The sequence below is a fragment of the Lycorma delicatula genome, chromosome 5 (genome assembly GCF_047948215.1).
Source record: "Lycorma delicatula isolate Av1 chromosome 5, ASM4794821v1, whole genome shotgun sequence".
Classification (NCBI taxonomy): Eukaryota; Metazoa; Arthropoda; class Insecta; order Hemiptera; family Fulgoridae; genus Lycorma; species Lycorma delicatula.
Window position 1 is genome coordinate 67,457,423 of NC_134459.1, and position 58,558 is coordinate 67,515,980.

The 58,558-nt window shown below is 29.3% G+C and overlaps 1 protein-coding gene across 6 annotated transcripts; it reads right to left on the minus strand.

The window, feature by feature from the left end:
- Window positions 1–815: 815 nt before the first annotated feature.
- LOC142325057 (palmitoyltransferase ZDHHC16B) lies at window positions 816–53,888 on the minus strand. 6 transcript variants are annotated; one of them, XR_012756480.1, is made up of 10 exons: window positions 53,178–53,557; window positions 51,010–51,157; window positions 45,550–45,741; window positions 41,295–41,412; window positions 27,839–28,050; window positions 23,697–23,796; window positions 19,755–19,876; window positions 18,818–18,888; window positions 17,773–17,952; window positions 816–1,127 (listed from the first exon to the last, which is right to left on the minus strand). XR_012756480.1 is itself a non-coding variant. In XM_075366358.1 (9 exons), the coding sequence occupies exons 1-9, from the start codon at window positions 53,867–53,869 to the stop codon at window positions 17,844–17,846; spliced, it is 1,077 nt and encodes a 358-aa protein (XP_075222473.1). In that variant the 5' UTR covers window positions 53,870–53,888; the 3' UTR covers window positions 6,723–17,843. The 6 variants fall into 6 exon arrangements, 2 of the variants coding, with proteins under 2 accessions (XP_075222473.1, XP_075222474.1); XR_012756478.1 differs by lacking the exon at window positions 816–1,127 and adding an exon at window positions 6,723–8,194; XR_012756479.1 differs by lacking the exon at window positions 816–1,127 and adding an exon at window positions 6,723–8,194 and having other exon boundaries at window positions 16,303–17,952.
- Between the last annotated feature and the right edge of the window lie 4,670 nt (window positions 53,889–58,558).

Here is a 58,558-nt window from a genome sequence, read left to right on the forward strand (position 1 = left end):
TTTATTTATTTTAATTCCGGTTTAAACGATCTTACACTAAACTACAGCTTTAAACTCTATAAATTACCTTCTATGAAAATAAATTTACTTCTGTGAAGTACTCTAAAGAAAGAGCTGTAAAATTAGCTTAGAAAAAGAGTCTTCTGAAAAACAATTTCATGTAATGTAAACGGGATCTAACAACATATTTAAAAAAAAATTATTTTAACTATAATTTAGTTAAAAGCTAATTTAGTTTAGTTTATTCGTTTTTCAGTTTCTCAGAGGAGAATCGTAAATAACCAGTGGTTTAATTACAAAATTATCGTTAATTTTTCAGTGGATAAGCAACTCATTTTAGTTTTCAATTAACAATAATTGTTACTTTTAATAGCTGCATTTGAATTTAAATAACACATTAATAATTCAGACTTTATTTCTAATCAGGAATATGTAACGGATACCATATATTGTTACGATGATTTTTAGCAATTAGACCTCCTGTGTACTAATCTTTACAGAGGATTGTTTTTTAATCTACGTATTACACATATTTTAAATGTAAGAAGTTAGATTTTAACACACTAATTTCACGATACTACCAGAATACCCAAAACAAAAGATAAACCTAAAGGATATCAAAGATGTATGAAGAACAAACAGCAGACATTTTGTGATCGTTATATAATGGTTAATTGCTTTTCGTTACAGTTAGAAGTTCTATGAAAATTAATCATTATTTCTGGTAGTTATAAATAAATAAAAAAGTGGATTATTAATACTATATAAATATTGAAGTAAACATTTCTTACCTTATAAAAAATTTATCGATGTGGAAACCGTTTCGTATTATTAAACATTTAACACGCACACACTAATTAGCAAGAGAGTATCTGACAATCACAAGATTCATAATGACAGTAATCGGGATTTTCCGCTAGTATTCGGTACATTCCGTATTCATTACCTTAGATTTGTACGGGATGACATCATTCGATGTAGTCGTGCTTTTTATTCTGAGCATGCGTCGATAAAGAAGTAGACCAGATCAGTGGAAATTTTATTGCAATGTTTGCTTGCATTTGAAAAATAGAATATCATTTAACCAGGCAAGATGCTTTATCGAAATTGTTACTTAAAACCATCCGCTGTAAACAACAAATTTATCCATCACATATTTTGTTAAATTTATTTACTTAAAATTTAATAAAAATAAAACATTTTTTAAATTATTTTATCTTTTCATAATTTAGGTCAAAAATTTGATTTAATTTTTAAAGATTAATTAATTAATCTTTTAATTTAATTAAAGTAAAAATAGATTTTCTTTTCAAATTTTTGTAAATTTAAAAATTAAGCAGACATGAAACGGATGTTTAATAGCTACCAATATTTTGTTTTACAATATTTTTTGTTTTATCTATAACAAACGTGAATTTCAAAAATTCGTATTAAATGTGTCCGAAAATGTGAACTTCATAGTATTTAATAATTTAAGGTCAATCCATTTGAAGTAACACAAGGGTGGTTGCTTGACCAATTCAAAAAAAATTTGAAACTTACCCACTTGTTTCCTACATGTCTCAGGACCTTAAAACTATTTTTTTATTTTTTTTTTTTTATTTAAGCAGTTTACCTGTGGTGGCCATTTTTGTGGCACATCTATTTTTGTGATTGTAAGGGTTTACGGAAAAATTCATAACTAAAAAACTATTGGTCCTGGAAGGATGAAACAAAAAGCAATTTATTAATATTTTCTCAAGGTAAAATATTGGTCCAGTAATTTATTTGCCTAACTCTCTTCTTTCTATGAGAAAATTACCAATAAATTTGAACATGAAAAACTGTGAAATTTCACTTTGAAAGGGTATTAATAGAACTTTCAGCATGTCTAATATTTTACCTTTAGCTCCTTCAAATGTGTTACCCGAGTTAATCGTTGATCTAAATACATTCCTAGAAATTTAACCCGCGTGTACATGCCTCAGCTGGTTCATCATGTAAATACAGTCTAGGGTCAACATGTTTCCTCAACCGGGAAAAGTAAATTCACTTCGTTTTCCCCGGGGAAAATGTGAATCCAGTAGATTTAAACCACGATTCTAAGCGGGTTATTGTGATTTGAAGCAGCCTCTCACCTGTAGCTAACGTTCTACATATTACGTAAATAGAAAACTCTTCTACAAATAAAGAATACATAACGAGTTATGTGTTCGCACGCAGTTTCTTATACTATTTATGTTACTGTAAATAAGGTAATCTGTTTTCTAATGTGAAACTTTCAGATACAGACTTGAACTTGGAAGTATTGACCACTGAGGAAACCCCTGATAAATGCAAGATTACCTGGTATACCCATTCATGAAGTGTATTAAGGATTCCTCTCCTACATGCCGCGTCGTAGGCCTTTTGCAGATCGAAAAATACAGCAGCCAGCCGTTGGCAAAATAAAAAGCCGTTTTGAATAGCAGCTTCCAGGGCAATTACGTGATCAATAGATGATCTAACCTGGCGGAAACCGCATTGTTCTGAGAGCAATTAGGACACCTCTCAAGGTACCACACTAGACGACGGTTTACATTAGTTCCATTACCTTGCTTAGGGTATTGGTCAAGGATAAAGGACGATAACTTTTGGGCGTGATTTATCTTTACTAGGTTTACTAAGTTTCAGTACGGGGATCACCAGTGCTTCTGACCAAGAATCTGAAAACACCTGGTCAGAGAATATTCTATTACAGATAAACAAAAGATGTCATAGTGCACCATCTAAGAGATGTGATAACATCCTGAGCCTGATATTATAATTTTCGGAGTAAGTGTCACGAGAATTATTCAAGGCATACCTTAGCTCATATAAGAAAAGGATACGTTTAATTCATTTAACGAGTTTCCAATCACCAACCGAATATATTCTACCTGCAACTTATATCTCACAAACTCAGGACAGTATGATGATGTAAGTGAAACTGCCCTGAACGACCTTCCGAATGTGTTCGCCATGTCAATGACGTGGTAACAAGGTCTCCGCCACTTTGCAGTCCAATCGGCTGCGGTGAATGTACCGATCCACACACGGTTCGAACCTTTCTCTATTCAATAGATGATGGTTTTGTCCGTTTTTGTTGGTTTTTTCAAGTGGACCAACAGTCACAGACAGATTTTTAATTGGGACAGACAGTAACCATGACTACTGGCGATATAACGGACCAATCCAGTAGAGCGCACGCGTACTGGAACTGGAGCTAAACTCAACTAAGTTCGCACAGGTGCCCAGAGGACATCGTTCGAGACTCACTACATAGAGCCATGCACCCATCGGCACAGTAGTTTCCACCTTGAATTACGGTTGCGTTTCGTAAGGTGTCGCAACACCACCGAGTGTAAGTGTAAGAAGAAACTGTGTACGATGTTGTAATGCAGTTGTGAAAGGGTATATGTTGTAATTTGTATAATGTTGTTGGTATATTGTAAACTGTTTAGCAGCTTTGGGTGTAGTAGGAAGAAAAGTTGCATAGGCTATGGCCGTGGGGATGCCAACCCCCAAAGTCTTAAAGAGTAAGACCCCCTCATCGGGGATTCTATTTATAGCTGATGTACAATTGAAGAGAAAGTGTATATGTATTGAAAATCTTCAGATATAATTAATTTGGTCCTATGAAATAATTGTTGGCGACTTAAAATTAATGTCATTTTGAACTTTGAACTTTAATGGAAATAATTGGAAAAAAATTTAAGAGGCTTGGAAAATTGTAATTTTATACTTTTTACTGTTTTTTTCCTTTCAAGTTTGTATATTTTAATTTTTCAGGTTTTTTTTTAGAGTAAATAGCATCATAAAAGCAAAGAGTTTTTGAAATGAACACATTTACCATAACTTCCATGGGAACTTTATTGAAATTAAGGTACACTACAGCCATAAATGTGAGCTTTATATTCATTATTCAACCAATAAAAAGAAATTACAATTGTTTATTGAAGATAATAAAATTAATCACATTATTAATTATCACCAAAATATGACTCAATTGATAAGCTGAATTTGACACATTTGAACTTGTTAATAAATTATATTACTGAGGTTAACTGCCATAAATGTATAACATTGTATTTTGCTCAAGTTCAATAAAGTGATCAAGGTCATGTTAAACGTCTTTAGTATATAAATCAATTAAAATTTTTAGTCTGTTAAATCTTAGTAATGCTGATTTGGTTTACCATCAAAATATTTTCTGATGTTTTGATCTGTCCTATTTAAAATAAAACTCAAGTATTTTTAATTTTTCATTGAATTTATTTTTATAAATTTTCCATTTATATCATTAAATAATATATCAATTTGAACGTTTATATCAATTAAATTATCAAAAATTTTACTTTTCTGGTGAATATAGCTAGAATAGGGGAACATGAATATTTTAAAGGAAAGTATTGTGATCGTCTCAAAAAAAGGGTATCAGGTGTTTGCAAATCTCTGTGTTTTAGGGTCCAACTGGTTCATCTAGACCAAAAAACATACATATATGCGTTCATGTACGTGTTGAACTGCATTTGGCCTTGTGTCTCAGTACTGACCTGGGACCTTAATCGATTTTCTTATAACTTAGCATTGATCATATTCATTTTTTTTACAAAATTTGTTCCGGGGGAATGAGTTTTCAAAATTCGTTCCAGAAAAAAAGGTTTTTCTTATAGCAAAAGAAAATTTGCTTGAAATATAGAAATTTTGATGCTTAAATCCAACTTTGATTACCATTGTAATCAAGAAAAAGCCCCATTTGATATAGGGGCTCCAAAATTTTTAAAAATTCAATAATGTTTTGTAACTTATATTACAATGTTTATTATGAAAATAAAGATAACTTTTAACAACTTAATTGCAAAGACTTTCTACTGAAGCCAAAAGGTTTTGTAAGAATGAAAAAGCTTGCAAAGCTTTTTCATTCTTACAAAAGTCGGTCAAGAATGTAAAAGCATTTTCATTCTTGACTGAATGGCATAGCCGGGAAAGTCAAGCCTTATTCTGCCAGCTTTTGTTATTTCTTTATACATAATACAATTTAACAAAGTTTATACCAAAACTGCTACTTTTTGAAAACTTCACCTTGAATTTTTTGAGCTTAATAAGAATTTTCTCAAAAACTTCTAAAAATCCAGTTGTGATACTGTTTCATATCAAATATCAATTTTATCTTAATATTTTTTGGGTCAAGAATTTTAGAATATCACACTACTTTTACAGCAGAAATCAGGGCAAAACCTTTTCACCAGCCCTACACGACAGAGAGTTTCTAGACACAAATTTATATGAAATTTTTGTTTCAACTCAGAAATACACTCCTAGAGTAGTGATGAAACTTTGAAGTATCACCCCATGAAACTTTGTTATCAGTATTTGCTATATCAATATACTGCAAGGAAGAATTCATAATTGAATAATAAATAAAGATTTATGACAAAAACTAATTATAACATTTTACTCGTATATTAACTGCATAATTATTGGTATACTAAATATAACTTTTCTTGGTATAAATATAAAACTTTTATATAAGAAAAGTATTTATTTGCTCATTTTGAAAAGATTACGCAAGATATGTTTTGAATAATTTGTGCAAGATTTACATATGACCTGTTGTAAGTTCAGAAGAATGTAAGATTATTTTAAACAATTGTAACAGATTCTTACACTATCTCTTTAATAAGAGTGGTGGTGCATTGGTTAATTGTATGTGCTCACACTTTTATTTTGAATGAAGTGCTACCATCTAGTGGAAAAAATTGAACAACTGTATAATAAATTGTATTCTGAACTATAAACAAAACATTGTTTACATTAACATTTATTATACTCTTTTTTCAAATTTTGTTAAAAAACTATTTTAGGCATAATTTTTTGAAATTTTATAGAATTAAATAAGTACAGAATAAATGTTATTGTAAACAATGTACTGTTTATGGTACAAAACACAATTTATTACACAATTGTTAGTTCAGTTTTTTTATTACTACTTTTCTTCATTTTGATTTTTTTTGTATTGTAATGTTTTTAACATTTAATAAAAACATTATTAATGAAATATATAAAATGAAAGGAACTGCTTCAGCATTTGCCTGTATGCATCAGGAGAAACTATGATAAGAACAACACCACAAATACTTACGACTCCCTATATTATAAAATGTTAAGAAAAATGCTGAAAACTGTAATAATTTGAGACCTAATTGATCTACTGGGATAGGCAAGGCTTAATACACTCAGATAATCAAGTCATACCTAATTAGGTCTTACCCAAAATTTTTTTCTCAACTTTGAGTTGAGATGTGAGTGAACATTGGTTCACACTAAATTCTGACACGGTAAGAAAAATGCTTAAATACTGACCACAAAGTGGCCAGGGGGTGCAGCCCCCTAGTTTAAAATGACAATAATTAGAGATGACAAGCCAGTAATGAAGTAGCATCAAAAGTAACATCCCTTCTTGTGCACTGCCAAACGAGTCATTCTGGTACAATTTACAAATCAAGAGATAACATTATTGAATTTCACCGTAGATGAAGTGGATAAAATTCAGAAATGTCAATGCATCATATAATTTAATGAAAAAGATACTTTTACGCAGTTACAAAATGCAGATTTTATATCCCATAAACATTAGGCAAATTCTTAGACTGAAAGATAATTAAAGTTCTTCGTCCAAAATGTTAAAGGAAAATGTGCAAAAAAATGTTGTTAAAGATAATAATAAATTTTATTTATAAAACTGACATAAAAATATTAAATACATATATTAAAAAATATTCATTAGAAATAACGATGTTAAAAAATTATCTAATGCATATAATTTTATCTCATTTTCATATGTACAAAATTCTACTCATTATAAAAAAAATCATATTTAAACAATTTAATTGAAATTAAAAATAGAAGCATGCTGGTAAGTTCATGTGATACTTTAAATTTCTGTGAATTCATAATTTCTAATACAATAATAAAAAAAGATCAATTGAAATTATAAAGCACCACACAAGGTGAGATGAGACAAATAATTCTTATATAGATAACAAGTATATATATTTATTTTAGGAGATCATAGACAATGCAGTGAAAAGGATACAATAATTTTATATTGAAAGAAATACTTTGCATGCCTGTGATGGTGATTACCAATGTATGTAAACTACTGCAAAAAATGCTGAACAGCAAGTCATCATCTAATCTTCGTAAACCAATTCTAATTTTGAATATATTAAATTTAACATATTTACTTAATATTTTAAAACTAAAAAATAACTACCGACCTCTAAAAATAATCAAACTTATTTGGTAAAATAAGGAACCCAGTAAATCTGTACAAGAGCAAATCAGAGACAATCAAAGAAACAAGGAAAGGTAAAAAATAACTTAATCATAAATGATTTTTTTATCGTACAATATTAATATAAAAGAATTTTTAATGAAATGGCTGTAAAATAAACTATAACAATGGTGAAATTCAATAAAAGAATTCATTTTTTGTTAAGTTACTTCCCATAAAATCTCTTTCAGAACAAAAAGTTTTGCACCTGAAATGAAGTTTCAGATGTATTTCAAGCTTAGCAGAAAATCTACAATTTTACTACAGCTAGAATAATGTTTTGTTTACAATTGCTACCAGTCTGCCTTAAAAAAGATTACAAATAATACAAGTTGTAAGTACTACATTGTATGAATTTCCATGATTGATTTACCTACAATTTTTTATTACAAAATCAGAATATATAATAGTATGTACTAAAAACGTTTCCACTGTCTTGTTCATGACACCTTTAGTTAAAGGAATACTTTTAGATTTTCTACTTCCATTCAATAGATATGATTAAAGGTAAGGCGCTAACCATTACATGAATTCCTTGCAAAAATCAAATAAGTAAATGTTACTTGTAAACTTAAACAAATAGCACCTTTTTTTCTATTAACTTCTCTGAAGCTCTTGCTTTTGTTATAAGATTTTTCCTTATATAAAAATTAGTTAACTACTCTATCAGCAGGAATTCTGAAATACTTGCAGCAATCATGGAATGTATTCATGATTCTAAAGAATGCTTTGTTATCACAGTTTGATTTTTATCGTACTAACAAACAGCTTTTAATCAAAATTTTTATGAATAAGAGTGCTCATGACAATCTAATTACAGGCTGACATATCTCTTCCGTCATATTTTGTCCAATGCATCTGAAAAAGCAATTACTTTTACTTATATTTGAATCCTTCATGTCACTGAAATACTTTGATCACTTGAATTTAATGAATATTATTCTTAGGAATGTTTAACCTGAAACTGGATAACATCAAATGCCAAGTGCAATAACACACAACCTGTTGTGAGGCAATAAAGAACAAACAGAATACTGGAAAAAATAACACAATTTTTTTTTAATAATTTAAATTTAGCTGTCATTAATCAATTTACATTACATTGTCAATATTAACCAATTCATTAATTTACAGCACAGACTAAATGTTACAGATCAAAACTACAATTAAGACTATCTCTTACTCATTGACAACATACACCCTTAAGTTAAGTTCTACTACTTCTACAGCTTGTGTAGAATATAATCTTCAATTTCAAATCATTACAGAACAATAAAATTTTTTCTTTTGTATGCACACCCTAATTTTGTACAAAAGGAAATAAATCTTTATAAGGAATCACAGAAAACGAAGTGCTTATTACACAAAATAAGCAAGTAAATATTTTAGAATCTACTTCAAATTTAAAACATGTTCTCACAAATAGTGTGCAGTGCAACATTAGAGTCGCTGGAATAACGGCAGCTTTGGATCGTACAAGTTTTCTTAATCCTAACATTTTTCAATTATCATTTAAAACACAATAATTAAATAAAAATTAAAACAGTCAATAATATCTTAATTTTCTATTCACTTTCCGAATATTAATTTGTTTAAAATGAATATGATGTTGCTTGCAATATGTGCTTTTTCACTTATTACTAGCATCATTTATTTAATGTTTTATCCTCCTCTTCCTTTATTAAAATAAAGAAAAATGAAGCATAATACTTAAGACTTTTTTCTTATTTAATCTTCAGGACCACCATTAGGTATTGCTTCAGAGGATGAGATGAATGACAATTTTTGTAGCGTGTGAAAATGCCATGTCTGATTGGGATTCAAACCCGGGACCTCCAGATGAAAGGCCAAGACGCTACCACTTGCGCCACAGAGGCCAGCTACTTCAGTGAATGATACAACATTAAATGCACATTATACAAGTAATAAAACAGCACAATTTTAAAAACTTTAAAAAGTGTTTAAAGAGATTTTAAATGCTTTTTAAATTAGACACAACTTTCCACAAAAAACATCAATTAACATCAAAATGACTACAAGTATTGAAATTGTCTTAATCTTAAAAACTATATTAATATTATTTATATTCAATAATAATTGACCAGCCTTGTATCTTTATAAAAAGATAACTAGATTTCCACCCTTTTTTTAATATACAATTTCACATATTATATTATTATATGTAAAATATTACAGCAAAGGGTATTAATGTTGTAGTAATCTACCTCTGTAGTTAGTTCTTAGATGGCACCACTGAAATGCTATATTGAAGAAAGAATATTAGTAAATAAAATTATAAGTATAATCTAACCAAACTTAACCTACACCCACTTCGCTCGCTAACCCAGGCTAGCGAGCAAAGTGAGCATAGGTTAAGTTTGGTTAGATTATTATATTTATAATTTTATTTCAATAAAAAGTTTCAGTGGTGCCATCCACGAATTAACTACCTACATCAGTGGATTGCCTACTAGATTAACACCCAGCAAAGTTACAAGAGCAGATTAAGTACTGTTTAAAAATAGGTTATGTACATGTTTTTCAATTATTTTTAAAAAAATCACAAAAAGTTCTTTCTACATTTTATATAACTCAAGGCTGTCATTAAAAATCTGAAAAGTAACTGATTATTAAATTAGTAAAATTCCCAGAATTTTACCTGGGTTAAATTTCAATTAACAGTAATTACTTTTAGCAGATTAAACAGTCATGTTACTTGAATACTTTGATCACTTGGAATAATTTAATGAGCTCCAGATCTGGACAAACTAGAAGTAGACAAGACAAATGGCCAGAAAGGGTTACTGGGCTTATAAGTTGATGTGAGGCAGTATAATCCACTAAAAAATGAAAATGTTCAAAATTTATTCTTACTAGCTCTTCTGTTCTCATAGAAACTTGCAGGCTGGGAGTGACTTACACTGACTAAAACTTAATCTTAAAGTTTAAACTTAATTCTTAAAGTTTATAAAGAATCAAAATTTTTTTAAAAATATTCTTCTCCTTTTCAAAATTATTCTTTTTCAAATTTTCTGACTTAAAAATAATTTTATGAAAAAAAAAAGCTGGCAAAGAATTTCAAAGCTTCTGGGCACTAACCCTTGTATTCAATAATATTTTTAAATGGAAGTAATACAATAGAATTAAGTTAATTAAAATTTATTAACTTTTCAAGAAATTTTAATTATTATTACTCTTATCTGAATTTACTACGCAAAAATCTAACAATATTTAGTGCCATGAAATTAATCATTTTATTAAATTAAATAAACGAAAATAAAAATTGTGAATATTAATATCAAATGATTATAATCATTACTACAATTAATAATAGTAAAAATAGGTTTTTATCAACTTAGCCGACCAGGTACAGAAAGATATTAAACTAATAATTGGAAAAATGATCAAAATATTCAGTGTAAAGAAATTTGGGTCTGATATGACTCCCTTGATCAAATGGCACTTTACCTTAAAGGTTATGCAGTATTAAAAGTACCAGGTGTTCAAAAAAAGGAATATCAAGATTTTAATTTGTTATATATCTTGGGCGAGGGTGTTGTTAAAGCTAGAATCAAAAGCAAAAATTAAAGTTTAAGTTGCGCACATGGCCGTAGATTGATCCTTATCTTTTCAGTTGACAGCATCACTAGCAACAATGGCAAATCCTGAACAGAAAGTCTTCAGTATTTTGCAGTTTGCTAAATGTGAATTTGTAATTACACTTCAATGTGCTTTCCGTTTAAAGTTTAATTGTGATTCTCTAATTGACAATAACATCTGTCGATGGCATAATTGGTTTGAAATGACCAGATATCTGTGTAAAGGGAAGCATAACAGATGACCAAAGAAGTCTGAAGAAAATGTTGAAATGCCAGGGGACTTCCTCCGTAGTCATAAAACATTTGGCCAGCCACAAATTAGCAGTGCCAGTGATGTTGTGGAATGTTTTAAGGAAACACTTCAATATGCATCTACACCACTTACAGCTGTTACAGGCTTTGAAGTCCACAGACTACAGATGTCGACTTTGTAATAAAAATTCTGCGCAGTATGAAGATGACAACTTTCTTGATTGTGTTGTATTTAGTGAACAGTTAACATTTCATTTATTGGCAAAATTTACAAACACACAATGTCCGGCGATCTTGAGATCAGAAAATCCTCATGAACTCTAACAATGCAAAAGGGACTCCCCAAAATTAAATTTTTCTGTGCAACACCTAAAAGTAAGTTTATTGGCCATTCTTTTTATGGTGAAGCAAGCCTAACCGAGTTACTTATTTGGATATAATGTGTACATGGCATTTTCATAAACTGGCAGATGAACTAGAGAATTTTAATAACAAGATTGTACACATCACTAGAATAACTCCAAGGATTGTGGAAAACATCAATTTTCTACAATCGCTGGAAAGGTCAGTATGAATCGATGAAAGAGCTTGTTTGCAGTGGCCTCCAAGGCCTGAAGTGACATCATTTGATTTTTCCTTAGGGATTTATAAACAATCTTGTGTATTTGCTACCTACTAATCTTCCTGATTTAAGGTACAGCATTGAAGCAGTTGTCACTACCATTACTTCAGACATGCTAGTTAAAGTATAGATGAACTCTCTTACTGGCTGGATGTGTGCCATGTGATTAAAGGTGTTCACATTGAATACTTGTAAGGAAAAGTTGCTAGATTTACTCTTTCATTTTATTTGTGATTCATTACTGTAAGTCAAAGTTAAGAGATATTAATAGCTTTGAAATCCCAATATTATTTTATACCCACTCTTTAAAATTGAAAAAAAAAAAATTAATTCTTGGTAAAAAATTGTGGGTTCCAGTAAACCCCCTTGGTCAAATGATGTTTTTTATCTTCAAAATTATACAGTATTTAAAATATAATTGCTAGAAAAATAATTTTTTTTCTAAAAAAAGTACTGTATTTTAAAAAAGGTCAACATTTTTAAAAGTTTTTTTTTTACATTTCTTATACTTTTATCATATCAACACTAAATTTTCTACAATTACTACACAAAAAAGTTGAAAATTAAAAATGGTAAAACATTTACAAAACTACAAAACCCAAAATTTTGGCCGATCACTATACTTTCCCTTTATCTTATACTTCCCCTTTCCATTTATTTTCAACTCCTTATACTTTCCTTTTCCCTTTTTCTGCAGCTGCTGCTGCTGCTACTTCTGCAGCAACAGAACAGGGTAAGTAAAAATACAAACACAATTTATCTTTTATAAAATTTTGTTTAAAACTTTTATCTGATTTTTTTTTTTTTATAAATTTGAGAATTTTCTAATTATCAGTAGGCTCTTCTATTTACAGCAAAAAGAATAAATAAAAAATGTATTAGAAAATAAGAAGAATCAGAAAACCATGTCACTTCTGAAAAGTAGGACTCTAGGCTTCTAGGCTATTAATATTATCATGAATAAGAGTATTAATTCATCTAACGGGGACATTATATAGAGTATTATTTCAAAATATGTTTAAATCCCAATCAGTCCAAAATCACTTGCAGCAATAAGAAAAGTTTTATATATTACCCATGAAAATTCAAAATTTTAATTTCTTAAAATTATGACTTTTTATTATTTCTCATTAACTACGTTTCACACTATTTTTACTTTCCTGCCCAGTGCTATAGTTATAGAACGGAAAGTATGATAATCTGTCCAATTTAGGCACACATGATTTTCACAAGTCCTTTATGTTTTGACACCTAAGGAACCCAAAAAACCATATGGAAATTTTCAGAATATTTGTATGTATGTAATGTGTTTGGTGTTAGGTGTCACACCACCCTAAATCACCTTATATCTCCTGAACTATTTAACTGATTTAAACCCCAAACTTGGGCAAATTACTTCTGTGTATAGGACATTGATTCCGTTAAATTTTCAACTTAAAAGGTCCACGGGTTGAGGCTGTATAGCAAGGTGTCCCTCAGTATCTCGAGATTTTGCCTAATTAAGGTCTTATTTTTTTTATGCAAATTGTTAACAATTAAAAAATAATATTTAAAAAAAAAAAATTTTTTGCAAAATCACACCCCTATCCCAAAAAATGCTCTAAAGAAACTAGTTTTTTTTGGCATAAAACGCTTTCATGTTACCATTGCCCAGTAAATAAACTACTGGCTAAGTGCGTATAGTGTGCCATTAGTACCCTGTCTGCAAGGAGCACTAATATAGAACTAAAGTACACATGGTGTAGTCATCTGCTATGTTGTAATGTCACAGGTGACTGGTAGAACTAAATAAATTAATAATATTTAAAGTGTAAAAATGCTTTTTAGGGTGGCTGCTTGTACCACCACACCTGCACAAATGAAATACAGTATGTGCACGTGTTTTAGTTAGTATCATTGAATTAAATATACAAAAAATATTATATTTAAATAAAATGATAAATATTTTTAATTATGTTGCGTGTGAACTTGTGTGAAAGCCGTGTGGTGGGAATGTCCTACAATTGTCTTGTCAGCGATTTTTAATTACCTATGATTCAATTTTGATTTATTTTAAATTCCTATGGTCTGTTCAAAAAGTCTTCACTTTTTTCTTACGTATATCTACAGCCAAGTGTACTGTATAAACTTTGATGTATTCCATTCCTGATGTGAAGCAAAATTCTGCTGAAGCCTGATCAAATGAACAGAGAAAGCAGTTGTCTTGGCCAAAAAGTGTAAGACAAGACATACATGTGAGCTGGTATGAATTTTCTGAACTATCAAATCATACTGCATGAATTCATGAACATGTGCAATGTAAGCATTATTATTAAGAGTTGCTCTGAACACAGGTTGTTATCAACTAACTTATAAACATCTTTACGAGGATGGGGTGAAAGTTCCAGGCCTCACACAGAGATGGCGCTAATAGCTTTAATTTCTTGACGACATTGCATGATTTCATTCTTCATTTGATTACTGTAAGATTTTTAAGTAGCTGCATTTCTTAGTACAGTATTTACAGTCCATCAAAGTGGATATTAGGGTGGTTTTTAGAAAATTCTAGAAATGAATGCAGTGATTAAATACTTCTTTCTGAAAGGCTTTAGTGCAAAGGAAATTAAGAGCTTAATATGACACTGGGAGACTCTTCTCCATCAAATACAACAGTTAAATGCTGGGTTGCAGAGTTAAAAATGAGTCAAACATGCACTAGCGATGTATGTCGAAATGGATGCCTTTCTGAAGTGAGTCCAAGAATGGCAGAAAAAGTGCATAAAATTGTTTTGGCAGATTGATGAGCGACAGTAAACAAGTAAGCAGAGACTGTAGGCATGTCAACAGAATGCATATGTAATATTTTGCAACAATATTTGGGCATGAACAAGCTGTGTGATAGATGGGTATCGCATCCCCAAAATCAGTGCTTAAAAACATTTCAGGTGATTGTCTCGAACTCTTTCGTCGCAATCCAGATGAATTTTTAAGTTGATTTGCAATAGTTGATGAGACTTGGGTTTATCACTACACTCCTGAGACAAAACAGAACTCATACAATAGGTTGTAAAAGGTCATCTGGCTCAAAAAAAAGCAAAAACCGACTTTTTGTGTGAAAGAGTTATGGCAACTGTTTTTTGGGATGCACGTGGAATAATTTTCATTGATTATCTCAAAAAGGGATGAGACAATAAATGCTGAATATTATGTGACCCTATTACAACATTTCAGCGATGAAATTAAGGATTAATTACCACATTTTGCAAAAAAAAGAAGAAATGTTTTTCTATCAAGTCAATGCTCCAGCTCACACTTCAGTCATTGCAATGGCAAAAATCAACGAATTATGGTTCGAACTACTCCAACACCCTCCATAATCATCTGATCTGGCTCCCAGTGACTATCACTTGTTTCCTAACCTAAAAAAATGGATTGGAGGGAAGAAATTTTTGACGGCTGAAGAAATAATAAAAAAAAAAAAGTTAATTATTGAGTATATTGAAAAAAAATAGGGTCAATTGTATTGTTTTGATACTGATAATGATACGAATATGATTGGTGAATTTGTGATTGATGAATACACTACAATTTTTTTATTGATGTTTGTTTTATTCCTGTGATTGGTCTAATAATTACTGATACGATTAGCGGTATTATTATTAAATTTTAGTCTAATTAGTTGTGTGGCTATAATTGTTGGGATGATTTTTTTGATTGTTATTATTATTATTACGCATGTGTTTAATTTTATTATCTATATTATTCCTGGTAATCACAGATAGAATGGTGTCATTCCTATTTTTGTTAGAATTCCTACAGTTATTAATGTTCTTTCATTAACAGGATAGTTAATGATTAATAATTAATGTTTAACTTGTGAGATGACGGGCATCGACTGCTTCAGTCATATTGCCCTACAAAAATGGAAATTTTTAGTGTATGAAAAATGCCATGCTTGACCGGGATTCGAACCCAGGATATCCGGATGAAAGGCTGAGACGCTACCACTCCACCACAGAGATCAGCCATTTGAGAAGTTATTGTCGACTAGATGATTATTTTAAAGAGTTGGATAATTCAATGTACGAACTGGCATAAGTGCTCTTATGGAAACGCTAAGCTAAGGGTATAGACCTTAATGGTGACTATATTGAAAAATAAATCAAAATGCACAACAAAAATTATGTTTTCTTATCCAGGCCTGGAACTTTTCACCCTACTCTTGTATAAAACAAGCCACTCTTAACAATATACAGAGCTGATCAATCAATATGTAATGAAATATACACACTGATCAACATAAATTTATTTTATAAATTTCTGAAAATGATTACCAAGTTTAAAGAAAAATTTAATATATATTCATTATCATGAAAATCAATTTATAGTATCACAAAATTCTATGGGCACATGAACAATAGCTGTAACTCTGCAGCTCAAAGAATAATCACAATAAAATAATGAAATCAATGACACATTAATCACAAAGAATGCCACAACACAATATCACTTACCTAGCAACACCATAACTTTTCACTGGAATGTTGCTTGAAAAGTTCAGAAACTTTTAATATGTATCTCATTATTCCTCAGATTTAGCAGTTTATTACATGCTCTTCAAATTTATTTTTGTTAATAGTTCGTTCTTTTATTCTTAATGATATATATTACATGGTTTTATTTTTAATATAGCTATGGAACCCTATGATTAGAAATTATTTTGAAATTCTCTTTTTGATATTCAAACAATTCTGTTTTTTTTAGTTTGATGAATACTCAAACCTGCCTACTCCATGAGTTGTCAGTCAGTCTCTTTACTCTTTCTTGTATGCACTTAATGAATGGTTGACATAACCAATTATTAGGAAAGAAGTTACCATAACATTGATAGAAACATCAGATAAGTTTTTGCAGAAAACCTGAATTAAAATACATTCTCTTTTTGTAGTAGTCTTATATAATAGACAGGTCAAACCCAATGCAGGATATTTGGTAATCTTTTCATAAACTCATTTATTTAAATACCCTCACATTCTAAAATCAGGTGAACTGTTCTCTTGAGTTTTCTTGTACTCTTAGATATTTTGTTTAATGTTCAATTCCTAAAGCGATGCAATTAAGTAAAACTTAAGTTAAAAGATAAGTAAAACTTAAAATTCAATATCCAATTACTTCATAAATTATTGTACTTTGAATAAAACAAATGAATAACCTTTCACATAATAGTTTTCTTCTAAACACAATTTTTAATCCACCAATCACACCTTTTTGTCACTAAAATTAATTACATAATCTGGTAGTTATGTGACATGGATTTCATCACAGGTGTTAACCAGAAACTAATCGATAAAACTTATGCTAATCTCCAATATATCCAGAATAATTATTTCACACTTATTCTGAAAGGCTACATTTCATCCTCCTTATTTCTACCACGTAAATATCTACGTATTTCAACCATCCTTGTTGAAATACATGAGAAGCATGCCAACATTGTAATAACTTTCTTTTCTTTTTTTAACCTCCGGGACCACCGTTAGGCATTACTTCAGAGGATGAGATGAATGACAATTTTTGTAGTGTGTGAAAATGCCATACCTGACCAGGACTTGAACCCGGACCACTGGATGAAAGGCCGAGATGCTACCACGTGTGCCTCAGAGACCGGCAACATTGTAATACTGAAGAAACAAAAGTGTAGGTCACTTCCATCATTGCTCAATTTACCACTTTACTGAAACATTACCAATTGGGGATCAGATAACATCATGTCTTTTGTGTGTCCTGTCACTCCTTAACCCTTAGGTAAACATCTGCTATTGCAGTCACAGTTGTTGTTCAAGAATTCAGACTGAAGATAATAAATTTTATTTCACTCATCGACATCTAAACAACCTTTGCAATTCATAACGAACTAGTAAATTAAATAAAAATCTGTTAATCATGATTATTTCCATTATCTGCGATGCTACTCAGGTACTAACCTTTAACACCAGTTACTTCAATCTCAAACTGATCCTTTTCCTTTTAATAAAAATTCATTGAAATACTGTATTTAAGCAATTTTATATTTATTATCACTTTCTTCAGAATGTATTGTGGTCCATGTAAGCCCATCTCCAGCAGGAGGATGAGTGGATGGAAATACTACACGCCACCAAAACCTAAAAAAATAAAATTATGATAATTCTTTTATGTTTAAATAAACAAATACTTAGAATGAACAAACTACTAAACATAGATAAAAATATCAAAAACGTTTAATACAATAATAATAAAAGCTTAATATAATCCTAAATATAAACTAAAAATCTTTTCACTGCTAAGAATGTAAACTTAGAATTTTCATACAGGATTCAGCACATTGCAGGAATCACTTTGCATGACAACCAGGAGTGTCCTACAATCTTAATATCATCAAAAATGGAGTTTTCTTAGAAAGAGGAAATTTTAAAAAGTATACATATAATAATAAAGAAGTATTTTCAGGTTATCTGGAACCTGATTTGTGTATTCCATTACTCCCATATATGACGAAAAAAAGATTCTCTAAAATTAAATTAATTTTTCTTATTAAATTGATTAACATTTATAGTAAAAATTTGTTTAGGCAATCTGAATGAGATACCTTCCACCTCTAAAATGGAATAGCCATCCTCAAGTATATCAAACATTGTAACTCAACCTAAAAATAAAATATATATTTTTTTTTTAATTTTATATCTTTACTTTTCAAATAATCATTTACTTCCTACAGAAGTAACAGGTGGATGTCCAATTAAACTTTCTAAATGATATATGAATTAGGTAGTGTATGAAAAACAGCATACCTGAGTGGGATTCATACCCAGAATCTTTCAGATGAAGTGCAGAAACACTACAACCCAACACATAAGTCAAGTGGAGTGGTGACCTTCAGTGAGTTATATTAACAATAATTATAAATAAAGGTCAAATTATAAAGTTAGTATCTCATCCAAAACAGCTTTAGACAAAAAAGTATATACACGCAAATATATGGTATCTAACCTGTTCCTGCCTCCACCCATAAACAATCTCCAGTTTTTCTTTGGACCAAAATTGTATGGATTAATATATATCTGTAAACATTTAAATATAATATCTTAATGCACAAAAAAATTACCACAGCTTTAAAATATTTTAAAGAGAAAAATCTTTTAAACATTACATTTTTTCATGAATTCATCATTTATAAAAACTATTTTATAAACAATCAGCACAATTTACCAATACTTATCTTATATCATTACATTACTTCCTACTTTTTTCCTAAAGTTAAAAAAAGTCAATCAATGCTCCTTCAAAAGAATAAAACCATAACTGACAATAACAATGAATACCAACTAGATATTTTATCTTAAATAGAGGTGCACAAATTATACCCTTCTTCCACACCAGTGGCAAAGGATTACCACTCTCAATCATCAAAGAAAAGTTCTTGGAAGCAAATTAAGAAAGAAAGGAAGGGCTTTATGAATTACTTTATTAATTGAAAGGGCTTTATTAATTGAAGGAATGCTTTATGAATTACAGGCAGTGATAATTTAATAGTGTTGGACAATAAAATATAAAACTGATTATTGCATATTGCATGAAAATAGGCTATGAACTACGAAAAATTGAGATCAACAAAGTTTTAACAATTTAGTTAAAGAGAATAACTCTCGTAATAGGAAACCATGCCTACATTGTCTCCTTAAATTTATTCCTGAAAAAAAGACATAAATTTAAATTCAAAAAGCCGCATAACAATAAAAATAAGTGAACAGTACAGATAAAAACACAACTAACAGAATTAAAACTTTAAATTGGAAATATTTAAATAAGACAAGTATAAAACTCACTTTATGCTCCCATAATGAAACATAAAAACACAACATAAAAAGAAAGTACACTAAATAATTATAAGCATATAAAGATATCAAAACAATGATGTAAAGTATACTTTATTAAATGCCGCTAGACGTTTTCTCTCTGCTTTATTGATATTTGCTTCAATACTTGTCTCCCCTTTATTTATTAGGCGAGTATGCCACAAGGATAAAATAAACAAGCCAACAAATGCACCTGTAAAAAAATAAAAAAGGAATTTATTTCAGATGTTTTATAATTTAAAAAAAGGGGGATGAAATATATGTATTCACATGTTCATATAATATATCTGCTTAGTAAACAATTTCCAGTAAATAATAATTATATTAAAGTTCATAAAAGTTTTTATTAAATTGTAAAATGAAAACACCTTTTAAAGTTCCAATGGCTTTAATGAATAAAATTCTGAAACATTATTACTTTTGATATAATAACAATAAAAAAGTTCATTTATTAAATGGATATATTAAATAAACTTGTGAATCATATGTGTCTTTTTTTATATTATAAATATTCATTTTTCCCCACTAGCTTATGGGTTACCTAATCATACATATTGTTCATTTTAATTGATTACCAACATTAGAAACCCCTTAATGTTAAATGACAAACTGATACAGTAAATCAAAATGCCACCCAGGTGTTTTTTACTTTCTTTGATTAAAGATCAGAAACTTTTCTTATTCAGTAGATGATGCAAGAAAAATGTATGAATTGTCCAGTATGGTCTGAATTAAAATATATTTTACTCATGCTGAAGGAAACTTAACAAAATCTCAGACCGTTTAAAAGACAACAAATTCTCAACATCACCATCAAAATACAAATTCATTTCAAAGTTTTCATAAGCATTTCCATTTGCAGATATGAAATACCAACATTTATCAAATCTAAAGGGCTTATTTTCTTTGTTAGGGCCACATTCATTTACATATTCAGACCGAAGTACAGCTTTCTATGTCTTCAGAAATCAAGATCTTCCTGACATTTTAAGAAAGTTGCCAAAAACCATTCTAAAATACTAAATTATATCTACAATTAGAATGATACAATACAGAAAATGATAAACTTAACATTACAAAAAAAAAAGAAGAGAGTTAGTCACGTTACTGAGATAGCAAACTCCATAACATACTTTCTCAACAAGGAAACAGGTTTTTCCTTTGCATATCACCTAACTAAACTACACATGAACGAATGTTTTTCTTCATCCCAGATTATGCTCCAATGGGACCTCTATCCAGTTGGCTGAAGTGACTGACAGCTCTATAAAAAATATATATTATAAAAATTATAACCCTCCACCGAAAAAGTTTTAAAAAATTGAAAGAAAGAGAACTTCACACCTTTATATAAAAAAAGTTCTTTATTTTTACACTAAAACTTTTTCTACATAATGTATTATACTTGCAAGTCAATAGGTAGAGAATCCTTACCAATGAGCATCACAAAACTTAGTACATTTAATAGAGAAAATCAATGTTGTAAAACTTTTTAAAAACATTGTGTTCAGATCGTACACATTTCTATTCACTTCTTTAAATACTAGATTCTAAGTGTTATCACTTAGAATCTATATTCTAATCTGTATTTTTTTTAAATACATAATTCAAACATTTTACTTGCTGCAGATATTAACAAAAATGTAATTTTATTCGTTTTCTCAGACAGCACTTTGAGACAATTCAGCATATACAAATGTGCAGAACTTGACTTAAAGGACTCAGAAAAATTATAAATTCATAATTTATACCATACTTTATTCAAGGGCAACCTGCACAAAAAAAAAAGAAATAAAACCTGAAATTTAATAAGACTTATTACGATAACTGTGATAGAATTTACATTTCTTAAAAACAAGTAAATAAATAAGTTGTAACCAACAATTACACATCTGATTTTTGCAGTTATATATTAAACATAATACGGCACAAATAACAAATCTACTTAAATGTTTATTTTTCTGAACTGACAGATACAACCATCAGCATATGATAAAAAAACCTCCATTTCAATTTGTTTTATTCATGCAAAGAGTAAATTAATAATTAACATATACCAAGAGCAAAAAATAGAAATGAAGATGTCATATTAGACAGTAAATCTTATGAAATTTTAAAAACTTCTTGCATTTACATCACAAAAACATTTTTTTAGTATTATAACCTTGGACATGCTTTACATGTATTTTAATGAGAAGTATCAGACTGATGACATTATAGATGAAAAATCACCAGATTTTTGCTGAAAACTGAATGTGATAATACCTAATCTGGAATACATTAACTGATCAGCCACTATTAAATAAAGAACATTTAAGTTGGTAATTAACATTTATGTCAACATTGGTCATTTATCATAATTCTAATCAGAAAAAATTGTAATTATTAAACCATTCACTTAATTTATAACTATTAACAGTCAGCTATTTTCTATTATTCAAGTTTTAAACTTATGACCTTTTTTATATAACAAGACTACAATTAAATAATTATATTTTTACAAAATCCCTTATTCCCTTATTAAAAAATATTTTGTCATCACATCAAGATTAATCCTGAACTTCACTTCATTGTTTTATAAAATGATTTTTATTCTTTCCTATTTATTATTTTTTCAATTGATTTTTTAAACTACTTTTTCGCTGCTTTAGAAATTCTTTCTATAACCTCTTTGAACAAATCAAAGATGAACCACCACAAAGTGCCCTAGTTGACTTAAGACTGGGTAAATGTGGGAATTCTCCAATGCACTTTCAGTTACTGTTTTCTGAGTCAAATGAGTGGTATTTAGTCAACTGTTGCAATGCAATGTAAAAGAACCACACATTTAGTCTACTATGCTTTCTGTAAAATTTATGAATCAATCCTACGTTTAACATTGTGCAATAATAAATTATGAGTGCAGACTGTTCTATGGATTTCTACAAAAAAAATAATAATTTTATATCCACAACTTATGTCCAAAAGTGATAAGCATTTTATCATTTAAATAAATTATTTCTCCATAGGTGACTGGTTGCTTTTGTTACATTCATTGTCTCATTGACTAACCACTTAGATAACATTCTTAGATTTTATCACTAAATAGTGTGTTTAATTTATTCTTCTTTTTGCTAATGGCAGAACTTCTTTGTGTATGTCAACATGCACAAATTGTGCATGAGTGCATTTGTTTATGAGTTTTTATTTATTAACTTTTTTGTTTGCCCATTCTGCAGTACCAAAAAATATATAATTTTCTCAAGAATAAAGAATGCTCTTTCCAAATATGTGAATATATATTCATAATAGATTGCTTTTATGTTGCAGAAGTCAAAATTTTGTACTGGTTTTTACTCTGGTATTTTAGCTACAATTTTACAATGACTTAACAAAAAGTAAATAAAACTCACTAAAAATAAATTTTTGTTATTTCTAGGTTGAATCTCCTGTTATCAGGTTAATAGCTCATTCTGTAAATGCATTCATAATGAGAAAGGAGAATTAATTATTTCATTATTTTGTTGAATTATTACTTTTACTGATACAATATAATAAAATTTTCACAGATGTTAGTAAAACATAATCAACGTTTACCATAAAGTTGCAATACATAATTAATTTTACTTTTATTATAATGAACAAACCAAAATTTCCAAAAATGCATTGTATAAAATTCATTTGCACTTAATATGATACAAATATAAGAAATATTTGCTTAAAAAATGTACATAAAATACAAGCCAGAAATAAAATTTCAGTTGTTTACTTATTCTAAAACTTATAGTAGCCAAGTTAGGGTAGTTGGTTTCTCTTTTTAAATGTCACATTTATTATAACAATATGTTTAGAAATGTAGACAAAATTTTTCATAAATCATACAGGGATGGTGAAAAAAATGTTAGAAAGACTCATTATCCTGAATAAAGGAATTCTCCCAAGCCAACCTGCTGCCGCAGAGAATTAATAATTACATGGTTCACAGGTTTAGAACAGTTTAGACTAATTATTTATATATAATTAATTTAACCTACCACTACAAATACATGCAGTAAATAAAATTGCTCTATGCCTCCAATGAAACTGTGGCACAACTTCTTTAATATTTTTTTCTAATTCTTCTTCCCAGTTAGGCTGTAAAAATATATACATATATATTTAATTAAACATAAAAAAATACCAGTAAGGCTTATGCACTAAAAAGAAAACAGAAGTTTTTAATTAAAACTTAGAATTTATTCTAACCTTCAAAAATATATTAACTTTAAAAGTTAACTTATAGAAGACATATATAAGATCTGATCACACTAACATTTCTCATAAAATTTTTATTTTAAATTTATATACAAAACAAGGATGCAACAATAGAATAGACATATAATCAAAACCAAAATTATAAAAGATGCAAAGAATTATCAAAAACTAAAAACTGATATAATTATTCACATTTTAAATCAATCTTTAAATATCTTAAATTAAAATTAGATAATTTTAAATGAAAAAAATTTGAAATGAAAAATTTTAAATGAATTTTAGATAAATTTAAATCTTTAACAAATTTTTTAGAATATTAACAAAAAATAGAAATTACTATGATGATTTTAAAGAATGTTATATTTAATAAATCAAACAAAAAATAATTATAAAAATAAGCAGTATAATCTAACGAAGGAGAAATAGTAAAGAAAGAAATTTTTACCACAAATAAATGTACTTTTACATCATTTTAATGCATTTCAAAAGAGATTAGAGTAGAAAACTGAATTCGAATTTCAACAAAAGATGTTAAAATTAAATAAAAATATGCAAAAAATTACTTATAACTCAATGATGCAGTGAAAGCTTAAAAAATTCAATTTTGCAGAAATGGAAATTAAATATGTTTACACAAACTATAAGCTAGGCAATTACAAATGTCAAACAGCCTTATTGAAAACCTATAATAAACAAGAATACAACAATATACCTGAACAAAAAAAACTGAAAGCTACACCTGTCAATTTTATGGATCTGGCACAGAAGATGGTAAAGCCATTGCAAGGATCTGAATGATTTGGTAATAATATGTTAAAATAGTTATTTAATTGGATTTAAACAAAGATCTTGGATCTATGACGATGTTTAATCATTTTAAACAATATATAATCGACTAACTAGGGAGAAATTTTACTAATATCTCAAAATCTAAAATTAACATCTGTTTTCCAAACTAGCACTGGTTTTCATCTTGAACCAGAATTCACAATCTTTAAAAAACATTTGTTTTACAGGTTGCCTTTACATCCTGTAGAATACACCTTTAATAATAATTAAACAAGCATAGGGCAATTTTATTTTATAATTAAACTAATCATATACATACAAATTCACAATGTAAAATATCTAGAACTACACAAGACATATTATTTATTGCCATAAAGCATTCTAAGAATACATTATGTAATCACAATAGTAACCAATTATAACCAAAACTGTAAATAAAATGCACACATATAAATAATATGTGCATTACTACAATTTTCATACTATTATAAATCTGAAAATAATTACTAAAAGCAAAATCCTAGTACACAGAATCCTCAACAGAAGAACTAGGAATTTTACTCTGCACGCAACCAACATTACATCAGACAGTGTTATAGTGTCCTTCAAGTGAAACTGATATCTCAAAGCCTACCACCCCCATCAAGCACCTGATTATAACATATGTTCATACTCACAATTCTTTGCAGCAAGAAAATTGCTACCTAACACACAGTATGTCTTTATTTTTTATATTACAGTAACATTTTACACACGATTTCCACACAACATATAAATGCTTTTATATGATGATGCATTTTTGTTTTGTAAATACATAAAACAAAAAAGCATTATTCTGTTATTTAATGTAAATATATGATTCTTGTATGACATTTAGTTCATATTTACATTATAGATAAATGAATAAACTAAAATTATTAACCATCTCTAAATAGTGATCTATTTTAAAGTATTTTATAATACACTTTTAGGGATAAAGAAAAGGTCACTTTTTTTAGATATCACAAATACTTATATTTTAATGAGGCCCAATTAAACAATTAATAAATAATCCTTTTAAAATAATTCATGATTACATACACTGTTATGTCACTAACCTAAATAATTTCCATTCTACAACAAAAATAAATAATATTTTAACTCAGCCTTTTTTGACAACATAATTTATGAATATTTTACAAAATTGCATACATCTAAGTAACATTTCAAAAACTGTTTAAAAAAACTACTTTGTAGCCAATATTTTTAATATTTAAATCATATAAAACATGGATGCACTTTTAATAAAAAGTATGAATAAAAAAGTCTTAAAATTTTGATCCTCCTGCAAAACTAAAAAAATATTCTAAAAATGTGTAAGAAAGTCAAACTTACATTTACAAATAATCAATTTTTTTTTAATTTTACAAACGACAATGTTGCATAGTGGAGACCTGACAACACATTTCATTAACTACAAAGGATAGCTGAAATATAATGCAATTGCTAATACTTGTAAATAAAAAGAGAAAATGCCATATTTGTTTTTTTTTTTAACAAATGAAATGAACAGATATGACAGAAAAATGCATTTTATTTTCTAAAGAAACTACATTTATTTTTCCACGTAGTCACCATTTACAGCTACACATTTCTCTCAAAGGTTTTCTCATTCCATCAATGAAGAATGCTGGCAATCTTTCTTTGATCCAAGATCTCACTGTGTCCAATTCATTATCTGTGGTGAAATGAATACCCTAAATATCCTTCTTTAACTGCAGAAAAAATATAAAAATTATAGGGCGCCAAATCTGATGAGTTTCAAGGTTGTAGAATAGGCTCAAATTTGAACTTCACATGAACCTCAGCGGTTATATGGCTGAGCATTATTGGCTGCAAAATTATCAGCTCCAAGGATTGTAAAACACAACAAACTACACATCTTCTTAGGTGATTTAATGTCTCTATTATCACACAAAATTTACATTGACCAAGCTTCCAGGAAGACAGTCAGGTTTACAAATTTGGAATCCCAGGACACTGACAAGAGAATTTTTTTGTAGAGGGTGTTTTGAATTTTTTTGACTGTGGAAAACCTTTATAGCTGATATTCCATGCTTTGCTGTTTCCTTCTAGGTCATAATAATGCAACCAAATTTTGTCTCCTCTCACTATATTGAAAAGGAAATAACCTCCCTTGTCACAACGTTTCAGAAGCTGTTCACAACATTCCTTTCACTGCTGTTTGTTTGGCATCCACCGCAAACAGTTTTTATGGTAACAGTTTTAGCTTATTTGGGCAATAATCTGTTTTACCTTTTTATTCAAAATGCCTATCTGGGAAGCGATGTTTGTTATGTGATGCAATGGTCAGTTTAAATCAATACATCCACCTGCTTTTGGAGCTTCTCATCGGTCATAGAAACTGGTTGAATTTTCCTTATTCTCTATATTCACTTTACCAGTTTCTGATGCACAAAATTGTATTGCCCACTTAATCATAGTATTTCAGTCAACAAATTCATCACCATAAGCAGTTCACCATACTTGATTTCTTAATAATGGCAACCGACAGAAAAAGAGAGGGCACAGTCATCAAGTTTTGGAATGTTACTAGTATGGGCATGAAGCTACGTGACAGCATCTGTCAGTTTATGTAACATTTTGTTCTCCCATTAGATTTCAGTAAGTATTATAATTTACCAGCCACTACTCAGGCATACACTCTTTTCCAAGAGTTACAGATGTCCAGTAAAGGATATCAGACGAGCATGAAATGCCCCAACATGTACATACTTTATTACGCATGTATTACCATGTATTACGCATGTATTACCTATTGTGCTATCACAATAGGTAATACATGCGTAAAAAGTTTCTTATAAAAATTATTATATAAAACTCATAAAGTACAAATACTAGCTAAATACAATTATTAAAAACTCAAAAAAATTTTTGTAAAATGTTTTTGAGTTTACAAAAATTTTACACAGATCTTATTGTTTACTTTATTTAAGAACAATTTCTTACTGAGATTACCTAGATCCTTCTGAGTATTTACTCCTAAATATATCAGACTATTCCCCAAAAAAAAAAATTTTCATTTATATAAAAGTTAAAAAAAATAAACATTTAAATTAATTAAATAACTTACATCAGTAGACATTATGGTTTGATTGAATTTTACAGGAAATCCAATCAGTGAATCATTGTCATCTTCACTTTCATCTGTTTCAGCCAACCATACTTCATGATATATTATTTCAAAACCAAATATCATTATAAATAATGTACTTAAAACAATAAATACCATGTACATAAAAAAATATCTGTGATTATAATGACCAACACAATTATTTAACCAAGCTACAAGTACAAGTTAAGAAAAAAATACATTTTACAAATAATTAATAAGGTGTAGTCAAACTAATAAAATGTAGCAACTGCTCCTTCATAAGGACTTGTTATGTCCTTATCGATGAGCCCATCATTTTGTTTATTGTAAACTCACGTAGATCTCACTTTAGTTTCTAATAAATTTCCTACTGACATCTCCAGATTCACAACACATTCTAACATTTTACACGACAAAATTTAATGAAATCTAAAGAAAAACATCCACTAAGTTTTATTTTTGTACTTTTTGACAAACTTGACATTACACACAAAATTTCAAAAAACAATTTTTTTGATATTTCCTCATAATCACTTACCAAACACTTTTTCTCATAGCCTTTTTTATATTTAATTTAAATGTAGTTGGAGTAATGATTTTTCAGTTACTATTCAATTTTCACTCAGGAAAAGTATAAATATTTCATATATTTGAACCTTAATTTTCATGGCCTAAATAAGAAAAGTTAAATAAAAATTTTAAATAGTCATTACTGCAAAGAGTGTGTAGTCTGAAAAAAATTATATTTTTTAATGCAATATAAGCACTGCTGAGGAAAGGGAAATAGCTGGTAAAAAGATATATATATGTGAATGTATGGTGATATTTAAGTATGGAAACAGCTTTATACTGCATATCTGAGAAGTATTTGGTGGTAGAAAGAAATGGAGTTCAACATTGCTAAAAATATTCTGCATTATGGTGGGTTTCTAATTTTTGCCCACAATCTTGGATCCACCAAATTAAATCAAACTTAATTTTTTTTAAATAGTAAGTTGGACAAATGACACATGATTTCAATTTTAAATTTTACAAGAAAAACAATGGTGAAACCTGTTTTACTGTTAATGCCTTCATTGTCAAGTTATAAGCATTCAAAATTGCAATGACGTTAAAATCATGTTAACAATAATAAAACAAAGTAAAACGCACTGCATGAATAATTTTATTGCATTTACATTCATACAATAATGAACTTCAAACAGTACTATAATATTGATAATAAACAACAACTAATAATTAACATCAAATTAAACAGTTACATCAACTGATATTATTTTCTAAATAAAAATTATCTTCCAGTATTAGTATCAGTAATTTAATTAGTATCATAAATGAAACAAAGAGCTGTAAATATTTAGTTAAAAAATGTATTAAAAATCTACTTGAGCAAATCAACTGTTAATTTACAACAATGCAGTTTGCTTTACGTTGAAATAATACAACTTATTAACTCCTCATTTCACCTTTTTTATTTCAATATACTTGTAATGGTAAAATTTGATAGTGCTAGTAAAATTAAGTTGTAAGCCTAGCGGTTCAAATTTGTTTTTTGGCGAGTTTTATTATTAGTTTTCTTGTTCAATTATTTAATTTTATTAAATATTAAATCTTCAATTAACAATGACTTCTTTAAATGAAACTGAAAGAATAACTCTGTTAATGATGTATGGGTATGCGACAGAGTTCAGCTTTTACAAGAGGTATGTAATTCATTTAATAATAAATTTCCAAACAGAGAATCAATAAGTAAATTGACTGTGATCAAGACAGTACAGTGATTTGAAGAAACTGGTACTGCAAAGAATCATACTGGTATACCAAGGGGTGTCACAACTGATGCAAGGTTATTAGATATATTGCAGACGGCTGTTGAGGACCCTCATTCATCTATTTAGAAAGCTGTTGTCCAACATGACATCAGTTATTTTTCAGGTATGCTTTCAAAATTTATTTCATTAGTAATTTACAATCAAAAATATTTATTTAAAATATTAAAATAAATATTGTATTTGTAATATTTATAGTAAATAATATCAGTTGATATATATATCCGTTTAATTTTTTGTGTTGTTAATTATTGTTTATTATTATCAATATTATAGCACTGTTTAAACTTTGTTACTGTATGCATTATGAATGTAAAATGCAATAAAATTGTTCATGCAGCACGTTTTACCTTGTTTTATTGTTAAAATCATTGTAACTTTGAATGCTTATAACTTGATAATAAATGCATTAACAGGAAAACAGGTTTCATAATTGTTTATATATATATATAAACATGTCATGAGTCATTCGTAATCAACACCTAGCAAAAACTACTGAAGATAGATTGATGAAAATTTTTATACACCTTTAACAGTGTAAGTGTACACTAAGAAAGAGTTTTTTGGAATTCCAAGTTTTAAAAGGGGTGAAATAACGTAACAATGAAATTTACTATTTTCTTTTATTTCTCTGTAACAAATGAAGATACAATTTGATTTCTGGTGTATGTAATCCTCAAGTAAATATCTAAAAACCAATTTCTAGATTTTCTGAAATTCAAACTTGAAAGGGGTGAAGAAAGGTAAAAACGTTTTGAACACTGATAGCAAATTTTCCCAATTACTGACTATACTAATTGAGATATTCACTAGATTTGGATTTTAAAATACTCTTCAGATAAACATCTAAACCATATTTGTTTTTTTGAATTTTGATTTTTTAAGAGATGCAATGGTGTACAGTGTGGCGGCTCAATCAACACAGCCACTGCTATTATAACTGTAAGTGAAATGCAACTAGCTGTACCTGCCTCCAGTTATTTGACTAAAATAAAACTTTTCCGCAAAGGGAAATGCTAGTGTACAGATCAAAAACAGTGTAAGACTTGTAACACTTACATTAAAAACAATTTTAATAGCTTTTAATTTAATTATACTGTTTACCAATTTTATTACTCTGATTATAAGAAGACCTCCTCTATGAATCATGAGACCTTGCCGTTGGTGAGGGAGCTTGAGTGCTCAGGGATACAGAGTAGATGGAACGAAGGTGCAACCATATCGGGGAGGTATCTGTTGGGAGCCAGACTAAGGAATGATTCCTGAAAGAGGGCAGCAGCTCTTTCAGTAGTTGTTAGGGGCGTGAGTCAGAATGACTTAAACGGCCATAATCAACATCACTCAGTCCTCTGAGTACTGCGCAGCTGAAAGCAATGGAAAACTACAGCTGCTTTTTTCCCAAGAAAATGTGGCTCTGCATTTTCATATAACAATGATGGAGGCGCCTTCCTTGGTAAAATATTCCGGAGGTAAACTAGTACCTCGTTCGGATCTCCGGGTGGGGACTACTAAGGAAGGGGTCACCAGAAAATTAAAAAATAACATTCTACGAGTTGGAGTGTGGAATGTTAGAAGCTTAAATAAGGTTGGTAGGTTGGAAATTTAAAAAGGGAAATAAGGTTCGGTGAGAAGAGGAAGGTGACTTTTGGTCAGGTAATGTTAGAGTAATTTACTCAGCATCAAAAAATGGGCAGGCAGGAGTAGGTTTCATGATGAACAAGAAGATAGGGAGGAGAGTGGAGTATTTCAAGATGCATAGCAATAGAATCATTGTAATAAGGATAAAATCAAAACCTAAACCAACAACGATTGTTAACGTCTATATGCCTACAAGCGCTCATGATGATGATGAGGTAGAGTGTGTATACGAAGAGATTGATGAAGCAATTAAACACGTAAAAGGAGATGAAAATTTAATAATAGTTGGAGATTGGAATGCAAGCATTGGAAAAGGCAAGGAAGGAAATATAGTGGGTGAATACGGGCTGGGCAAAAGGAATGAAAGAGGGGACATAGAGTTTTGCACGAAGTATAATTTAGTAATTGCCAACACCCAATTTAAAAATCATAATAGAAGAATATACAATTGGAAATAGCCAGGCGATACTGCAAGGTATCAGATAGATTATATCATGGTTAAGCAAAGATTTAGAAATCAACTCGTTGACTGCAAATACCCTGGAGCAGACATTGATAGCGACCATAATTTGGTGATAATGAAATGTAGATTGGGGTTTAAAAACCTGAAGAAAAGGTGTCAGATGAATCGGTGGAATTTAGAGAAGCTTGAGGTAGAGGAGGTAAAGAAGATTTTTGAGGAGGACATCGCAAGAGGTCTGAGTAAAAAAGATAAGGTAGAAAATGTAGAAGAAGAATGGGAGAATGTTAAAAAGGAAATTCTTAAATCAGCAGAAGCAAACTTAGGCGGAATAAAGAGAACTGGTAGAAAACCTTGGGTTTCAGACGATATATTGCAGCTGATGGATGAACGTAGAAAATATAAGAATGCTAGTGATGAAGAAAGTAAAAGGAACTATCGGCAATTAAGAAATGCTATAAACAGGAAGTGCAAACTGGCGAAAGAAGAGGGGATTAAAGAAAGTTGTTCAGAAGTGGAAAGAGAAATGAACATTGGTAAAATAGACGGAGCATACAGGAAAGTTAAGGAAAATTTTGGGGTACATAAATTAAAATCTAATGTGTTAAACAAAGATGGTACACCAATATATAATACGAAAGGTAAAGTCGATAGATGGGTGGAATATATTGAAGAGTTATACGGAGGAAATGAATTAGAAAATGGTGTTATAGAGGAAGAAGAGGAAGTTGAGGAGGATGAAATGGGAGAAACAATACTGAGATCTGAATTTAAGAGAGCATTAAAAGATTTAAATGGCAGAAAGGCTCCTGGAATAGACGGAATACCTGTAGAATTACTGCGCAGTGCAGGTGAGGAAGCGATTGATAGATTATACAAACTGGTGTGTAATATTTATGAAAAAGGGGAATTTCCGTCAGACTTCAATAAAAGTGTTATAGTCATGATTCCAAAGAAAGCAGGGGCAGATAAATGTGAAGAATACAGAACAATTAGTTTAACTAGTCATGCATCAAAAATCTTAACTAGAATTCTATACAGAAGAATTGAGAGGAGAGTGGAAGAAGTGTTAGGAGAAGATCAATTTGGTTTCAGGAAAAGTATAGGGACAAGGGAAGCAATTTTATTGCTTCTCAGATTAATAGTAGAAGGAAGATTAAAGAAAAACAAACCAACATACTTGGCGTTTACAGACCTAGAAAAGGCATTCGATAACGTAGACTGGAATAAAATGTTCGGCATTTAAAAAAAATTAGGGTTCAAATACAGAGATAGAAGAATAATTGTTAACATGTATAGGAACCAAACAGCAACAGTAATAATTGAAGAACATAAGAAAGAAGCCGTAATAAGAAAGGGAGTCTGACAAGGATGTTTCCTATCTCCGTTACTTTTTAATCTTTACATGGATCTAGCAGTTAATGATGTTAAAGAACAATTTAGATTCAGAGTAACAGTACAAGGTGAAAAGATAAAGATGCTACGATTTGCTGATGATATAGTAATTCTAGCTGAGAATAAAAAGGATTTAGAAGAAACAATGAACGGCATAGATGAAGTCCTACGCAAGAACTATCGCATGAAAATAAACAAGAAGAAAACAAAAGTAATGAAATGTAGTAGAAATAACAAAGATGGACCACTGAATGTGAAAATAGGAGGAGAAAAGATTATGGAGGTAAAAGAATTTTGTTATTTGGGAAGTAGAATTACTAAAGATGGACGAAGCAGGAGCGATATAAAATGCCGAATAGCACAAGCTAAACGAGCCTTCAGTAAGAAATATAATTTGTTTACATCAAAAATTAATTTAAATGTCAGGAAAAGATTTTTGAAAGTATATGTTTGGAGTGTCGCTTTATATGGAAGTGAAACTTGGACAATCGGAGTATCTGAGAAGAAAAGATTAGAAGCTTTTGAAATGTGGTGCTATAGGAGAATGTTAAAAATCAGATGGGTGGATAAAGTGACAAATGAAGAGGTATTGCGACAAATAGATGAAGAAAGAAGCATTTGGAAAATATAGTTATAAGAAGAGACAGACTTATAGGCCACATACTAAGGCATCCTGGAATAGTCGCTTTAATATTGGAAGGACAGGTAGAAGGAAAAAATTGTATAGGCAGGCCACGTTTGGAATATGTAAAACAAATTGTTAGGGATGTAGGATGTAGAGGGTATACTGAAATGAAACGACTAGCACTAGATAGGGAATCTTTGAGAGCTGCATCAAACCAGTCAAATGACTGAAGACAAAAAAAAAAATATAAGAAGAAGCACACAAATATTAAAATGTAAATATTACTTTTAGACCTTATTCAGAAAAAATCATACAATAGCATTTAAATCAATTATTTAACTTTGAATCTATTAATAATAGGTTAATATAAAATGTACTGCTCAGTTCATATAAAAGATTATTAGTATATTTTAAAATCCATCTATTGCAACATAACTCTCACTAGCTGAAAAAACAGTATGAAATATTTTAATTTAAATGATTATTATGCTGACAATCATTAACAATAAAAAAAATTCTAAATTATTTGAATATGATACTTAAATAAATTAATGGCATTGTGCCAGAATTAACCACATCCAAAATTTAGCATATTAATTTGTTCATATGGCTTTACTCTAAATCTTTTGTTTTGTTTTATTACGTTAAACCAAATAACAAAAAAAAAAATTAAGTAATAACTTTTCTCCAACATGCGATTAGGTTATCTAGAAAAGTCACATGCTACATACTTCAGAAAGTCTGAGTAGGTAATTTAGTCAATGTATTCTACAGAAATGCACACAAAGTAGGTTTACATTTGGAACAAATTTATCCTCTGCCAAAATGAAAAAAAAAAGGTAATGTTTTGGAAGAACTTCTCTTTTGTCAGTATACATATAGTGTTTCACAAGGAATCTGCAATACTTTACTGGCGTATTCCACTTATCAAAACAATGAAAAAAGTTCATATAAACATAAGTCTGGAAACGCTTTGTTAGCGAGTTATGGCTAGCGAAAGATTTCACCTGGGTCTCAGCTCCTCCAGTAAAATGAGGTCATACTGAAATTTTTTGGATATTAATTGGGAGGCAAAGTTAATGGTTTTCTATGGTTTTTGACCTGAAAAATTCAATGAAATAGGTCCCACAACTGTATCTCCTTTAGTTTTTAAGATATCTGTCTTAAAAACCAAAATTAGGGGCCTAAAAAACAACTTTTACAGCGAGTACTACATTAGCTCCTCAAAATGTCCACCTCCAATGGCAATAAACATTTCAGCATGATGATTTGAGAATGCCACTGCCTCCCAACATTCATGGGCCATTTTTTATTTCTTGGGCGGCAACCAGGATTCTTTGTAAAAGTTTACGTTCATTGTTGGATTTTTGAGCATACACTAATGACTTAATGTGTCTCCATACAAAGAAATCTAATGGGTTCCAATCAGGAGATCTAGCTGACCACGCTATTGGTCCTCCTTGGAAAATTCAACTATCTGGGAATGTTTCATTAAGATGCTGAGTTACACAATGATTAAAATGTGCTGGGGCTCTGTCATGTTGGAAATACGTAAGTCTTCACATTACCAGTGGAACATCCTCTCTAAAAATATAAGAAGTTAATTTTGAAGAAAATTTAGATAGGCATCCCCAAACAACTGACAATTAAGGATGTAAGGTCCAATCAGAATATTCCCTTCTATACCACATCAAACATTTGTCAAAAACCAATATTGGTAGTTTGATTATGAGGTGACATGCTGATTGATGTCATTCCAAATATGATACTTTTTAGACAAAAACGTATTTGAGTTTCTAATACATTGTTATGCAGTAACCAATGGCAGAAATTAATTTTCTGATTGTAATTAAGTTCTTCTAGATGTTGAACATGATAAAGATGTTCACGGCATAATATTCTCCATATGCTAACACGCGGAATATCTACACGCACAGATAATCTTTGTGTACTTATTGAAGGACTTCCCTGTATCATAGGCAATACTTGTTTGTGACTGTTGCATTGCCGTTCAGAAAGTAATACAAATGACCCAGATTCTCTCAGTTTTGTGAGTATCTGTAAATATCTGTCTGTTGGGAATAATTTGATTAGGAAATCATATACAATATTCCTCAACAGCTTCATAAGCATTACCATTGCATAACCCGTGGACAAAATGTATATCTGCATATTCCTCATTTGTAAATTTATACGGCATTTTTTACTGTTACTGCAAATCAACTTAAACTTAAAGAACACAATAAAAAAAATAAAAATGTGAAATAAATATGAACATTATTACACCAAAAATACTTAAAGGTAAATAGGTAAATGTGGCCGTAAAGGATTGGTTATTAGTGAGAAAAAGTAAACGTCATCCAAAACTATCTCCTTTGGAATTAAATTGAGAATTAGCACCAGTAGAAGAGAGTTATACATGAAAACTGTTATGATACTGACTTCTTGCAGATGGGCAGAAAGTTTGCTAACCAGCTAAAAAGCAGCTTTTTAACAACAGCAATGTCAAAAAAAAGGCTCTTGTGTGGGCCAAAGCACATGCTAACTGGACCAAAAAAGACTGAAAAAATGCTGTATTTTCTGAATTCATGAAAAACATAAGGATATGAGTAGGATCATATCCAATAATCAGTTAAACATCCCCAGAAAAAAATGTCTTGGGGTTGTTTCACATTCGAAGGCCCTTATTCATAACTTCTAGTAAATGATATGTTGAAAAGTGATAGATATATAAGAATCTGAAGGAAAGGGTTGTGATACAACTTAAAAACAAATTCCCACAAGGCAACATAGTGTTCCAACAAGATTTGCACCATGCCATACTACCAAAAAAGTGGAAAACCTTTTTGAGGAACAAAACATTAAAGTGCTTCCATGGCCAAGCAACTCCCCAGACTCAAACCTAATTGAAAATCTTTAAGCAACAGTCAAAAAACAACTCTCAAAAATGAATTGTACCACAAATATTGACCTCATTAAAGCAATAATATCAGTATGATTGCATGATGAAAAAATAAAAAAAATGTGTAGTACACTTTTCGAATTGATGTCAAATCGTTGAAGTGATTAAAAATAAAGAAGGGCATATTAATTACTAGATATTCACAAATTGTATATGTATGATTTTAAAAAAAAAAAGTTACTTTTTATTAAATAACATCTTCTTTGTTCTGATTAATTTATATATACCATATATATTCAAACATACCATAATGTAGTTAGTAACTTTGTAACTATGTATCCACAGTTGTTCTATTTTCTAGTATTTCTCAGTTTTAAAATATGAAGTTATTTCCATAACTACTCTTTGTGGTGAGTGTGTGTGTGCGCGCGTGCGCACATACACACAAAATTACTACTTTATGGTATATTTGAAAATTTTTTCTGCCATCTTGGATCCTCCATATTCAAAAAAAAATTTTTTTTTGTTTTTAAATAGAAAGGTAATTATCTGATAAATTATTTTAATGTAAAAACTGTGGTAAAAACAGTTTCTCGATAAATGCCTTCATTTCCACCAATGAGCAAAAAACAGTGATCGGAAAAAGTTATGGTAATAATAAAATGAGGTAAAACACCCTGTAACTTTTTTATTTCATATTAGCTTCAGTTACATCCAATAACAAACAGTTAATGTTGAATTAAAGGCCAATATATTAAAGATAACAATCTTCACAATAACAAATAATACTAATAATATAATATACAATACCTGATAATTTACAATACTACTACAAATTAAATGGCTAGGTCAACTGAGTTTATCTACTTCAATTATCACAATATTTAATTTTAAAATTTAGTGAAATGATTCCAATCCTAAATTACTTAATACAATAATTTTTTTTTTAATTGTAAAAGTAAAAGTAAGATCTTACACCCACAAATTTTTTAATGTAATTTCTATAACTTAATTTATCAACCTGATTCTTTCATTTCCTTTTTTCGGTTTGGCTGATTGAGGACCACATGAAGCAACATTTTGAATTAATTTTACTTTCTTCTAGCATTTTCTTTCCCGGTCTTAATTAGTTCTTCATTTTTTTGCTTTATTTTTGCCTTCGTCTTCTGACCAGATGTTTTTCTCTTTTTCTCCTTCTCTTGGAGACTTTTCAAATCTTGTTCCAGTTTTCTCAACATTGTTCTATCTTGTATTATTTCTTCAAATATTTTCATTTCTTTTAGGTCTTTTCCACTGTTCTTGATCTTGTGTGACTGTCTTTTTTATTTAAGCCAATTTTTTTTAATGTGTGTTTGTGTGATTTTTTTATATCTAATTTGGATTATTTCTTCTAGATATTTTTTAATTTATTTGACTGTAGAGTTTTCCATATTTCATATTTAGGAACTTGGGGGAATCTTTGATGTTGGTCATGAATTCTGATATTTTGAAGGAAATTTTTAACCCTACTCTGGTTTCTTTTAGATAGTTTATTCGTACTGCTGCCATTATGATAGAGTCCAAGAGAATTGTAATATCTTTGGCAAATGCTAGGCAGTTAATTCCAATTTCAGACCCAACTTTCTTTTGTAAAACTCTCTTCAATTCTTAGTCAATTTGTCAATTCTCCTGATTTACTGTGTTGTCACTTAATTTTCAAAATTCTGCCATTTTTATTAGCTTCCTTTATGCTTTTTTTAAATCTTATTTATTTTTTTTTTTTGTTTAAACTTTAAACATCATACAATCATTCTCCATATATGTACTGACCAATTGTCTTTATACATCTAACATTTCAAAATAAAGTTATTTTATGGTATATATCCTAATATATTCTAGAATAAATTTAAGTAAATTATTGAGATAAGTTTATATTTATACCAATGAAAGCAATAAAATAATAAAACTACCTCATTAACATCTTGTGTTTCGAATATACTTCCTAGGATAGTTTACAAGGCACATAGAATGTGCTATGAAAGTTATATTACATGAAGATCCGGTTTGGTTTGGCTTTAAGAATGAACATGGGGTTTTAAGGCTGGCCATTCAAACCTTCACGATTAATTTTACAAAGCAGTTTGAGAAGAGTAAAACCACTTATGTGGGATTTGTTTAAAATTAAAAAATAAATCACTAAAATTTGGAAAGAGAATGCTTATTTACAGTCTAAACTAGAACAAGTTACAGTTATAAGATGAAGAAACATAAGCTCCATTTCTGAAAGAAATGAGAAAATATAATGTGTACTGGCTCCATTGCATTTTGTGCTTTGAGAAAAAATAGTACGAAAATTGAAACACACATTTGAGAGTGGAATAATTATCTAAGGAGATAAAATAAAGACATTAAGATTTATTGATGATATTGTTCTTTTTCAGGCATTAAAGCTTTAAAAGAAATGCTGAATGGCATGGATTTGTTGCTAGGAGAAAATTTCAGTCTGAAAATAAATAAGAATAAAGCAAAGATAATGAAAATTGACAGAAAGGATGATAATAAGGAATTAAATAAATAATGAAGTATTTGAACACATTTATACCAGAAGTAGGATATTTCTTTATTTAGATCTACGAATTAGAAATTCTTAATGTTTGTGTGGAGTGAAGCACTTTATTTAGTATAAGATGAATAACAAGTAAAACAGAATGGTTTACAGAAAAAATACATCTGAAATGTGATGTCATAGAAGGATGTTAAAAGTCAGATAGATAGATAAAATTTGAAATGAAGAGATCTTTAGACTAACAGTTGATGACAGAATTTGTTCAACTCATAAAGATAATCTAGGTTAAATGATCACCTGTTTATCTTAACAGACCTTAAAAAACGACCTTAAAAAGGTCAAAAACTTTCCTGATGACCTAGCCATTTAATTTGTAAATTTGTAAATTATTAGTAAATTAGCCATTTAATTAGTAAATTATTAGTTATTGAATATTATTACTAATGTTAATTATTATTAATGTTATTAATTATTATTTTTTATTAGGAAGACTGTTATTATTAGTATTTGGGTTATTAATTTCATCATTAACTGTTTTGAATTTGATACTGGATGCAATTCTGATGTTAATACAAAATAAAAAAGTTACTACGGGGCATTTTATTACTACCACAATTTTTCCATTTTTGACAACTTTGACTGCTTATAATTCGAAAACAAAGCCATTTATTAAGAAATTGTTTTTGCCATCATTTTTATTGTAAAATGTTACATTATAATCATGTATCATACATCCTACCTTTCTATTTGAACAAAAAAAAATTTGATTCAATATAGAGGATCTAAGATGGCAGACAAATTTTCATACACATCATAGAGTTTAATTTTATAACTATGTAGATCCTCCTAATATCCCTCAGTTTAAAATGAAGCCATTTTAATACTTTAATATCACCTATATATATATATATATATATATAAATATATATACCGGAAAACACAGCTGAGGGACTTTTGATCACACTATCTAAAAATCAAGAATATATTAATGCATAAACCAAACAAAAAACATTAAATTAATTACTTCCTCCTACTGAGTTAAGGCAGCGTATGTAATGCATTTATTTTTTCACAACAAAACAGTATTAATTTGTCGCTTTACACTGTTTTAGTGTTTGTTATGGCTGTGGTACAGTAAAGCACCAGAGATAAACAGCCATTATCATACTTCTTACATTATTTGAGAAAAATTATATTCATTACACACCAGTCCCTATGTGTATGTGTGTTTCACTTATTTCACTGAATATTATCTACATTTAGACTGGTATGCTGAAGTGCAACAGTATTTTCAATTCAGTGAAGAACTAATGGAAAACCAGCTCACTTCACTCTTTCCTTTGTTAGCCTGGCATGGAATACTTTTTATCTACACATTTTTGAAGTGCTAAGCTTTTTTTAGAAAAAGATAATCAGAGATTAAATTTTACTATTATTGTAAGTTTAAAAGAGCATGAAACAAATTAGAAAAATAATAACAATCTGATGTAGAAGTTATATTGAAAAAAAATGTAGTTCTATTTTCAAAAATCAAAGAAAAATACAAATTTAAAAAAAATCAATTTGCAAATCTGTTCTGATATCAACACTAAGTTCAAATTAGTAAATCTGCTATAAACCACAATGTAGGATGAACATATAAAATTTAAAAATAACTGAATAAGATGTACATATCTAATGTGTAATTTATACTTATTTTGAATTGTGGGCAATAAGGATTGGGCAATCTGTGATTATCTCTTCTTTCCTTCAGTTTTAATAATTTAAACCAAACTTTTACTTAATTCTGATACATTGATTCAACGTAAAATCAAACCAAATAATTTTCATGAACAATGACATTCAATATACATATATAAAAACAGTTAAAGCTCAAAACCTTGACATAAATCAAATCTCTACGTTCCATTTAAAAGTCACTGATATTATTGAATAAGCCACTGAAATACCATTAAAAAATAATACATATAAAAGTTATAAATAAAAACTAACATTAATTCTGTAATAAATATATACCACTATACAATAATCAAAAGGATACGACAATGATGATCCATTTTAAGAACACAACGATTGCAGACTGAGCAATGATGAGTTCTTGGTGGTTTTGGTGCTATACATTTCTTACAAATACTGACTGCTTCTGGTATTAATGAATCCTTAACAAACAGTAATAATCTTATTAAGATTTAAATGTATCTTAAATGTTATTTTATTCCTTTCATAACAAATTAATAAAAAATTATTTTAAATTATATAATTTCTGGCAAATTTCAAAAAGTATCAAAAATACTGTACTTCAATGAACCACAAAATGTAATAAAAAATTGTTAACCAAATTCAACTTCTTCGTCTCACTGTAACTTTATCACAGTTCTTAAGCTAGTCACTCACCATTATAGATTTTTAATTAAGAATGACAGTAGCTTCTATTTTCTAAGCAACACGACCAAAATATTCTTTGAGAATTACGCAGATTAGTAAACAACCTTGAACAGTACATGAATGTAAACAAGGGTTACAGCCCAGAGGTCTAGTGAATTTGAGTACCACAAGCCATTGTACTGTACACAAGAATCTCTACTATATATGTAGTTTTATTATATTTCAGTCTCTAATCCTGCAATAGAAGTAAAAATTTATCAATGTATGGAAGAAACTTGTGAGAAACCAGGGAAATCTGAACCCAATGCTTCAAAATGGTCATCATATTTTTGTGAAGATCAAGATTTAGGCAGTATGCAATTTTTTAAGTAGCATTAATGTTTCAGGGATGGTCATGTTTTGGATAAAGATAGCAAATGTGGCCAATGAAACGTACCACAAAAATTCAAAAACCATTCATTGTGGACTGCCCAATGAGTATTGGGCAGTAATGAGGACTGCCCAACAATACAAATAGACCATCAATCAAAACATAGTACGGTTCAGTAATATAATATAGAAATACACCTCCCAAACAAGTTATACTATACAAATAGAATACTGTTATTGTTTGTCAAGTATAAGAATTCAACTGATAAATTTTAAAATTCAAACAATCAAACATAATGCACAGTAAAACTATTTCCCTTTAATTAAAAATGTACGTCATTCAAATTGTAATAATACAAACATGAGATAAACATTAAAAATTAAAAAACCATGACTGCCAAAAAATACATAACTGACAAACATTGCTTTTTAATATAGGATAATTACTAACATGGGATAATTAAAGAGCAAGCAGGTGACAATTTTGTGCATTTGTATCTAGTATAATTTTTTTTTCAGTTTTTAAATTTATTTAAACACACACACACACACATATATATATATATATATATATATATATATATATTTAAATAGCCTATGACAATCCTGGTAATGTAAGGATTCCAACATGGGGTCCCATGACCCCATGTTGGTACCATACATCTACATTGGTTCAGCCATTAAGCTTCTTTGGTGGAACAAACATACATCAAAACATATACCCTAAATACATTACACTCCTTTTTGGGAGTAGTGTAATAACACAAACTGGAATAAGAAATTGACCATTTACGGCCAATTACAACCATTAACCAATGATAAACGCTAATGGCATGCACAAAACTTTACACAAAATTGTTTAACTATGATGATTTATGAAAACAATTTAAATCCTTTCTTGAAATCAAGAAGTTCACTAGAACTTCACCAGTAAGCTCACAGAACTGGGCAGCATGGTAAAGTCAACGAACTATGTTTAGAGTTCTAAACATGACCTAACCTAAAAGTGAAATGAAAATGGGAAAAAATTAAAAAATAAGCATGAAAACATTTCAGTTACATTTGTAATAAAGAATATTTTCAAAAAATACCTCAAATTTTGTTAAGATTTTTTTTCCATTTGATAAAATCGAAAATGTCACTCTTTCATCAAAAAGGTGGGTTTATAAATCGTGCCACTACATAGCAGTACTTGATAGTACCAGGTAGCATACAAAAACTTGATAATGTACTTCAAATAAGAAAATTTAAAAGAAAATATACTGCAGCTTGTTTTAATAGTAAATTCTCTTATATAAATGAAAGTACTGAAGTTGAAACAATTTTTCTTTAATTTCCATCACTTGAGCAAAAAAAACAGAAGTATTAGTTTACAAGTGATTATAGCTGCTAATAAAACACAAACAGTAGAAAAGTGTTACAAATATGGTAACAAAGATTTTTTACATAAAAAACAGAAATAAATTTGATTCGTAAAATTTTTAATCTACAATTACAACTATTTGACCAAACTGATACAGAAATAAAAAAAAGTTCATTTAATAATAATATAAAAAGTGTATCCACAGATAAGATAAAAATCGAGGGTTACACTTACAAAATAATAAGCGCATTACATCACAGATCTTCAATTCATGAAGATCATTATACTAGTTTCATTAAAAAAGGAAAAATATGGTATAAGTGAATGATATGACTAACAACAAATAAAATTGGCCGAGAAATTCAAAAAATGTATATTTGTTTGTTCTAGAAAGGCAATAAATTTTAATAATAGATCCATAAGATCACAATCAGTAACTCATAAAAAAAAATTTAACATAACAGTGATATTGAAAAAAATTACAATGAAATTGTAAACCATAAAGTAAGATTCTCGCAAATATCATTTCTTCTGTTCAAAAAACAAAAATTTCTGTAACATAAATAAAATTGTTTTTAACAAAATGATACAGATATCAAAAAGGATAAGACACTACCTATTATCAAAATCTGTTATTAATTTAGAATTTTATTTACAATAATATATAATAAACAATGTTTAAGCATTCCATATAATAAGCAAAAAATAGAGAAATTTGTTACAAAACTCTTATCGACCTGATTTCATTTATACAAAATATATATCACATATACAGAAATAATACAATTCTTATGATTATTCGTTGTTTAATAAATTAAATCGGGCCGGTAAGTATTTTGTATCAAATTTTTCTATTTTTTGCTTATACGAAACGCTTAAACATTTATTTTTTATTATCTATTATTGTATATCTATTTATTAAATGTATTTATTTTTAAACAAGATTATAAATTAATAACAGATTTTGATAACAGAAATGTAGTGTCTTATCTTTTTTGATAACAGTATTATTGTGTTAAAACAGTTTTATTTATATTACAGAAATTTTTGTTTTTTGGCAGAAGAAATGATATCTGCGACACTCTTACCACACAGTTTACAATTTCATTGTAATTTTTTGGATATCACTACGTTTTGTAAATTATTAACTTTCACAATTTTAATCACTAAAATATCCCAATTTCTGTGAATTAATCAGTCTCAACTCAATTTATAGTGGGTAGCAAGTCAGTAGATTTTTCTCAGCTGCTCATTTAATGATAGATTTACTCTTATCTAACTCAGAGATGCACACAACTAAAATATTCCCCATATTTTGTACATATTCCTTAACTTCTAAAATAACATTTTGAACTCAATGTAAACATTTATTATCTATTGCTACACAGTAGGAAAATATTTAATTGCACATTTACAAATTACTTTAATAAATCCCTCCCACTCTTATTTCACCCTTAACTTGACAAAGACAAAGTTGTAATTGAAAAACTGAATTTGTAAAATATTCAAAATTCAATAATATTGTATTCAGTTTGTAAAATATTTTATACATATATTAGTTTAATAATGTTTTTATATATAAATTTATTTGTATATAAATACATCATTCAACAAATCTAAAATATTTTTTCTATACCTAAGTGATCAATTTTTTGTCAGAAATTTAATTAATAATACCTTAGTGGTATTATTAATTTCACTTTAGTAGTGAAATTCCTCCTTCTTTTTGCTCGATCTAAAATTAAACAAAATAAAAATTCAAAATTGTAAACTCAAAGGTACAGTGTTACGGGAAAAAATGATAAGGAGTACAACCAAACCTGTTTGTGTTTATTCTACATTTTTGCCAGAAATACATAAATGGATAAAACTAAAACTACCCAGTTAAAGGGTCTATTGTACACAAATAATATTTTGTCTTCAGCAGTTTACTTAGTACTAAGCAGAATTTAAAGAGATCCTTACTCACTGTAAAGTTGCTACTGTTTTACAAGAAGTACAAAAAAGATAAGCAGAAAAAAAAGTGCTCCGATACTGGAAAATATGAAAACAGAATGGAAATATCATCGAGATAACCAATAATCAATCTTATAAAAATTAATAGCCAAACATAAATAAAATGAAAAAACAATATAAATTCATACTGCATGATTATATACATTAAATAAGATTACACTACCTGAGGTGGATAACCAGGAGGTGTCACAACACCCATATAGTAATGAAACAATGTACTTATTAATAACCAATGGCCAAAAATAAGTAAACCATATGTTGCATACTGACTACGTTCCCACCAGTATGGAAGGCCAATCCAGTAACATATCATAATTACAGCTGTCATCAAACAAATCACACAGGCCACAAAAAACTAAAACGAAAAAACATATAGATTTAAAAGAGTTACTTACTGTACAAATGTAAGCATCACATATTTTTATTATATAAATATATGTGGATGTATATACTCATATTACATAACTTCTTTTACTATTCTTTCAATAATCATATTATTCATTAAATATCCTTATGACCAATATAGATTATAAAAAAAATTAATCGTAAAACAAAAAATTCTTGAGTACACAGTAGACTAAAAAATTAAAAACAAATCTTTTAATATGTACCAAACCATGTGCAAACAGCTAAAAATCAGGAATTCTGAGATTATTTATTTTAATGTAGCAATACACACTTGTATCTGGAACTACCTTATTAAGTATATTCTAATTGATTTTATTTACAATAATTTGCTCTTTAAATGTAGGTTTTCACCAGTCTATTTTTATTAATTATGTTATTTTGGTTAATTATAGTTATATGTTGGGATATAGAAGTCGGTATAGACCTTGCTATTATGTACCAAATTTTTTAAATTTTTCAATATTTTTAGAATTTATATTTTTATTTTCTTTCTCTTTGAGGAGAATTGGTATATACTCTTTGTGAATTGTTTTTAATTATAATTCATATATTTGTTTTATTTCTGTTTTATTTTTTTTTTGCAATTTTGCTTGAAAATCATAATTTGTAAAAAAATTCCAACTAGCCATTTCCATAATTTTATTAGTAATAAATATTTATATCATCTTATTAAAGACACTATAAACAACACAACCAAGTTAACACTACATGTAGAAAAATATGAACTAAAGACCTCTAAATCACCAGATGACTCAAGTCATACGATTACAAATATAGACAGGTTGCAAGTGCCTATTACATGTGTTCATGTATTGTATATTAAGCAGAATGTAAATTAATGTTTAATTTGTATTGTTTATTTATGAAATTTTTAGTTATTGTTAAATTTAGTCAACTACATCTTTTCTTATTTTATCGTACAGTAATCCCTTGCTACTCGCAGATTTAGCAGTCATGGTTTTACGTATTCGCAGTTGCCTCATCCAATATTTTAAGGAGTGAATTTTACTAGTATAACTGCAAACAAACTAAAAAATTAATAAATTTAAAAATTATACAAATAATTTACCAATTTTATGGAAATGAAAACAAAAAGCATGGAGATAACAGCATCTCTTTTTATTGAGTGGTTTCATTTTTTTGTGAAACATGGTGAACTTTATCTGAAAACAGAGTTTTTGCCATTTAAAGTTCTTCTTTTTGTTGATAATGCTCCAGGACTTCCAGAAGAAGTAAGAATTTTGTTTCCTAATGTAGAAGTGTTATTTCTGCCACCAAATATGTCAGCTCTGGATCAAGGGTTCATCGCTGCTTTCAAAGCCTATTATCTGCAGTGGACTTTTAGTGAATCAACAAGTGAAACAAGGGTGGATAACTCATTGATTTTTATGAAATTAAACCGATCAACAATGGTTGCGGAATTTGTGGCCCGACATTGCTTAGAAAAAATGCAAACTGAAAAAACAAAACTGTTGATAAAATTGTGAATGATATTGTACAAGTAGCACATAAAATTCAAGGTGAAGGTTTTAATAAAACTGATGCTTCAGATGTTCAACAGCTGGTGCACTGTACAAGGAAGAGATCACGGAAGAACTTGAAGAGCTGATAAACACAGCCTTTACCTATTCTGGAAGATGAAGACAAAAGGAAGAAGAAGTTATGAGTGAATTACAAAACTTAAAATCTGTAAATGAAATTTTTTGTCCAACTAAACAGATAATAACAAAGGTTTCTGAAACTGACACTTTTCTAGAGCAGTCAATACATTTTAAATGACAGCATGAAACAGCATTAGCATCATAAAATTTTGAATTTTGTAAAGAACTAAAATAAAATTAAAATTACGTTTTTTTAAAGAAAAAAGTATTAACATAGGCCTACATTATGTTGTTAAAACATTCTGTTCTTAGTGTTCAATATTTACAATTTTATAAATACTGTACACAAGTTTTTCATTGTTCAAAATTAAAATAAAAAAATGACATGAATAAAAATATAATACTGTACTGTATGCAAGTAAACATATTTATTACGGCTACACTCATTCATAAGCATACAGGATGTTAGTACATAGTTTTTTAATAGTTAGGTACTTTAGTGTATAAAATCGGCATTTGGATTATTTAACTCCTTTTCTGCCAAATAAATATGGTTTTGGTATTCACGGTTTCATTATTCATGCTATTTATGTGGAACAAAACCCAGGTGAACAGCGAGGGATTACCATATATCTCTTGGTCTTTTTAGCATTTATTTTACAACAGTTACAACTGCAAACAAGAAAAAGTTCACAAATATGAGAAAATTATATACTCATAGCGATGATATAAATGTTGTTAAATACTTTGTTGAAAATGGAGAAAGACAGGTAGATTAGTTTGTTCTTCCTGCAAGCTTTTAGTTTATATTTTTCCAGTAAGTGAAGTTAAATTGGTTTATGCTCTAGAGAGTGTTAATCTCAGTAATGTGAAATTTAAGTCAAGGTGCAAGTTAATTTGGTGCAGCAGTACTTAAAAAATAAAAATTACAACTTTAATACTAAATTTTAAAAAAAGTTATATGAGAAAGGATAAGTTTACAATGTTCTTGGACCTGCAGTCAAAAAGATAGCTAATTGTAATTCTTAAACATAAAAAAAAATTATAAATTAAAAACCTAAGAGACACTAACAAAGGGAAAATATACATATTGCTATATGATATTAAAAAAAGTACGAGCTTCCTAAATATTGATAGAAAAAACCAATTTTAAAATCATTGCAATCTGATAAGTATTATAAAAAGTTGTTATATGCAAATATTTCTTGGACAGTCTATCCTTATTCTGCTGAAATGAGAGAATATGCAAAAATAATAGGATTGTACCACAATAATAGAAGCAAAAAATCTAGGCCATTTTTTCAAAATAAATTAAGTAACATAATTTTTTCACTACTTTCATCATACAGTTACTTGTAAGAACAACTTTCCAAATCAAAATTACCCATCATCTATATCAGTAGTTCTCATTGGGGGTGCTACTACCCACCGGTGAGAGCTGAGAAGTCTAGCAAGGTATTTTATCTCCAAGACATATTGAGGGGCAGCATTGAGCACTAGTTACCACCCCTTGGGCAATAGTTACCAATACACAATGAAAATTAAGGTCATGCAGGTTCGCACACATGCAACTACATTAATAGTACATTACTACATTAATAGTACAGCAAACCAAATCTAGGTACGTTGAAACAGGTTTGTTGAAATTTTTATTAATACACGAGAAGTTGTGTATTAATATATATCAAATTGCTTAACAATTTCTTCAGAGCTAGTGCAAATTGACACAATAATTGTTGTTATAACATAGGTAAGAATGTATTTATTATTATTTTGAACATAATAACATAAGTGATTTAGAAGAATATTTTAGTAAAACATAGAAAATATAAAAATTCAGATATCAACAATCAAGACATCCAATTTTGGCTGATAAGTTTGCGATGGCATCAAAACAAAACAATTATGGATTATGTGCTTCATACATTTCCTTGCTCATTGTTAGATCGGAAAAATTACACGCTACTGGTGAAGAATTGACACTGTAGCAGTGACTGAGTTTCTGCATACTGTGCTGTGTAAGTCACCGTTTGATATTATTAAAAAATCCCATTGAGTAATAATACAGAGCAGAGACGAATCAACAAAATGTCTGAGAATGTGGAGGGTTCACTAACTCATTTTTTGAAGACTACCGAGTTTTCTCTATGCTGAATGAATATACTTTATCAAAATAAGTATTTAATTCTGGCATATGTTCACTTTATAAAAAATGAGAACGTATGTTCAGAAATATTATTTGCAAGAACATTAGAAATAGACAGTAAAGAAAATCAATATTTAACCTATTGGAACACTATTTAGTCTTAAGAAAAAGCAATTCCTCAGAAACACATTGCCTGTTGCAATCAATGGTGTACCGGCCGGCAATAGTTGGATGCTTCTGTACATTGATTTCATATTTGAATAAAGTGGCACCAACTGTAGTTGCCATGCATTGTGTGATTTACTGACATTTGGTTGCAAAAAATCTTAGTGATCCCTTTCATCACTCACTATAGTATTTATTTACAGCAGTTATATAGATAAGAAGCAATCTTGATAATAAGATTATTTAGAAAGCTATGCGATGAAAATGATGAAGACTTGAATCATTTACTATTGCACAGAGAAGTTTGTTGGTTGTCAAAGGGTACAATTTTACAATCTCTTTGAATGAATTACACATTAATTTGGAAACAAAGATGATTCATTAAGAGAGAATTTATTGAAATTTAAGAGTGATACTGCTAATCTGACAAACTTATACAACAAATTTAATGAAATGAATCTACAAATGCATGGAAATGATTTGAATTTGATCAAAACAAAAGCAATTATTTCTGCATTCATGTCAAAACTTGCTCAGTACAAACAAAATTTGGATTCATGAAAATTTTATCAGTTTCCAAATCTTTCTTCAATAGAAACAACTGAAGATGTTGTGGTTTATAACCAGCATTTAGAAGCATTGGAAGAAATTTCTGGATTTACTCAATGTGACCATTCCAGAATGGGATCTAGAACTTTGAAAATTATCTAAAAGTTGAAACTGATATTAAAAAATAGATATCAAGAATGTTGTCTAAAAAGTTAAATTCCAAAACTATATCCTGCATCATAGAAGTTTTTTATTGCAGTCATATCATCATATCTAGCGGAAAGAGGATTTAGCATGGGCACTAGTCTACTAAAAAATATCGACAATAATGGAAAGCAGCGATTTAAGATTAGAATTTACCCAAGGGGATGTTAATAAATAATTCACTGAAAAAGTGGGCTCCGATTCAAAAAAGTTGGGAACCAATGATCTGTAGGCATAAAAAAAATTTTGCAAATAATGTCCGAGTTATAACATAGATGTTTTGTGTTTTCAGTAATATTTGGTAAATAAATAACTATAAGATTTTTAAAAAAACATGATATCTAGTAATTTATTTAAAAATTAACTGTTTTTTATTCTACGTAAAATCTCTTCTAGAATTTTTAAAAGCGTCTAGCCATTCCTAAAAAAAAATACTTTTGCTCTTCATAATTAAATGTTGAGTAACAAAAAACAAATAAGAACTACCTACATTGTAAAGAAGTTAAAGGAATAGAATAAGATATCATCTGAAATGAAACTGAACACTTACAGGTCCTAAAAATGTTGCGAAGTTGTCCACAAACCAAATAATTGGTTCCATGCAAACATCAGCGGCATAACTTTGGTTTAAATGACAGTTACCAAACAATGACTGAATACAAAGCTTCATGTTGGCATAATTCCACTTTATATAATACCTAAAAAGAAAAATTCAGTTTTAATAAAAATAAGTCATGTTTAAGTTGCAGTAGAACTAAAATTATCTAGTGATAAAATAAAATGCTGAAACAATACAATATTTTTTTAATAAATTTTTTTTAAATTAGTTAGAAAGACAGCACGGGTAAATAATAATAATATTAAATTAATCATTATGTATACAGAAACAAAATTCAAGAATAAATATTAAAAGCATAACATTATACGTTTATTGACTCGTCTATGCAATCTTTAAGTTGTAAGAAAAGTGGGTACATAAAGCTTCTACTAATTTCCCTACTATAACTTCATCAGTCTCTAATACAACTAAAGGACATTTTTGAGTGGTGCTTTTATTTATACTAGAAAAATATTAAAAACTGTTTTCAATACTTCATTCTTAAAATTATAGATCATTAGGAAGACATGTTAATTTTTACCACAAACAATAAAAAAAGTCTAAAAAACTATGGTTTTTTAGAAAAAGTTTAAATGTAAATGATAACGTATATATTAATGTTGCATCTAAATACAAAAATAACACACAGCAGTATAGAAATATGAGTACTAGTTAAGATAACCAGCATCACCTCTTTAATTTATATTTGGTGATATATGACACACTTTGTATCTAACCTCTAAACTTTGGAGTCATGCACATTTTTGATACATTATAATATATCATCTGTATTGTATACCTACAATAAATTGCAAATTTTCTTTTGTAGGTAGAATTTCACAGTATTGAGGAAATGTAATTACACCATTTTTTATAACAGTAAAATTCCATACATCAAATGAATTAATATGACAGTAACACAATATATAAAACTGTTAAAGAAATAAAATGTTATTTATCTATCACTCACAGAATAATACATACAGTACACATAAGAAATGCATTGTTATATAACAAAGCAAAATTATTATTTAATGACATACCACAAAACATAGTAGTTAAAATGGTAATTCTGACCAACTACTTGATCATCTTCAATTTTGTTCATACTGTAATATACCATTGTAGATTTGATTATGATTAAAAAGACACAAAATCAAAATGTTAGAAAGCACATTTGGGCACCACTTGAGGCATGCAAGGTCAAGGTTCACGCCATGTTATCATGCTCTAAGTCAATTAGCAATCAGTTTTGTGAATTATAGCTACCTGTTCAGATGCTAATCTGTTCTGTGGAGAGAGGATGGGATTAAGTTAAGGTTAAGGTTAGAATTCTGTAGAGAGAGAGGTTTTAGGTTAGATGTTAGGGGTAAAATCCAAGGTATGGAAATAAAATAAACACAATCACATAGGGCACTTGGCCGAATCTATATTTAAATGGAAATACATACACTACAGAGAGACTACACCACAAGTTCCTTGGTATTAGTTATGTGTACAACAGAGAATCACTTCACAAAAAGCACCACCTGTCATCTTCAACAGCTGACTACTCAAATTTTAACTCTTGACAACTATTAAGTTTAGTTTATGGTTTATTTTGCATTTCCGACAATTAATTTACGCTAAGCTTCAATTTTTCTGCCATTAACGTAATCATAAGTACCAAAACTTTGACCAAGCAATTGCTTAGCACTTTACCCAACTCTGATTCTTCAACATGGATAAGAATCTCTAAACGCAATTGCCGACTTATAAAACTGCGGGTACACAATGGAGAAGCACATACAATTGTAATAATTTTCAGGTAATTAAGTATTAAATAAACTAATGTCAAATTCATGATTATTTTTATATATGCAAAAGAACTTATTGGTATTCTTTAGAACAAAAATCAGATTAAGCCAGTCTTCTAACATTAGAAACACAGGATTAAGGAACCGGCAAGCGCCTTCTTAAAACTAATTAAAAGCAATCTCAAATAGATTTTCTAAACTACTCCATATTCTAAAGAACGTAAAATACATTAAATTAGTCCTATCCGCTGTTAAGTATAGACCACTGTCGGAGATGACATTTCAAGTGAAAAATTTAACTGTACACAGTACATCAATACTTACCGGACAGATTTAAAAATTGACTTCATTATTACTGATGCATACACTCCGACATACTATCTTAAAAGAAACATTTAATACAGCTTAATATGCTTAAGCATATTGCGTAGAACTGAAATCTCGCATCACTGTAATACACTGATATTTCATAAAAACATCACGAAGTATACGTAAATGTCATTATAACCACCCCATAAAAATGAATATTAACTAGTAAAAGCATTGTATTTGCATTTTTAACACACACATATTACAGACTAATTATTATACATTTTCTAACATTTAATAATAAAAGAATTATAATAAAACAATCAAAACATTAGATCGTACAAATTTCACCATCAACAAAAGTAGTATAAGCAGACGAACCTAACATGTCATGTACGAACCTGCACAAAGTACAGTGCAAGTAACATTCCAAATTACATACTATTAAAAGATTCTACGGTTATGCTAAAAATTTAATATAAGATACAACTCCATCTACAGTAATCCTTATACTACTTATAAACACACCAGTACTATACAGATAATAAAAATACATAAATTATTTTTGAATGCATGTATATTGTATAGAACTTAAGAAAGAAAAGTTAATATTTCACAACATAAGTGTAGAATTGTTAAAAATTGTCATTTTTTAACGACAAACAGAACTAAATTTTTTAAACAGTATTTTTAAAAACTCACATCATGTCATATCAGCTTCCTTACACATCTTCAGTGGCTGGTGAAGTTGTTCTAAATATGCCGTTAATAATAATGGCGGTTTATTTTGAGTTACAAGTTAAGAATATGGTTGAAAATCCTGTTGTTTTTAAATTGTATTTAGCCATTTATTCTATTGTTGTTGTGTTTATATTTAATACTTAATACTACTAAGGATGTGTTAAAATATAGTCCTTTTTGTACAACTGCCTAAAAAGGAGTGTAATGTATTTAGGGAGTATGTACGTGTGTTTGTTCACAGTAGCAACTCAACGGCTGAACCGATTTAGATGTATGATCCCCTTTCGAATCCTTACGTTATCGGAAATATCACAGGCTATACATACATACACACACACACACATATATATATATATATATATATATATATATATATATAAAATAGTAAAAATTTCCTGGTTGAAACACTAACTTTAATGAATTGAATTAATGAACTGTGAGCTTCTATTACTGTGCGAGTTGGGTTTGAACTGAATAGTTTGAATTAATCATTTTAAAAAATTTACATTAAATAAAATAAAACAATCTACACCGTAATATAAAGAGGAAGAAGATTTTTGTTTGTTCAAGAAAAACAAAAAACTAATTGATCAATCACAACCAAGTTTTTTGGCACACTGAAAAGGTATATTTCATCTCGTAAAAACTGTACATAAATTTTGTAACTGTAAATATATTTCATTCCAAAAAAAAAAAAAAAAAATAGCTCCTTTGAAGATGAAGATACTAAAAATATTCATTATTTCTTCCCCATGAAGGGTGAAGTGAATTAAAGATATTCATTAAGGATAAAATAGATTAATCCTTTTACTTCACTATTATATTTCTACCACCATGGCATAAATATGGCAATTGAAGCAAGCTCTATGCAAGTCCAGGGTGCCAATCCTCCTGGAAAATTGGGAGTGGCAAACAAAATGAGCTCTGTGACAATAGGGTAGGCACATAGTTGGTTTCGGGATTTTCCTGGGCTAGCCTGAGCCTCGAGGGTCTCGGTTCTGGTTAGACAGATCATCTAGTATTAAATAAGATTCGTCACACTTTCCAGTTCACTTATTGAATAACTCGCATCTTAACGCTTTGAAAACTTCATATCTCATGTTTGTGAAGTTGTTTTACTACTAGTGTTTTTATACAACTGCCCAAAAAGAAATTAATATATTTAGGGTGTACACAATGTATTTGTCTCATCCTAGGAGCTCAATTGCTGAACTGATTTACACATGACCCCGCATTGGAATCCTTACATTACCAGGAGTGTCATAGGCTATATAAATATGTGCATTTTCATATAAATTTAAAAAAAATTTATGCTATACACAAAATTGTCACCGACGCTCTTTAATCATCCTTCATTAAAGGGCAACATTTTTAAATTTTTACCTCTTGTGTGTGTAGATTAAAAGGGTTGTTATTAATATTGATGGATTTACAACTTGCATCTGTGAGATCATAAGCTACGTTGCTATGGAGGGCTTTTAAATGTTCACTTTATATTTGTTTGAAGCTGCGTTCCATTTCACTAACATAAAAATATTGTGCAGTATTTCAGATTATAATACAAACAGTAGTTCAGTTTAAATATTCTGGAACGTTGTAGTTTAAACAACTTGCATCACTGACCAATGCAACGTATAGCAGGTACATTTTCTTTTAACTCTATTTGGTACATATGTGTTTTATATATATATATATATATATTTGTATATATGTATTTTTTTTTTGTTTTTGAAAATTCAAATAATTTATCAACATACATATATATATATATATATATATATATATATATATATATATATATATATATATACACGAGGGTAGGTCAATTATTATCCACAATGTAGTTATAAATTTTATTGCAATACAAATAGGAAACTTACATGTACATTTTTTTCACCATAGTCCCCCTTGCAATTCAATGCACTTGGTCAATCGTTGTACAAGCTTCCTGATGCCCTCATAAAAGAAGGTTTTCGGTTGAGCTGTGAGCCAGGAATTCACCGCTTCTTTCACTGTTTCATCCGGGGTAAATTGACAGCCCTTTAATGCCTCTTTGAGTGGACCAAACATGAGATAGTCAGAAGGGGCAAGATTTTTAATCAGGACTATACGGATGATGCGCAGAACGCAGATTCGTGGGCAGAACTGTGACTAATTTGCAGACGATGTGCCACTTCAATAGTTACTCATCTGTCTAAGAAAAACATGTCACATGCACGGTCAATGTTTTTCTCATTTGTGGCAGTAAACAGTCGTCCGGCTCCTTTGCCGTGTTTAATACTTGTGCAACCATTTCTGATTTTTCAATCCATTCGTAGACACTCTGTTGGGGCAACACACTGTTCCCACTGTACCGAAAGTCTTCACTGAATTTCAGCCCCTGATACCTTCCGACCACAAAAAACAGATCACTGAACGTTGCTCTTCTTTGGTGCAAACAGAAAGCGGAGCAGCCACAGTTAACAGCAGGGCAGCGATAATGGAACTACCCTAGCAGCATCAAACCTGCACAGACATAACAATTAAACCGCACATGCATCATCTACTCAACACGACAGTACTACCAACATAAACAAAAATATAACCAAATTGCGGATAATAATTGACTTACCCTCGTATATATACATAGTCTCTGTAAAATAATAGTGGGGTTTTAAATGGATATAGCTTTGGAACAAAGCATTGTGGAGAGAACTATATGTTAAATGAAAGAGATACACTCCAATTATATGTAAAAATGTCAAAAGCTAGTGCATGCGTATTGTGTTTCCAGTACAAGCAGGCAGCACATGTGGATTAAGTTGTGTTTGCAGTACAGAGGAAGATTCAATGTATGTTGCGGTTTGCTATGTTTGAGTCAGTTATACCTGTTAGATGTGAATACAGCTGTGTGTACAATGAAGACCCCCACATGAAAATAACATTCAGCGATGGGAAAAACAACTAAAAGTAACAGGCAGCCTACTGAAGCAAACATGTCCAAGGAATACCATCAGTGACTTGTGAAATGATTGAAGCAGTGCGAACAAGTTTGTTGCACAGCCCAAATATATCTGGGCAGAAGTGTTCTAAACAGTTGATAAAGTTAACAACTTTATCAACAGGATGAAGTGAAACGATTTGATTTTGCTGTAGACATTCTGGATTGATTAGAGCAGGATGATGATTTTTTAAACAAGTTCATTTTCTGTGATGAAGCAACGTTTCATATTTCTGGATTACTACATCAGCATAATGTTTGCGACAGTGATAAATTGCATGTGTGGTATGCTAATGGACAAGAAAGTGTTATTGGCCTCTTCTTTTTTGTTGATAAAATAATAATGGGAAACATCTTCCAGGATATGTTAGAAGGGTATGCAGCACTCCAAATACTGGAAAATTTCATTTTCCAAAAATAGACAGTTGTGCAGGATTGTCTAATGAAACATTTTTTCAGTGATTAATAGAACAAGAAGGGTGGATTGCCTGGCCCCCACGGTCTCCAGACCTTACCCCATGGATTTCTACTTTTGGGGTAATATAAAAACACAAGTGTATTCCATTCAAGTTCAAAATCTGGACCATTTAAAAGAAAGGAAGTTGTTAGTTGTTTCTTCTGTCACATTGGATGTTTTCTGCCATGTATGGCAAGAGACTGAATATACATATATCTATAGATAGTAAAATATTTCATCATTAAAAAAAAATACGGTGTAATGAACATTGCTGAATTTTTCTGTGTAATTCTAAAATGTTACATGAAAATAACTTAAAAAATCAAAACTTTTTTCATCAAGCTAACACTTTTAATAGGCTAATAAATATAATTAAAATTAACAAAGTAATTAACAGATTTTATTCTTTCATTTTAATAGATTAGATCTTTTTCAAGTCAACATAATTCATAAAAGTTACAAAATCTTTTTCATTCCTTGAAAGAGATGCGATTCAATATACTGAACAGTTTAGAAAATACAAGTACAATATTATTCAGCAATAAGTCTTAGATTTTGTGTTATTTTTTATTTTTATTTATCTAATGTAAAATGGGTAAAGCTGTTAATAGAAATGAGGTAAGAAATTTGACGAATACTGGTAATTTTCAATAAATACAAAGGGCACTAGGAAAGTTTTGCAATATGTCTATTTTTTATAATTTTTCAAAAATAATTTCACCACGTGTTATCCTTTGAAACCAGTCTTCAAAGAAACCCTGCCATGTTTAATCAGATGTTTATTCCAGTGTTGGTCAAATACTTGCAGCAAACTTTGGAGCAGTGTGCTGGAGGATTATCGTGGTGAAAAAACCATGTGTCCATTCTCGAGTTTGGGGGCAGCTTCTTAAGAGCTTCAAAAACTTTAAGCACACACCCTGCTTCTAAAGGGTTTAAAAAATGATTCTACAGTACTAATTACTAAAAATATTTTTCCATCAAAAAGTAGTGTACACAAATAGAAAACTATTTTGAAATATTTATCGTAAAAAAGTCTTAGGCTATATAGAAATAATTATTTAGCTAAATGGGAAATAAGGTACAAGTTTTATTTTAATTCTTTTTATATACTGCATGTATAAATGAATAGTTTTTAAAATATTACTGTAACCAAACTTGGCATAGGTGAATTTCAAAAATTACTAAATCTTACTAAACATATACTCTCACCTCAAACTA

What these genes read in the sequence shown, in the direction of transcription:
- LOC142325057 (XM_075366358.1), bottom strand. An exon ending in TACTGCATGTATTTGTAGTG is followed by an intron (nt 19,877 to 23,696) that starts GTAGGTTAAATT and finishes ATTTTTTTACAG; the next exon opens with GTGCATTTGTTGGCTTGTTT. An exon ending in ATGGGTGGAGGCAGGAACAG is followed by an intron (nt 17,953 to 18,817) that starts GTTAGATACCAT and finishes TTATTTTTTTAG; the next exon opens with GTTTTGGTGGCGTGTAGTAT.